This window comes from Malaclemys terrapin, chromosome 15 (assembly GCF_027887155.1).
Source record: "Malaclemys terrapin pileata isolate rMalTer1 chromosome 15, rMalTer1.hap1, whole genome shotgun sequence".
NCBI lineage: Eukaryota > Metazoa > Chordata > Testudines > Emydidae > Malaclemys > Malaclemys terrapin.
Window position 1 is genome coordinate 4,266,287 of NC_071519.1, and position 56,201 is coordinate 4,322,487.

Sequence of the window (56,201 nt, forward strand, 5' to 3'; positions counted from 1 at the left end):
CTTAGACGGCAATGCCCAGCCCTGGGACTGTGTAGGGGTGGGGGCTGCTTGGGGGTCCCGCTAGGCAGCATGTCGGGGCACCAGGGGCTGTTACCTGAATGGCCACGGGGATGAGCTCCCCAGAGGGCTGCAGGTGCAGCAGCCAGAGGGGCGCGGCGATGTACTGCTGGTAGCCGTTGATCCTGTTGGCCGGGACGCCCTCCAGGATTTTATAGTCAGCGAGGAAGACGTTCCCCTTCTGCAAGGCACAGGGAGAGCAGAGCAGAGTGTGGTGGCCAGTGGGGACCAGCGCACCTGGGGTGCAGAGCAGAGACCCCAGGGTGTGGGGGAAAGCTGGGATGTCAGCACTGCGAGCTTCCCCACAGCAGTGCCCTCTCCCAGCGTTGTGAGCTTCCATGTAGCCGAGCCTCTCCCAGTGCCATGAGCTTCCCCACAGCAGTGCCCTCTCCCCGTGCTGTGAGCTTCCCCAAGGAAGTGCCCTGGGACTAGCCCCTGGAGCCGAGTGGCCAGTGTGAGCGCAGTCACTGGCTCTGGAGTAGGGCCAGCTGGACACCTCTGACCCATGGCTGCTCATGCCCAGAGCGACGCTGGGGAGGGAGCCAAAGCGAGAGCTCAGACCGTGGCCGAGGCCCCCCAGCGGTGTCGCTGGCACCCCACTTACCTCCAGCTCATCCTGCAGGCTGGTGCTCTCCCCCAGGGGGGAGGCCACCATGATCGGCGTGATGGGGAAGTTGCGGGGTGGACCCCGTTCAGGAATTGGTACCTGAAGAACGTGTCCTCTCACCAGTGCGCCCGCACGTACTCTGGGGGGGTACGGGCAGGGCAGCTGCGGGGTTAACGGGCTGGGACTCAAGGGAGCCGGGTTCGAGTCCTGCCCTGGGCGTCTGGGACAGTTTTCGGCATCTCTCAGGGCCACCGCCTCCCCCCGCTGGAAAAGGGTCCAACATGAGTGGGGCCCAATCTCAGTGGGGATCTAGGAAGCACCTGGCACAAGGGGGTCCCTGAGCATAGTCGGGGGGATCTGGGCAGGGCCTGCCACAAGCAGTGCTGGGTTCTGTAGCCGCTTGCATCACACCCATCCCTATCACCCTGCTCTGTGCATGGGGGCTCTAGTAGGCCCAGGCGAGCGGGGCTTGGGGTGGGGGTGCGGGGTCACCCACCTGTGATTGGGGTCTTGTTGAAGCAGAAAACCTTGCTGATGTCGTCCAGCTTCACCCAGGAGTCGGTGCAGCTCAGGAAATCCTTCAGCTGCAGCTCCACCTTCCTGGGGGGGCAGAGAGACATATGAGAGCCCTTTCTCCCCCCGAGCATAACAAATAGGGGCCCCCTTTCTTCCCCTCAGAGATACACTGGTGGCAAAGTGGAGCCACGCTCAGGGCAGGTGCCCCGTCAGAGCGATGGGCTCAGGCTCTCGGCAGACTCAGGCAGCTGCATTGGTTACACCTGGGTTTTCAAGTTCTTCTCCCCTACTACAAGGACTAGAGTGAGTAGTATGGGATGAAGGGTATATGGGGATGCATAGATAGACAGATAGATTGATGGGTTGGGATGGAGAGAATGAGAGAGAGAGAATGGATGTGTATGGTAATAGATAGAGTTAGGTTATAGAGTAGGGTGAGGGATAAGGGCTAGGGTAAAGAGCAGGGTTGGGGGTTAGTCCCTGGGGCTGGGCCTTGGGGGCTGGGCTGCACACACACATCCCTCCCACACCGCAGGAAGGTGGATGTCTTGCTGAAGGGTCAGAGTTAAGGTTATAGAAAGGCTTTAGGCTACACGGTTGGGTTAGGGCTAGGGAAGGACTATAGGGTATAGGCAGAGTGAGAGAAAGAATATGGGTTATGGCTTACTGTAGGATTAGGGAAAGGAGATAGTACAGGGTTAGAGCTAGGGTTTGGGTTTAGTCTCTGGGAATGACCGGGGCTGTGGGGGCTGGCAGTCACACATTGACCCCGTGCTCGAGGAAGGGGAAGGTCTTGATGAAGGGTTGGGGTTACTGTGTCGGGTTAGTGTATAGGATTAGGGTTAGTGTATAGGCTTGTGTATAGGGTTATGATTAATGTACAGGCTTAGGGTTACTCTATTGTGTTTTGTATGGGGATATGGTTAATGTAGGGTTGTGTATTGGGTTGTGTATTGGGTTAGGGTTACTGTATAGAGTTTTTTATAGGGGTATGCTTAGTGTATAGAGTTAGGGTTACTGTGTAGGGTTGTGTATAGGGTTAGGGTTAGTGTATAGGGATGTGTATAGGGTTAGGGTTAGTGTATAGGGTTAGGGTTAGTGTATAGGGATGTGTATAGGGTTAGGGTTAGTGTATAGGGTTAGGGTTAGTGTATAGGGTTAGGGTTAGTGTATAGGGTTAGGGTTAGTGTATAGGGATGTGTATAGGGTTAGGGTTAGTGTATAGGGTTAGGGTTAGTGTATAGGGTTAGGGTTAGTGTATAGGGATGTGTATAGGGTTAGGGTTAGTGTATAGGGTTGTGTATGGGGTACAGGGTTAGTGTATAGGGTTAGGGTTAGTGTATAGGGATGTGTATGGGGTACAGGGTTAGTGTATAGGGTTAGGGTTAGTGTATAGGGTTGTGTATGGGGTACAGGGTTAGTGTATAGGGTTAGGGTTAGTGTATAGGGTTGTGTATGGGGTACAGGGTTAGTGTATAGGGTTAGGGTTAGTGTATAGGGATGTGTATGGGGTACAGGGTTAGTGTATAGGGTTAGGGTTAGTGTATAGGGTTGTGTATGGGGTACAGGGTTAGTGTATAGGGTTAGGGTTAGTGTATAGGGTTGTGTATGGGGTACAGGGTTAGTGTATAGGGTTAGGGTTAGTGTATAGGGTTGTGTATGGGGTACAGGGTTAGTGTATAGGGTTAGGGTTAGTGTATAGGGATGTGTATGGGGTACAGGGTTAGTGTATAGGGTTAGGGTTAGTGTATAGGGTTGTGTATGGGGTACAGGGTTAGTGTATAGGGTTAGGGTTAGTGTATAGGGTTGTGTATGGGGTACAGGGTTAGTGTACAGGTTTAGGGTTAGTGTATAGGGATGTGTATAGGGTTAGGGTTAGTGTATAGGGTTCCACTGCAAAATCCTACCTCAGCGCCTCTTCGTGGTGCAACGGTGACCCTGGCCGTCTGACAACTATGGTAGCGGAGTGTATGCCCTGGTAGGTCTAACCATGCTACAGAGGTGTCAGACTATCCAGTCCAAGGAGGGGGATTGCTCTATCAAAGGAAAGAGTGTTTTTCCTTCTCTTTAGAGGTTGAAGGCTAGCTACGCTTGAGGAGGTACGTATGCCTGCCCACCTAGCCAGTTAACGGCTAAAACAACACGAGTAAAGGGTCTTAGTTCCCTGCATGTCATCAAACCGTTCTTCGGTGGTGGAGTGGAAATTGAGCGACGAGAGATTGCTAAAAATGTCAGGTGCTAGACCAACATGGAAAAGGACAACCCTCGCTGTGTGTACTGTCAGAGAAAAACAGAGTTCTCACTCTTTTGGTTGGGTACAGCAAAGTCCGATACTTTTTTTCTCAAGCAATTGCGTAGAGGGAGAGAGTGCACTAGGACACAGGGTCTCCCCATCCTAGGCAGGTCTCTCCCAGGTAAACAATTACAGCAAGCATTTATACCTTTTGTTACAGACAATAATGAGCAACAGCTGCATTTTGTTTATACATAGATCATCCTGATAACTTATTTTTCTCACTTATTTAGACTCTAATCTACATTCCATATTATCTACACAAGGTCACAACAACTTCTCACACAGTTCTTTCCCACTCGCCTCACACAATCCTCGCTTCTACAGATCTCGCGTTATTAGGGTTACAGTTAGCCTGACTCTTGCTAACAAACTGTCATGCATTGCATCCCCTTCCTGTCAGTTCTTTCTCTGCTTCCACAGTACTTACAATTGTAGGTCGCTGGCGAGAGAGGAAACGTTAAACCATCTGATGGAGGAGAAGAAAAGGATAAAATGCGATATCCTCGGTATCTACAAAACCCGATGAAAGAAGGAGTTGGAAGTCAACTGGAAGGATGGAAGCACTGTGAGGCTTGGAAAGGGAGACGGTGCTAGAAACGTTGGAGGAGTCGGATTTATCGTCAGTAAGGATTGGGTTTCGAAAGTCATATCATGCCAGCTAATATCATCAGGTTCTCAGTTTATAGGGTGGGTGCAGGACTGTCCCTGCGGAGCGAGTGCCTTGTCCCCCTGGAGGTGGATGGGAGGAAGGTCAATGGATACTGGGATACGGGCACTGAGGTGATGCTGGCCCGGCCCGAGGTGGTGGCCCCAGATTGGGTAGTCCCCAACACCTACCTAACCCTGACGGGTGTGGGCAGGATCCCATTCAAGGTGCCCGTGGTGAGGGTACATCTGAAATGGGGGGCCGAGGAGGGCCCCAAGGACATGGGGTGCACCACCATTTGCCCATTGAGGTGTTGATGCGGGGGACCTAGAGGATTGGCCAACCAATCCCCAGAACGCCCTAGTCATCACCCATAGCCAGAGCCGGCGAGGGGTACTACGCCCTGACCTCAGGGAGGGTACCTCACCGGAGGCGCAGGCCCTACCCTGGTGGGGAGGGAGTCCCCAGGGACAAGGCGCAGAGGGGCTGTGGCTTCACACCCAGCCAGTGAGAAGGAGCAGGTCCCCATCCCTTCCCCAGCTGCTGAGTTCCAGGCAGAGTTACAGAAAGATCCCTCCTTGCAGAAGCTAAGGGACCTGGCTGGCCTCAGTGCAGCACATACCATGGGGAGAGGTTGCCAGGAGAGGTTCCTGTGGGAAAAGGGGTTCCTGTACCAAGAATGGGCTCCCCCAGGGGAAGTGGAGTCATGGGGGATCTGGAGGCAGCTGATGGCCCCCCAGAAGTATTGCCGCAAGCTACTATACCTAGCCCATGACACCCCCCCAGGACACCAGGGAATCCGGTGCACCAGGCAGAGGCTGCTACAGAACCTTTAGTGGCCTGGAGTCTTTACTACAGTTCAACAGTACTGCTGATCCTGTGACCCCTGTCAGAGGGTGCGGAAGGCCTGGGACAAGGGGGAAATGGCTTTGAGAGCTCTGCCCATTATAGAGGAGCCTTTCCAGTGGTGGCTATGGACATAGTGGGGCCTCTCAGCAAGATGACCCGGTCGGAGAAGAAATATATTCTGGTGGTGGTATATTTCGCTACCCCGAGGCAGTGGCCTTGTCTTCCGTGGCAGATGCACTGCTGACCATTTTCAGCCGAGTGGGGTTCCCCAAGGAAGTCTTGACAGACAAAGGATCCAACTTCATGTCAGCCCTGCTCTGGTGCTTGTGGGAGAAATGTGGGATCTGGCATATCTGGGCTTCAGCATACCACCCCCAATCCAACGGGCTGGTGGAGAGGTTCAGTGGAACAATGGAAGATGATGCTGAAAACCTTTATGAACCAGCACCCGCAGGATTGGGACAAGTACTTACCACACCTGCTGTTCGCTACAGGGAAGTGCCCCAAGAGTCTACCGGGTTTTCGCCTTTCGAACTATTATATGGAAGAAGTTACCTTTGGACCTGATGAGAGGCCCCTGGACCTGATCAGAGATGAATGGAAGGGGAAGGCCACTCCCGATGGAGAATCAGTGGTGCAGTATGTCTTGAACTTCCAAGAAAGACTTTGAGCTTATGGGCCTAGCGAAGGAGAATCTGGTCAGAGCCCAGAGGAAGCAGAAGGTCTGGTATGACCGCACATCACGGGCCCACGCCTACGCCACCAGAGACCAGGTGATGGTTCTCATCCCCATGAGAAAAAACAAACTACAGGCCACCTGGGAAGGCCCTTTCAGGGTTCTCAAGCAACTAAAGGAGATCAGAGGGGTGCTGCATTTGTACCGACAGCTGTTTTCCAACTGGCTTGGACTCACCCTGAGACAGGAGCTGTCCCCTCCCTGGAAACAATTCGTCTCTCTGATCAGCTAACCCCTGCCCAGCAAGCTGAGATCAGAAGGGTGCTGCATTTGTACCAACAGCTGTTTTCCAATCAGCCTGGACTCACTAATCTGACTGTCCACCTGCTGGAAACAGGATCACACCCGCCTATAAGATGCTCTCTCTTCTGAGTCACAGGGGAAACCGCTCAGGACCTTGAAAGAGAGATCAGTGACATGCTGGCTTTGGGAGTGAACCAGCCATCTTCCAGCCCTTGGGCCTCGCTGGTGGTGCTGGTACCCAAAAAGGATGGGTCGATCTGGTTCTGTGTGGACTATCAGAAGCTTAATGCCATCACTGTATCTGATGCCTACCCCATGCCCACACCTGACGAGCTCCTAGACAAGTTGGGAGGAGCTAGCTACCTTACCACCATGGATCTTACAAAGGGCTACTGGCAAGTACCACTGGATGCAGATGCCAGGCTGAAATCTGCCTTTATCGCCCCTCTGGGGCTCTATGAGTTCCTGACCCTGCCTTTCAGCCTCAAGGGGGCACCGGCCACCTTCCAACGCCTGGTGGATCAGCTACTGAGGGGGATGGAGAGTTTTGCCGTGGCGTATATCGATGACATCTGTGTCTTTAGCCAGACCTGGGAGGACCTTGTGTCCCAGGTTAAACAAGTGCTGGACCGACTCCAAGAGGCTGGGCTGACCATAAAAGCTGAGAAGTGCAAGGTGGGGATGGCTGAAGTATCTTACCTGGGCCACTGGGTGGGGAGCAGCTGCCTAAACCCAGAACCAGCCAAGGTGGAGGCAAACAGAGACTGGCCTGCTCCCCAAACCAAAAAGCAGGTCCAAGCCTTTATTGGGATGGCGGGGTACTATTGAAGATTTGTGCCCCACTTTAGCTCCATAGCCACCTCCATCACTGTGCTATGCAAGAAGGGGAAGCCAGACAAGGTGGTCTGGACCGACCACTGCCAGAGGGCTCTCTGTGCACTGAAGGAGGCTCTGGTCTGTGGCCCAGTTCTGGTAAACCCAGACTTTGACAAGCCCTTTATGGTGTTCACCGACGCCTCAGACACAGGACTGGGGGCGGTGTTAATGCAGGAGGACGAAAAGGGGGAGAGACACCCCATTGTGTACCTGAGCAAGAAGTTGTTACCCCGGGAGCAGAACTACGCGGCCATCGAGAAGGAATGCCTGGCCACGGTGTGGGCCCTTAAGAAACTGGAGCCATATCTCTTTGGGCAACACTTCACTGTGTACACTGACCACTCCCCCCTGACCTGGCTCCACCAGATGAAAGGAGCCAGTGCCAAGCTCCTGAGGTGGAGCCTGCTCCTGCAGGACTATGATATGGAGGTGGTCCATGTGAAGGGGACTACCAATATGATAGCTGATGTGTTGTCCCGGAGACGGGGCACTGAACTTCCCCAGGTCACTGGTTAGAGTGACCCCGCTCAGTTCAGTCTAGAAGGGGGAGAGATGTGACAGAGTAGGGGGTGGGGAGGATTGACCTGGGAATGTTGCATGGGAGTTTGACTGGTACTGTCTGCATTGGTGATGGGATATCAGGGTGTGACTTCACTTGAGGGATGATACCGGATCCTGTTACCTCAGCCCAGGAGGAGGCTGGGGCCAGGTGACACCTTCTGCCCAGGAAACCTTGACAAAGTCTGGAGGAGGAGCCGGGGGTGTGGCTGGAGGAGATTGCTGGAGGGGGTTTCAGTTTGGAGCTGGCTAGGGAAACGGAGGGAGCCCCAGAGCTGGGGTCTAAGTTCCCTGCCCTCCAAGATGGACCTAACTGAGGGGGTCCTGTTGTCTGTACCTATAAGCTCTGTTTTGGACTGTGTTCCTGTCGTCTAATAAACCTTCTGCGTTACTGGGTGGATGAGAGTCACAATGAATCACAGGACGTGGGGGGTGCAGGGCCCTGGCTCCCCCACACTCTGTGACAATTCTCAAGCCTCCCCAGGAAAGGGAGTGAAGAAGCTTGAGGGGATATTTTGGGGGGATAGGAATTCCAAGTGACCCTTCCCTGAATATTTGTGAAAATCACTTGGTGGTGGCAGGAATATCTGTCCAAGGCAGAAGACTATGCCTTGGAAGAGTTTTAACCTAAGATGGTAGAAGATAAGTTTGGGGGTCCTACCTTTCTTGCAGGTCCCCACATCTGTCCCCAGAATTCAGATTTGGGGGGGTATACCCTGACATGGTGGTGCATCAGTGGGATCATTTTGAACCAGAAGCAAGTAAGTTAGGTTGACTTAATTTTTGTAGTATAGACAGGGCCCAAGCCCTAAACATAAATCTTAAAACTAAAAGCTAATACTAATTCCAAACACTAAACCCTCTCCCTTAAACCTAAACCTAAACCCTACCTTAAAACTCGACCCCCAAATCCTGAACATACAGTCAAACTCATATAAGCTGAGGGAGGGAGCGATATCTCAGTGGTTTCAGCCTTGGTCTGCTAAACCCAGGATTGTGAGTTCAATCCTCAAGGGTGCCATTTAGGGATCTGGGGCAAAAATCTGTCTGGGGATTGGCCCTCCTTTGAGCAGGGGGGTGGACTAGATGACCTCATGAGGTCCCTTCCAACTCTCATATACTATGAAACTGCTAACCCAGAAAATCCAAACACTTTCCTTGAATCCTAAGTCCCAACTTCAACACATCCAACCTCCTAATTTTCTACAGCAAGCTTCGCTGAGCTGCAGCACAAGTCTGGCAACCAGCAACAGCATGGGTGGCTCAGTGGCTCAAAATTATAGACTTGTTTGTTTGCATTCCTTTTGTCTTGTAAAAGCAAAGTGTGAGAGACAGGCTCATTAATTGCTTCATCAGTCTTCAACTTTCAGTGAGAATTTAATAAAGGGCAAAGGAATGACTTTCCTGCTTGGATAAGCAGGCCCTACTTCATAACAATGTAGGACTGAAAGAGATCTCAAGAGGTCATCTAATCCAGCCCTCGGCACTGAGGCAGTACCAAGTATCCCCAGACCATCCCTAACAGCTGTCCATCCAACCTGTTCTTAGAAACCTCCAATGGCGGGGATTCTACAACCTAACTTGGGAACTTGTTCCAGAGCTCAACTAGCCTTATAGTTGGAAAGTTTTTCCTAATGTCTAACCTGTATGTCTCATGCTGCAGATTAAGCTGGTTCCTTCTTGTCCTACCTTTGGTGGCCATGGAGAACAATTGATCCCAGTCTCTTCATGGCAACCTTTTACATTTTTAAAGACTCTTGTCAGGTTGCACCCTCAGCCATCTCTTCTCAAGGCTAAACATGTCCAATTTTTTAACCTTTCCTCGTGGATCAGGTTTTCTAAACCTCTTGTTGCTCTTCTCTGGACTGTTTTCAAATTGGCCACATTTTTCTTAAAAATCTGGACCCAGTACTCCAGCTGAGGCCTCATTAGTGCTGAGCAGAGTGGGACAATTATCTCCCTGGTGTTACATAAGAACATAACAATGGCCATACTGGGTGTGACATTCCCCTCTGGTGTTATCTGGACTGGTGATCTGCTAGGTCACTCCAATCCTTGACTCTGCTAGCCAGCCTTACCCTGCTCTGCTGTGAGAACCACCACTCCTTGGCTGTTCACGCACAGCCTCTGGCATGTAAACTGCTCCTTGGATTGTGCAACCGAATGACACTAGCCAATATATCCGATCCCAGACACAACCCTAGGTATTCAGTCTTGCAGTGTCCAGTTATGCCCGATGGGCGCTGCAAACTTATATGAGTTCATCAATTTAACAAATAACTTGATATATACCGGGCTTGTTATCCCAAGGGGAGTCTCTGACACACGTCAAACCAAATGCACTGCTTCAGGTAGAATAAACAAACAGATTTATTAACTATAAAGATAGATTTTAAGTGATTATAAATCAAAACATAACAAGTCCGATTTGATCAAATGAAATAAAAGAAAAACGCATTCTAAGCTGCTCTTGACACTTTCAATGTCCTTACAAACTTAGATGCTTCTCATCACAGGCTGTCTGGTTGCTTTTCAGCCAGGCTCTCCACTTTGATCAGCGCTTCAGTCGCTTGGTGGTGGTGGTGTCTGTAGATGTAGGTGGAAGAGAGAGAGCATGGCAAAAGTCATACCCTTTTGTCATATCCTTTCTTCCTTCTTGGCTTTGCCCTCCTCCCCTTCAGAGTCAGGTGAGCATTACCTCATTGCAGTCCCAAACTGCCCAAAGGAGGGGGGGGTGACTCACTTGAGAGTCCAACAGATCCTTTTGTTGCTGCCTAGGCCAGCGTCCTTTGTTCCTCTGAGGCTGGGTTGGGTTTGTCCCATACATGCCCTGATGAGGTGTGAACTGCCCCTCTGCTCTTGGACAGTTTTTGCTTGGGCTTATTTTAAGCCATGAAGACACATTTTCAGCCTCATAACTATATACGTGAAATTACAACCTATAACATTACTATAGCATTACTGTAACAACAATTACAATAACATCACTATGACCACAATGTTCAGTGCATCATGAGCCTTCCGAAGACACCTGACATGACCAACTTTGCATTGGATACCACACAATCATTTTATAAGGATGAACATGGGGGTTCACGAAGTACAGAATGTCACACCTACCCCGTTAGTTCACTGCAAGAGGGTTATTCACTGACTAGCTCGAAGGCAGTTTGTGTTATAATTCTCTTGGCATCCAGCCATTAAGGCCATGAGGCAGCATGCCTCAGTTTCCCCATTCAAACACAGCAAACCAGGTTTTTAATGGTTTCTCTGCTGTGATAAGCTTTAAACCTGTTTACAGGTATTAATTGAAAAGTAGCATTATCATAAGGTTTAACATCCATGTCAAAATTCTTATCCCCCAAACTTAACATTAATACCAACATTTTTATCACAGATGGGTGTTTACAAGTATTTCTATCATACCATGCCCTCTGTTCAGATAGTGTAGTTTGAGGTTAGTTTGTTCATTACCCAGGGTGTCCTTTGACTCTCTCCCATGTAATCAGTCACTGGCTTTTCTTTCCCTCCAGGGTTCCTTTCTGTGGGGGCCCTTAATTTAATCATGTTTCTGGCATTTTGGTGCCTCAGGGTCTGGCAAGACAGGTGTTCAGGGGGATCCTGCACATTGGCTGGCCCTTTGGGGAGCGGTCTCCCAACCTCGGGGACTGTACATATGCAGAAAATCCAGCTCCCCTTGTGGGGTTACCCTGTTTCCCCCTCCCAGCACTGAGTCCTTCCCTGCCCCTAGAGGGCTGGGATCTGTGCTCTCTGGGCTAGGTGTGTTTCCCCTTTGATCAGATTCACCTTTTCCCAGCAGCTTTCCCATAACTGCTTTCTGTGCCCCACCAGCCTGGGGGGAAACACCTCCCTCTCTGTCAGTTGGGTCATCTGTGTTCTCACAAACTCCCACCTGGCAATTTCCTGGTCTGAACTCCTCTGCTGTCACAGGCTTTGGAGCTGCATGTAGATGTAAACAGACAGTTACTTTTCAAAAACTTTTCAGGAATAGCATCCTGAAAAATTGGGACCTGGATTGGGGCACCCTCCACCACCCCTTTCTCTGTCCCTGCGAAGTCAGGTGTATGACTGCTCCCCTCCAGGAGGTCAGTTACACCGTTCCTTCTCAAAACCTGGGTCACAGGCTGAGTGCCTGGGTGCACAGATGCTGACCCAGCCATCCTCCTAGTGTCCTGGGCATCCTGCCCCAAGTGACTAGGGAGGAGACATTCCTGTACCCCCACTATTCCTTCCCAGTTTCCTCCTCTGGGCTCCCTCCTAAGACACATTTCTCTGTGCTCCCTAGGAAGGGTTCGGTCTTTTGTTCAGCTGCAGACCTCTGCCAACTAATAACTAGGACAGCTTCCTTAATCCCTGACAACACCTCTCCTGACCCTGTGTCTGAGGGCATGTTGCCTTGCGCTGGAAAGGAGCTAGTCTCAGCCCCTCCCATATGTGGAAGCACCCAGCTTCCCTGTGTTACAGAATCACAGGAATCCTCACCCAGGAGCAGCAGGTTTGTAGAAATTTTGGGGGTGCCCAGAACGCCCAGAGCCCACTCCCCCGAACTCCACCCCCCACCTGCCTAAGGCTTTGCGAGAGGGTCTGGTGTGCAGGCCCTGGGCTAGGGCAGGGGATTGGGATGTAGGATGTATGACGGGTTAGATCACAGAACCCCCCTGGGGAGCTGCCACCTGATGTGACAAGATTACTTCTGCCCCTGCTTTCCCTGCCAGCTCGGGGCCCCAGCACCCTGTCTTGCTGAGCCGGACACGCCAGTCTGCTCCAACACAGACCCAGGGTCTGAATTACTTGCCCCAAAGCTGCAGACTTATCTGAAAGCAGCTCACAGAAGTGTTCTTGTCTTTAGCACTCAGATGCCCAACTCCCAATGGGGTCTAAACCCAAATAAATCTGTTTTACCCTGTATAAAGCTTAGATAGAGAGGGATGCACAGCTGTTTGTCCGCCTCCCCAGGTATTAATACATACTCTTGGTTAATTAATAAGTAAAAAATGATTTTATTAAATACAGAAAGTAGGATTTAAGTGGTTCCAAGTAGTAGCAGACAGAACGAAGTGACATACCAAGTAAAATCAAATAAAACACCCAAGTCTATGTCTAATACAGTAAGAAACTGACTACAGATAAGATCCTCACTAGTTCCAGAATGCTTCCTTTTACAGACTCATGTCCTTTTAGTCTGGGTCCAGCAATCACTCACACCCCTTGCAGACACTGTCCTTTGTTCCAGTTTCTTTCAGGTATTTTTGGGGGTGGAGAGGCCGTCTCTTTAGCCATCTGAAGACAAAATGGAGGGGTCTCTCATGGGCTTAAATAGACTTTCTCTCTTGTGGGTGGAGACCCCCTCCTCTCTCCTATACAAAGTCCAGCTCCAAGATGGAGTTTTGGAATCACCTGGGCAGTCACATGTCCATGCAAGACTGAGTTCCTTTCCAGCCAAGCCACATTCCTGGGAAAGCCCAGATGTGGATTGGCGTCTTCGAGTTCATTGTTGGCTTAAGTGTTTCCTGCTTGGGCACTTACTGAGAATCGTCTTTTCTCAGGAAGCCGACAAACTGCTTCACTACAGCCTACTTAGAATCAGACAAGTATGCAGCCAATATTCATAACTTTGAATACAAAAATGATACATGCATACAAATAGGATTAATAGATTCAGTAGACCATAACCTTTACAGAGATATGTTACATGGCATATGTAGCATAAAACACATTCTAGTTATGTTATATATATACACATACAGAAGCATATTTCCATAAAGCCTTATGAGTGGCAGTGACTGTCACAGGATGGTTGATAGGTTGGGCTCTGGGATGGAGTTTGGGTGCAGGCTCTGGGCTGGAGCAGGGGTGGGGGTACTGGAGCGGGTGAGGGTTTCAGGCTTTGGGATCGAGTTTGGGTGTAGTCTCTGGGCTGGGGCAAGGAGTGGGGATGCAGGAGGTGAGGGGTGCAGGCTCTGGGAGGGAGTGCAGAGGGCTGGGGTGCAGGCTCTGGGAGGGAGTTTGGGTGCAGGAGGAGGGGGTGGGAAGGGGTGGGGGTACAGGCTCTGGGAGGGAGTTTGGGGATGGGAGGGGGTGCAGGCTCTGGAACGGAGTTTAGGGTGTAGGCTCTGGGCTGGGGTAGGGGTGTAGGAGGGAGTTTGGGTGCAGGAGGGGGTGTGTGGGAAGGGGTGGGGGTACAGGCTCTGGGAGGGAGTTTGGGGATGGGAGGGGGTGCAGGCTCTGGAACGGAGTTTAGGGTGTAGGCTCTGGGCTGGGGTAAGGAGTAGGGGTGTAGGAGGGAGTTTGGGTGCAGGCTCTGGGAGGGAGTTTGGGTGCAGGAGGGGGTGTGTGGGAAGGGGTGGGGGTGCAGGCTCTGGAACGGAGTTTAGGGTGTAGGCTCTGGGCTGGGGTAAGGGGTAGGGGTGTAGGAGGGAGTTTGGGTGCAGGCTCTGGGAGGGAGTTTGGGTGCAGGAGGAGGGGGTGGGAAGGGGTGGGGGTACAGGCTCTGGGAGGGAGTTTGGGGATGGGAGGGGGTGCAGGCTCTGGAACGGAGTTTAGGGTGTAGGCTCTGGGCTGGGGTAAGGAGTAGGGGTGTAGGAGGGAGTTTGGGTGCAGGCTCTGGGAGGGAGTTTGGGTGCAGGAGGGGGTGTGTGGGAAGGGGTGGGGGTGCAGGCTCTGGAACGGAGTTTAGGGTGTAGGCTCTGGGCTGGGGTAAGGGGTAGGGGTGTAGGAGGGAGTTTGGGTGCAGGCTCTGGGAGGGAGTTTGGGTGCAGGAGGAGGGGGTGGGAAGGGGTGGGGGTACAGGCTCTGGGAGGGAGTTTGGGGATGGGAGGGGGTGCAGGCTCTGGAACGGAGTTTAGGGTGTAGGCTCTGGGCTGGGGTAAGGGGTAGGGGTGTAGGAGGGAGTTTGGGTGCAGGAGGAGGGGGTGGGAAGGGGTGGGGGTACAGGCTCTGGGAGGGAGTTTGGGGATGGGAGGGGGTGCAGGCTCTGGAACAGAGTTTAGGGTGTAGGCTCTGGGCTGGGGTAAGGGGTAGGGGTGTAGGAGGGAGTTTGGGTGCAGGCTCTGGGAGGGAGTTTGGGTGCAGGAGGAGGGGGTGGGAAGGGGTGGGGGTACAGGCTCTGGGCGGGAGTTTGGGGATGGGAGGGGGTGCAGGCTCTGGAACGGAGTTTAGGGTGTAGGCTCTGGGCTGGGGTAAGGGGTAGGGGTGTAGGAGGGAGTTTGGGTGCAGGCTCTGGGAGGGAGTTTGGGTGCAGGAGGGGGGGTGTGGGAAGGGGTGGGGGTACAGGCTCTGGGAGGGAGTTTGGGGATGGGAGGGGGTGCAGGCTCTGGAACGGAGTTTAGGGTGTAGGCTCTGGGCTGGGGTAAGGAGTAGGGGTGTAGGAGGGAGTTTGGGTGCAGGCTCTGGGAGGGAGTTTGGGTGCAGGAGGAGGGGGTGGGAAGGGGTGGGGGTACAGGCTCTGGGAGGGAGTTTGGGGATGGGAGGGGGTGCAGGCTCTGGAACGGAGTTTAGGGTGTAGGCTCTGGGCTGGGGTAGGGGTGTAGGAGGGAGTTTGGGTGCAGGCTCTGGGAGGGAGTTTGGGGGCCAGAGGGGGGTGGGAAAGGGATAGGGGTGAAGGCTCTGGGAGGGAGCGGAACCGGTTTTGGGGGGGAGGGGACTGCCATCACATGTGGCTTCCTTCCTCCCCTGCTGCAGCCTGCTCCCCCTCACCATAGCCTCACTGGGGGTGGGGGATGGGGCTGCCCCTTGCCCAGCATGGGGCAGGAGTGGTGGCTTCTGGGGGGGCGTATTACAGGGTCAAACACTTACCAAAACCCCAGCAGCTGAGGTGAGTGAGGTCCACTCCAGATGTCTCCCGCCGGAAGGCTCCTTGGCATCTCCTCCCGGTGGGTGCCAGGGGAGGGAAGGGCTGCCAAGCACGTGTGTGCCTCCTCCCCTAGTCCCCCTCCTGAGGTGCAGCAGCAGACAGCTGCCACAGGCACTGTGGGGGGTGGGGGCAGCAGGCAGGAGCCGGGGCCCGCTTCAGGCAGGGCCAGGGGAGAGACCAAGCTCCAAACATTGGTGGAGCAGGGCCCCTGGCACTGAATATTTCTGGAGCCCGGGCACCACGGGCCCATACAACTTGCCGCCCCTGTCCTCACCCACCTCAGTGGTTTCTGAGATCCCCTGCCCCTTCTCTGGGCTCTCCTCTTTCAGGCATCACACCCCCATCCCTTCCTGGTGTGGTGTTGCCTCCAGCTGCAGTACAGGAGTTGGTCTCAACCACCCTCCCACTTGGAAGCATGTGGCTTCCCCCTGCTGTAAAAGAATCAAGGAGCCTCTCTCCCATTCTCTCAGCAGTTCCTGAGATCTTACCCTTTCCCTTGGGGGTCTGTTGGGGTTACTATGCCTGCCTGAGCCAGAGTTCTTCCATGTTTAAACTCTGTCCTTCCATGTTTAACTCTGATCGACCTTAACAACCAAGGACAGGAATTGGAATATGTAAACAGCTAGTTAGCAATTACGACCTTGTTCATTTCAGGTACCAAACAATAATGATGAGGTTTGCATGTTTCTAGCTGGGGAAGGGGTAATAAACTAAGGGTAAACAGGACCAAATAACTGTTTAGAGAGAAGTTACTAACAAGCTAGATTTATAGCCCTAGAATGATTTAGTTGCTTAAATGTATAAACATGCCTTCGGTAGAGAGGGGAGGGGGAGTAGGGGGAGGTGGTAGAGAGGGGGAGAGAGGGGGGCTTAGTTGTAAAATGTATAAAGAAGAGAGAAACTGTTTTTGCTGGTGTGCTCGATTTGAGACTTGCCTGTCTCCTTGCCCCACTTTGAGATCTCAAATAAACTTTGATTGTTTCTCCACCCCGGTATGTTTATTGGCGTGAAGCACTCCGGGCAACGAACCTCACTGTTGCTGTCCTCGGGCCCCTGTGCCGGCAACAAGTCTCAGCATAAAACTCCCTCCTGCTGCAGGGAAATACTTTAACCTGAGCTACATGGAAAAAATTATTACCAAGGAGCAGGTTGAATAGGAGGTGTTCCATTATCCCCACAGTCAAAACACTTCCAAACCTTCCCACACCACATGGATTTTAGTTAGTGGTACAAGGAATCTGCTTTTGCCTACCCCCACAATCTCTGCCATTTGGCCAGGCAGCATACTGGCCTTTGGGACCACACTCTGCTTAACCAAAGAGATCTGGCCCCCTGTGTCCCTCTGCTCCAAGTATTCCCTGCCATCAGTTTGGACAGCCTTAACATGCTCCATATCTAGTTCTGCAGAGGCTAACCTCACAGAACCGATATGATAGGTTTCAATTGCCTTTGGGGTTTCTGTGTTCATAGAATCATACAATCATAGAATATCAGGGTTAGAAGGGACCTCAGGAGGTATCTAGTCCAACCCCCTGCTCAAAGCAGGACCATTTCCCAACTAAATCATCCCAGCCAGGACTTTGTCAAGCTTGACCTTAAAAACCTCTAAGGAAGGAGATTCCACCACCTCCCTAGGGAACCCATTCCAGTGCTTCACCACCCTCCTAGTGAAAAAGTTTTTTTCCTAGTATCCAACCTAAACCTCCCCCACTGCAACTTGAGACCATTACTCCTTGTTCTGTCATCTGGTACCACTGAGAACAGTCTAGATCCATCCTCTTTGGAACCCCCTTTCAGGTAGTTGAAAGCAGATATCAAATCCCCCCTCATTCTTCTCTTCTGCAGACTAAACAATCCCAGTTCCCTCAGCCTCTCCTCATAAGTCATGTGTTCCAGTCCCCTAATCATTTTTGTTGCTCTCCGCTAGACTCTTTCCAATTTTTCCACATCCTTCTTGTAGTGTGGGGCCCAAAACTGGACACAGTACTCCAGATGAGGCCTCACCAATGTAGAATAGAGGGGAATGATCACGTCCCTCAATATGCTGGCAATGCCCCTACTCATAGAGCCCAAAATGCCATTAGCCTGCTGGGCAATAAGGGCACACAGCTTCTCATCCACTGTCCAGCTTCTCGTCCACTGTAACCCCAGGTCCTTTTCTGCAGAACTGTTGCCTAGCCAGTCGGTCCCTAGTCTGTAGCAGTACATGGGATTCTTCCGTCCTAAGTGCAGAACTCTGCACTTGTCCTTGTTGAACCTCATCAGGTTTCTTTTGGCCCAATTCTCCAATTTGTCTAGGTCCCTCTGTATCCTATCCCTATCCTCCAGCTTATCTATCACTCCTCCCAGGTCCCTCTGTATCCTATCCCTATCCTCCAGCTTATCTATCACTCCTCCCAGTCCTCTGTATCCTATCCCTACCCTCCAGTGTATCTAACACTCCTCCCACATGAGTGTAATCTGCAAACTTGCTGAGAGTGCAGTCCACACCTTCCTCCAGATCATTAATGAAGATATTGAACAAAACTAGCCCCAGGACTGACCCTTGGGGAACTCCCCTTGATACCGGCTGCCAACTAGATATGGAGCCATTGATCACTACCCGTTGAGCCTGACGATCTAGCCAGCTTTCTATCCACCTTACAGTCCATTCATCCAGCCCATACTTCTTTAACTTGGCGGCAAGAATACTGTGGGAGACCGTATCAAAAGCTTTGCTAAAGTCAAGGAATAACACACCCACTGCTTTCCCATCATCCACACACCCAATTATCTCCTCATAGAAGGCAATTAGGTTAGTCAGGCATGACTTGCCCTTGGTGAATCCATGCTGACTGTTCCTGATCACTTTCCTCTCCTCTAAGTGCTTCAGAATTGATGCCTTGAGGACCTGCTCCATGATCTTTCCAGGGACTGAGGTGAGGCTGACTGGGCTGTAGTTCCGTGGATCCTCCTCCTTCCCTTTTTTAAAGATGGGCACTACATTAGCCTTTTTCCAGTCATCCGGGACCTCCCCCGATCACCAGGATCAAAGATAATGGCCAATGGCTCTGCAATCACATCCGCCAACTCCTTTAGCACCCTCGGATGCAGCGCATCTGGCCCCATGGACTTGTGCACGTCCAGTTTTTCTAAATAGTCCTGAGCCACTTCTTTCTCCACAGAGGGCTGGTCACCCCCTCCCCATACTGTGCTGCTCAGTGCAGCAGTCTGGGAGCTGTCCTTGTTTGTGAAGACAGAGGCAAAAAAAGCATCGAGTACATTAGCTTTTTCCACATCCTCTGTCACTAGGTTGCCTCCCTCATTCAGTAAGGGGCCCACACTTCCCTTGACTTTCGTCTTGTTGCTAACATACCTGAAGAAACCCTTCTTGTTACTCTTAACATCTCTTGCTAGCTGCAACTCCAAGTGCGATTTGGCCTTCCTGTTTCACTCCTGCATGCCTGAGAAATATTTTTATACTCCTCCCTGGTCATTTGTCCAATCTTCCACTTTTTGCAAGCTTCTTTTTTGTGTTTAAGATCAGCAAGGATTTCACTGTTAAACCAAGCTGGCCGCCTGCCATATTTACTATTCTTTCTACACATCGGGATGGTTTGTTCCTGCAACCTCAATAAGGATTCTTTAAAATACAGCCAGCTCTCCTGGAGGCCTTTCCCCTTCATGTTATTCTCCCAGGGGATCCTGCCCATCAGTTCCCCGAGGGAGTCAAAGGCTGCTTTTCTGAAATCCAGGGTCTGTATTTTGCTGCTCTCCTTTCTTCCTTGTGTCAGGATCCTGAACTCGACCATCTCATGGTCACTGCCTCCCAGGTTCCCATCCACTTTTGCTTCCCCTACTAATTCTTCCCTGTTTGTGAGCAGCAGGTCAAGAAGAGCTCTGCCCCTAGTTGGTTCCTCCAGCACTTGCACCAGGAAATTGTCCCCTACACTTTCCAAAAACTTCCTGGATTGTCTATGCACCGCTGTATTGCTCTCCCAGCTGATACCAGGGTGATTAAAGTCTCCCATGAGAACCAGGGCCTGCGATCTAGTAACTTCTGTTAGTTGCTGGAAGAAAGCCTCGTCCACCTCATCCCCCTGGTCTGGTGGTCTATAGCAGACTCCCACCACGACTTCACCCTTGTTGCTCACACTTCTAAACTTAATCCAGAGACTCTCAGGTTTTTCTGCAGTATCATACCGGAGCTCTGAGCAGTCATACTCCTCTCTTACATACAACGCAACTCCCCCACCTTTTCTGCCCTGCCTGTCCTTCCTGAACAGTTTATATCCATCCATGACAGTACTCCAGTCATGTGAGTTATCCCACCAAGTTCCCTGACTGTGCCAGGACTTCCAGTTCTCCCTGCTTCTTTCCCAGGCTTCTTGCATTTGTGTAAAGGCACGTAAGATAACTCACTGATCGTCCCGCTTTCTCAGTCTGAGACAGGAGTCCTCCCCTCTTGTGCTCTCCTGCTCGTGCTTCCTCCCGTATCCCATTTCCCCACCCCCTACCCCGCCTCTTCCCCCTGAGGCCCCTCCCCCTCAGCCAGGACAGAAGGTGGAGTCCAGCTGGGGAGCCCGAGCAGCTGTGGGGAGCCGCGGACCCTCGACCTGCCCAGTGTAGAGACACCCGAGACCCTCGCCCATGGCCCGTCTGTGGCTCCGAGGCCCTGTCCCCCGGCCAGAGTCGGGTCGGGGTAAGCATTGCGCAGGCTGCTGTGGGGAGCCATGGGCCAGGGGCTGCTCTCAGTCCCACCCACCCAGGGCAGGTCGAGGGTCCGCAGCTCCTGGCCCCACTCCAGCCTCCAACTTGGCCAGGGGCAGGACCTGGGGGGGAAGAGAAGGGGCAGGGCTGGGGCCACAGAGCCGGCAGGGGCCCCTGTCCTGCTCTGTTGGCAATAACTCTGGCCGGGGGCCTTTGCTGCTAGCTGCATCTGGTGGCCTCATGGGGGTTCGATCGAGGTCTGCTGGCCCGGCTCTCTGTGCAGGGCCAGGATGGCACACACCGCCAATGCACACACACAGCCAACAACTCATGAGAGCAGCAATCCGCTGCCCGCTGGGACTGTTTCCTGGATCCTGGCAGGGCACTGTGAACTATGAAGCTCTTTGCCTTGAAATAACTCCAGTCCCTTTGTCTCCACCTGTTCCCAGCAATTCGAGGTAACCAGGTGCACCTGGGACTCCTGCCTCGCAGGGGCTGTTTTGCGATTGAGAGGCTGGAAGAGAAACGGGAGTTATCGAAAGAAGGTCGTGCTGCCCTGGGCCGATGGGGGATTTTGCAAGTGGCTGCCCAGCGAGGCATTGGTGGAAAAGAGGCCCCCCGAGTTGCTCAAAGCAGACCTGAGATGTCCAAAGCCGTTGCCAGAGCACGGGGTGTGACTGTGCATGTCTGTGATAATCCTCTTTGCGAGATCTTGGCTCAGGTGAGTCTCTTCACAGGTGTGTGGGTGCTGGGAGGGGCAGCACTGAGGCCATCTGGCACCTGGCCCACATCTGGATGCAATCATCTGGGAGCAAGTCAGCAAGCCAGACGCGGTCTGCAGGGCGGAGCTGCCAAAGAACGATCTCTGTCACCCGCTGGGAGCTGCTCTTAATGCCCCAATTCACCGGCTGGAGGGAGTGTGAGCAAACCACCTCCTGACATTGCCCGATGGCCACCTACACTATCTGGGTGACCACTGGGCAGGGCCTGGCAGCCAGCACCTGCAGCGCTATCTCCATCACCCTGGTGGGAGCTCACGGGGAGACCCCCAAGCACCGGCTGGATCATGAAGGCAAGGACTTCGCTCCCGGAGCTGTGAGTATGAGTCCTCCCTCCCCCACAGCAGCTGTCCCCTGAGGATCTCCCAAGGGGGAAATTTCCCAGCAGAACGCCTGTAGCTCTGCATTCAGGCAATCTCATGCTTCAGGACTTCAGATGGTTTTCCTTAGGGGTCAGGAACGACCCCCCCGCTTCCCTGCTTAACAACTGGTCCGGTGCATTTTGGTTTTTTTTTCCTCTCCCACCTTCCTCTGAAACATCAATGCTTGGACACCTGACAGGGCAGCCGGCACTCTGAGCTGGCCCAGAGAATCCTCTTCCTAGCTGCCTGGCTGGTGTGCTTTGCTCACATGTTGGGGTCCAACCAATCATTAGATTGAGGGTCAGGAAGGACATTCTCCCCCAGGTCAGGTTCCTTGAGGGTGTTTCCATCCTCAGCAGCATGGTTCATCTGCTGGAATCATCTGGGCACACCAACCTAATCAATCCCCTGCCATTGCAGGGGCTGGCCAGAGCAGTGGTTACAACCGGGCCACTATCCAACAGTGGCTGAGATCCGGCTGCTTCATGAGAAATTGCAAGAGACCCCTCAATGAAGGGCTAAACTGCCCCCCCCATTTGCCTCCTGACCCCTGTTATTCAGAGTCCTGAAGCATGATGATTTCTAACCCATCCGAAACTCTTAGAAACTGATGAACGAGGGTTGTCCTTATGTGATGATGTGTCTGGTGGCAAAGGCCCTGGACTGGGACTCAGGACACCTGGGTTTGTGCTAGCTCCTTGACCAGGTCAGGTCCCCGCTCTGTTCCTCAGTTTCCCCATTGGAAAGGGAGGATAATAATTTGCCTGTTTAGATTGTGGCTTTTTGTGGGTTTTTGGTATATGTCTGTGCAGCACTGGACGCAAAGGGGCCCCAATCTCAGTCAGGGTCCATGCAAAGCCTGGAACAACGGGGGCCTGACTCCTGATTGGATCTCGCCGTGCTACTGCACTATCCGCAACAGTGCTTCCCTAGATCTCTTGTTCTCTGGAGGGGCCACTCACCCCTCCCCGCTGGGAGCAGAGGCATGGGGCTCTGGACCTTTTGCAGGCCGTTGGCTGGGTTAGAGCTGGCAATATATCTGCGCTGACCCCCAGTCTCTGGGCTCAGGGTGAGTGGTTCCCCTGGAGGTCACTTCAGGCAGAGCCTCCATGAGCCAGGGCGGTTCCCCTTTTGCCCCAGAAGCCGGAGCGGAAGTGCAATGAGCAGCGTGCAGGAATTAGGGGGAATCCCTGGTGTCCCCCAACTCTGCAGGGGGTCTAACCCTGCTCTCCCTCCCCATGCCCTAGGTGGACGAATACCAGGTGCCCAGTGCACAATGCCTGGGGCCGATTGTGCTGATCCGACTGCACAAGGAGCCCTATTCCTTCTTCCCCTCGGACAGCTGGCTCTGCAACTGCGTCCAGGTGATGTCACCCGAGGGGGACACCTACCGCTTCCCCTGCTACCAATGGATCGAGGGGTACTGCACCGTGGAGCTGCGAGAAGGGGCAGGTAGGTTCCCAAAGCCAATTCCCCCACTTCACACAAGGGATCACAGGCCCTGCCTGCCCACCGCTCCCTCTTCTGTGCGCTCACTAACCCGCGCGCCTCCCGCCCGCCCAACAGCTGGTCTGCAGCAAGCCCTGCCCCCCCCCCAACATGGTGATTCCAACGGGGGGAAATTTCCCTCTTGACTTGATTGGCAGGATGTCGCCATGTCTTCCATGAATGTTCATGGATCCTCGCTTGGATCCGTAATTGGTTAACAGCTAGACAACAGAGTAGCTAGCTCTGTGACGGTCCGCTCTGATGTTGTCTGGACTGGTGATCTGCTAGGTCTCTCCAATCCTTGACTCTGGGAGCCAGCCTTACCCTGCTCTGCTGTCAGGGCCAGCTCTAGCGTTTTTGCCGCCCCAAGCACAAAAAAAAACAACAACCAACCACAATCGCGATTGGCAGCAAGTCCTTCACTCCGAGAGGGAGTGACGGCCCCGCCGCCGAATTGCCACCAAACGACCGGACGTGCTGCCCCCCTCTTCATTGGCAGTTTTTCTCGCCCCACTGGATATTGCAGTCCTTAATATACAGTCCTTAAACCTGGGCTAATCTCCTGTGTTGGAGTCTTGTCTTCTTCTCAGGGTCTTGGTTGCTTGCAGCAGAGGTGGGGGCAGGAGAAGGGCCCAGTATGTGTCCACTCTGTCTGTCTTATACCCTCAGCCCACGTGCCTGTAGAACACAAGTCCAGGCATGTCTGGGGGCAATGCTGAGTCTTTCCAAGCAAGGCTGAGCAATTCCCCTGGGGTGGCCTCATGCAGCTGAGTCATTGCATTGTAGCCCCCTTGCTGGACAATGGCTGCTCATGGGCTGTTTCACACCCCACCTGGGCGTTGGTTACTTTCCTTGCTGTTGCCTCTGGGGAGCTAATCTCTGGCTGATTCCCCCAATTTACAGCATGTTTTAGTGATGACAATTCTCATAACTTCATATACACAGATATGGATAGAGAAATGACTTTCAGAGGACCATAATCTTTCCCCTGATCATAGAATCATAGAAGATCAGGGTTGGAAGAGACCTCAGAAGGTATCTAGTCCAACCCGCTGCTCAAAGCAGGACCAATTCCAACTAAATCATCCCAGCCAGGGTTTTGTCAACCCAGGCCTTAAAAACGTCTAAGGATGGAGATTCCACCACCTTCCTAGGGAACCCATTCCAGTGCTTCACCACCCTCCTAGGGAAATAGTTATTCCTGATATCCAACCTAGACCTCCCCTACTGCAACTTGAGACCATTGTTCCTTGTTCTGTCATCTGTCACCACTGAGAACAGTCTAGATCCATCCTCTTTTGAACCCCCCTTGAGGTAGTTGAAAGCAGCTATCAAATCCCCCTTCACTCTTCTCTTCTGCAGATTAAATAACCCCAGTTCCCTCAGTCTCTCCTTGTAAGTCATCTGCCCCAGCCTTCTGATAATTTTGGTTGCCCTCCGCTGGACTCTTTCCAATTTGTCCACATCCCTTCTGTAGTGGGGGGACCAAAACTGGACACAATACTCCAGATGTGTCCTCACCAGTGCCGAATAGAGGGGAATAATCACTTCCCTCAATCTGCTGGCAATGCTCTTACTAATACAGCCCAATATGCCATTGGGCTTCTTGGCAACAAGGGCACACTGCTGACTCATATCCAGATTCTCATCCACTGTAATCCCCAGGTCCTTTTCTGCAGAACTGCTGCTTAGCCAGGCGGTTCCCAGTTTGTAGCAGTGCATAGGATTCTTCCGTCCTAAGTGCAGGACTCTGCACTTGTCCTTGTTGAACCTCCTCAGATTTCTTTTGGCCCAACCTTCCAATTTGTCTATGTCACTCTGGACCCAATCCCTACCCTCCAGCGTATCTAGCTCTGCCCCCAGCTTAGTGTCATCTGCAAACTTGCTGAGGGTGCAATCCATCCCATCATGCAGATCATTAATAAAGATGTTGAACAAAACTGGCCCCTGGTTGATACCTTACAAGGCCTGCTTTATATGATCATGATTATTTGAAAATGAGGAATATGGGAGTTACAGTATGCTCCCCCAAGGTATAGAATGGGCAGTTTTCACAGTGGGGAGAGGTAAATAGCGGGGTCCCCCGAGGGTCTATCCTGGGACCTGTGCTGTGCAACATATTCATAAACAATTTGGAAAAGAGGAGGGAGCAGGGAGGTGGCAAAGTTTGCAGCCACCACTAAATTACTCAAGATAGTTAAGTCCAAAGCAGACTGCGAAGAGTTACAAAGGGATCTCCCAAAACCAGGCGAGTAGGTGATGAAATGGCAGATGAATTTCAATGTTGATAAATGCAAAGTTAATGCATGTTGGAAAACATAATCCCAACTATAATTCAAAATGATGGGGGCTAAATTAGCTGTTACCAGTCAAGAAAGAGATCTTGGAGTCAAACATCCACTCAATGTGCAGCGGCAGTCAAAAAAGCGAACCGAATGTTGGGAACCATTAGGAAAGGGATAGATAATAAGAAAATATCATATTGCTTCTATATAAATCCATGGTATGCCCACCCCTTGAATACTACATACAGTTCTGGTTGTCAAAAAAGATGTATTGAAATTGGAAAAGGGCAACAAAAATCATAGAATCATAGAAGATTAGGGTTGGAAGTGACCTCAGGAGGTCATGAAGTCCAACCCCCTGCTCAAACCAGGATCAACCCCAACTAAATCTTCCTAGCCAGAGCTTTGTCAAGCCAGGCCTTAAAAACCTCTAAGGATGGAGATTCCACCACCTCCCTAAGGAACCCATTCCAGTGCTTCACCACCCTCCTAGTGAAATAGTTTTTCCTAATATCCATCCTAAACCTCCCCCACTCCTCCTAGAGCTCCATCCTCTTTGGAACCCCCCTTTAGGTAGTTGAAGGCTGCTATCAAATCCCCCCCTCACTCTTCTCTTCTGCAGACTAAATAACCCCAGTTCCCTCAGCCTCTCCTCGTAAGTCATCTGCCCCACCCCCCTAATCATTTTTGTTGCTCTTCGCTGGACTGATGAGGGGTATGGAACAGCTTCCATATAAAGAGAGAATAAAAAGACTGACACTGTGCATCTTAGAAAAGACATGACTAAGGGGGGATATGATAGAGATTTAGAAAATCATGACTGGGGTGGAGAAAGTGACTAAGGAAATGTTGTTTACCCCTTCACATAACACAAGAACCAGGGGGTCACCAATGAAATTAACAGGCAGCAGGTTTAAAATCAACCTAAGGAAGTATTTCTTCACACAATGCAGTCAACCTGGGGAACTCCTTGCCAGAGGATGTTGTGAAGGCCAAGAGTATAACAGGGCTGAGAAAAGAACTAGATAAGTTCATGGAGGATAGGTCCATCAATGGCTATTAGCCAAGATGGTCAGGGGACAGCCCCATGCTCTGGTGTCCCTACACCTCTGACTGCCAGAAGTGGGGACTGGACCGTAGGGGATGGATCACTAGATAAATTGTCCTGTTCTGGTCTCTCTGTCTGAATCACGTGGCACCAACCACTATCAGAAGACAGGATATTGGGCTAGATAGGCCATTGGTCTGACCCAGTCTGGCCATTCTTATGTTCCTATGGAATGGCTCTTGGTTGTCTTCTCCTGGGCTGGCTAATGGAGCTGGTTACTTGGAACTGGTTTTGTGTAAACACCTGGCTTGGGAGGTGGCCCCCTCCTCCCCCAGCCTGTTTTGCTTCCCCGCCCTCACATGAGGTGATGCTAAAGTTGCATCATGGTTACAATTGACACTTCTCTCTGTAGACGCATACACACATTCATAATCACAGCCTGGATGTGTAGCTCACAAGGGCCAGTCAGTTCAGAACATCACACGCTTGCATAAAAGACCTTACTCAGGACATTTTTATGGTAAAATAACACTGTATACAAACAGTTGATTGAACTTCTTATTTGGGAGGGGGGCGGTGTTCAAACCTTCTGTTCTCCCCGGGGAAGAGCATCTGGACCCTGATTCTTACATCCCGTCCATCATTCATGCATGTCTGTCCTCAGGTTTGCACTGTGCACATCTGTCCGCATCTGGCCTTCATAAGGTCTGTCATCTGCACATCTGTCCCTCAAGAGGTTCGCCACATGCAATATCTGTCCACATGTACCGTGAAGCTAGCTTGCCCCATCCACATCTATATTTCATGAGGTTTGCCATGGGCATATCTGTCCACATCTGTCCTGGGCCTGGTTTGCCACATGTCCTCCATGAGGTTAGCCGCATCTACATCTGTCTATTTTCAGGTTGGCCACATGCACATCTGTCCTTCATAAGGTTGGCACCCTGCACATCTGGCCACATCTGCCCCAGGGCAGGTTTGCCCCATGCACAGCTGTCCACATCTGCCCTGCCAGCATCTGATACTGCCCCTGCACCCCTGCTCCCTTCTCAGTACCCTCCCCCCCATCAGTGAAGATGTAATGATGCTGGCTTTGGTGGGACCCAACTGAGAGTGCCAATTCAGGACAAATTGCTTAGAACAGGGCAGTTACAGCCTAAGGCTGGGGTTCCTTTGCACACCAAGGAAAACCAAACCAGCCAAACAGAGAAGATTTTGGCTTTACCCCACTGGCTAACCATAAGTCACACAAGCAATTCCCTTAGACACTCCAGTTTCCCAGGATCACCACCAGTGACACTCGTTATGAAGCAGGAACGAAGACAAGATGGAGATGAGGCAGCTGCCTTTTATAGCCTCCTCCAGGTGTAAGGACACCTCTTTGTTCTTACGGTGGAAAATTACAGCAAAATGGAGTTTGGAGTCACATGGGCCAGTCACATGTCCATGCATGACTCAGTTTGCAGGCGGCAGCCATTGCCCACATGCTGTCTTGTTAGAGAACGCACGCGTCCTCCCTGATTCCCTGGGGGAGCAGCAGGAGGTGCTGTTTCTCACTCTGTTTGGGACCAGCCATCCTCCACACACACACAAACACGGCAGGGTGGGCCCGTTGCGTGGCTAACACCCTGGCGTGCCATCGGCTTTCAAACTCCCCCTTCTCCCTCCAGCCAAAACCGCGGCGGAGGACGCCCAGCACCCGCTGCTGCTGCAGCACCGGCAAGAGGAGCTGAAGGCACGGCAGGAAGCCTATCGGTGAGCCGGGTGGGGGCGCTGGTGAAGGAGGGTGGGATGCACCCAGGCAGGGATGGGGGATAGGGGGGTCAGGCTGGTAAAGCCATAAGCGCTGTCCGGGAGAGGACAATAATAAGCACCAGTTCTGCTTTCACTCCCTTCCCCTGCCTCCCACTCTGGGCTCTCAACTCCCCAGCTTTAACCACTAGACCACACTCCCCTCCACAGCCGGGGAGAGATCCCAGAGGCTCATGGGGACCCTGATTCAATCCTACACCCTCCCCTCCCAAATGTCAGGATAAGCCAGGCTGTGCCACATCCAGTCCCTCTTCTCAGCTGCCTCAGTGCCTCCTATCACTGACCTCTGGAAGGGCAGGGTCTTTTCCTTTGATCTCCACCTGGGAGGGGTGGGCAGGCTCCAGCCACTGGCAGAAGGCTAGTCAAGACTCAGCTAAAACCATACCTCTGCCCCCCTCCCCAGGTAGGTCTTACTACCCCCCACTCCCCATCAGTATCCCACACATGCTCTGGGGAGACAATGGAAGAGTTAATCCTGTGGCATCAGCAGCTCAGGCCTTCTCTGCAAGCCCCAGTGCCTGGAGTCATGGGGTTATGCCGAGAAAAAACTCAGCTTCTGTTTAAAAAGCCAAGTCACTCTCCAGACATTGTGTGTGGGGAGAGCAGCTCAGAAATGTGACCCCACCTACAGGGCCTGAGGCCATAGAGTAAGTAAGACCCCAAAGGGTTATTTACTGAAATCTCAGGATTTGGAAGTCAATCTCGTGATTTCGGGGGGAGGGGGGCTGGTGCATGATCTATGAACCCCTGGGGTTTGCAACACTATTTAAACTAGCCTCTTAGGGCATTTGAAGGGAATAGAGGCAGTTCTTGGAGCAATGGGCTCAGGCTCTCTGCAGACCCAGGCAGCATCACTGCATTGGTCACACTGGTGGCAGATCTCCCCCTCTCACAGCAATGGGCTCAGGCTCTCTGCAGACTCAGGCAGCGCCGCTGAGTCGGGCACACTGGCTGCCCATTTTGGATGGTTCCTCTGTAACTACAAAAGCTGCAGACGGTCTTATTTTTGCTTGGAAGCTGAGTGGGAGAGGGATTTCTTCACCCTTGGGAAGCCTTCAGCCATGCCTGGGTGAGGCAGCGGAGGTCTCTGATGGGGCCCGTGCCTGCGCTCTCTCAGGTGTGGGATGGTGAGCCCATGTGCTTCTCCCGGCAGCTGGAAGGAATACGCCCCCAGGTGGCCGAGGTGCCTGGACGTGGCGAGCGTGGACGAGCTGGACTCCAACAACAAGTACAGCCTGACCAAGACCACCGTCTTCATGCTGCGCACCATTAAAGCGTGAGTGTGGGGGGGACGCTACCCTGGGGCCGGCCCTGAGTGGAGCAGCCTGGGGCACTGGGGCAGTTGGGATTTGGGGAGGGCTCAAAGGGGATCAACCCCCTCCCCAGGTACCCCAGCGGGGATGGGTTGATCTGAGAGTCACTCCAAAGAGGCCATCTTCTAGCTCAGATCCTGCCCACAGAGCAGGATTCATGCCTGCCTCTGTACCTGACATCCCCAGCCATTCCTCTCGGTCGCTATGTTATGCCAGGCCCTAGCGACCCACAGTGCCCCAAAGTCCTCCTGGTCTAAACAGAGGGTCGGAGGGGAAACTATGTCAGAGAGGAGGGAAGACGAGTCTCTTCCCTCCTCTCTGACATAGTTTCCCTTCCGACCCTCTATTTAGACCTCAGGTCACCAGTTGCACAGTGGTAGGAGTGACCAACCAACTGAAAACCACTCTATCTATCTATCTATCTATCTATCTATCTATCTATCTATCTATCTATCTATCTATCTATCCCCAGACGCCCCATCCATCTATCTATCTATCTAGCAGACTGGGGGCATAGTTAGATACCTCTAGTCTGCTGCTATTCCCTGCTCCCCAGTGCCCACAGCGGGTGGATCGGGGTCATGGCTGGCACACACTGTGGTTATGGGGCCCTGGCAATGCCCTCCCTTCAGTTGGGTATTTGGCTGCGCCCCCTTTCTCTTGACTGGCCGGATCCATCGGTCTCTCCTCCAAGGGTCTCTCTTGTCCCCAGGGAGCTGGAGCTGAAGCTGAAGGGTTTCTTCTTATGCACGGGCTCCTGGGAGAAGCTGGAAGACATCCGGAAGATATTCTGGTGTAACAAGAACCCCACTTCAGGTACGTACCCCGCCTCATCCCACGGTGCATGGGCATGTCCTGCCCCGGGCCCCCGACACAATCTGACCCTGTGCCCACAGACATGGGGTGAGATGGCCCTGCTAGCCCTACCACACCCGCTGGGCACGTCTAAGGGCTGAGACTCATTGTTCCAACTGGGCTGACCTCAGCACTGGGGCTGGAGGGTGAAGGACAAACAGGCTTTGTGAGCCCTCTGCAGCCTCCCCGGTTCCATCCGCATGAGAGACTGGAGGGCAGGTCTGGCTTGCATCAGGATGTGCCCCGCAACAGCTAGTTGGGGATCCCACCACATCTCCCATAGCTAGAGGGGGCTCATGCTCCCCCATCTATTGACTCCCATGGAGAGATGCCCATTGACACAAGCTGGGATCTGGCCCCATTGACACCAATGGAGAGATGCCCATTGACACAAGCTGGGGGTCTGGCTCCATTGACTCACACGTTGTTATCTGTGTCCCCAGAGTACGTCTCTGAGCACTGGCAGGAAGATTCATTCTTCGGGTACCAGTTCCTGAACGGGGTCAACCCGGTGGTGATCTGGAAATGCACGGTGCTCCCGGAGAACTTCCCCGTGACGGAGGAGATGGTGGCCAGCTCCCTGGGGGACGGCACCACCCTGTGGGACGAGCTCAAGGTAAGACAATCCTGCCGTCCTCCCGAAAGCCGTCTGCGGGGCTGAGTTCTGTGGGTCCCTTTCCCTGGAACAAAACCCAGCAGCCTGCTTCATGTGAGAGATGAACCCGTCTCTCCGCCTTGCAGAAAGGGAACATCTTTCTGACGGATTACAAGATCCTGGAGGGGATCCCCACCATCCAGCTGAATGGGGAACAGCAGTACCTGGCCGCGCCGCTCTGTCTGCTGCACCTAACACCTGGTGGGCAGGTCGTGCCCTTGGCCATCCAGGTAATGAGTGTGCCCGGCCTCTGCCTGGTGCTCACAACAGCCCAGGGAGCCCTTTGGCCCTGTCAGGCTAATCCAGAACAGAGGAATTGCCCCCCTGATCCAGACCAGTGCGCCCTTCCTAGTAAGCAGGTACCTCAACATTTGGGGTGTGAAACATTTTCCCATCAGAAATCCCCCGACATGGATCCTCCCATGCAGGGTAATTTTGACAGAGTGTTTCTGTTACTGGATCCAAACAGGAAGTGTGATTGGACTGAAAAGGTTGGTGGAGGGTTCAGAAAGTGAAAAATGTTGGATTTGGAAGTGGGGAGTTGCTCCCCCAATTTCCTTTCCTCTTTATTCTCTTTTTTTCTCTTTTTCCTTCTTCTGCATTTTTCACCACTGAAACATTAAAAAAAAGAAAGACAGAAAACCTCTGAAAGTGGGGCCGGAAAAGGAGAAAATCCACTTTTCACCCTTTTAATAAAAATTATTTTACAACTGGGCGGGAAGGCCGAACAGATGGACATCAGGATGGATGGGCCGAGTAGATCAGAAAGACGGGAGGACGGATGGGAGGATGAATGGGCTGAGGAGACCAGAAAGACAGGAGGACGGATGGGAGAATGAATGGGCTGAGGAGACCGGAGGGATGGGATTATGGATGGGCCGGAGACAGGGGCGGCTCCAGGCAGCAGCGCAGCAAGTGCGTGTCTGGGGCGGCAAGCCGCAGGGTGCAGCGTGCCGGTCGCCGTGAGGGCGGCAGTCAGGCAGCCTTCGGCGGTGGTTCTGCGGGAGGTCTGCCGTGGCTTCGACGGCAATTCGGCGGCGGGTCCGCCGAAGGCGCGGGACCAGCAGATCACCCACAGAACCACCGCCGAATCCGCGTGACCGAGAGACCTCCCACAGAAATGCCGCCGAATCCGCATGATTGGCGGACCTCCCGCAGAACAGCCGCTGAAGGCTGCCTGACTGCTGTGCTTGGGACAGCAAAAAACATAGAGCCTCCCCTGGCCGGGGAGACCAGAGGAACGGGAGGACAGATGGGAGGATGGATGAGCTGAGGAGACCAGAGGGACAGGAGGACGGATGGGATGATGGATGGGCCGAGGAGACCAGAGGGACGGGAGGACGGACAGGAGGGTGGGTGGGCCGAGGAGACCAGAGGGACAGGAGGATGGATGGGCCAGGGAGACCAGATATATGGAAGGATGGACAGGAGGACGGACGGGAGGATGGAGGGGCCGAGGAGACCAGAGGTTTGGGAGGATGGACGGGAGGATGGACAGGAGGGTAGATGGGCTGAGGAGACCGGAGGGACGGGAGGACGGATGGGAGGGTGTATGGACCAAAGAGACTGGAGGGACAGGAGGGTGAATGGGCCCGGGACATAGGCACCAACTTTCTCCAGCACCGGCTCCTTTCCTTGCCCCTGGCCCCACCTCAACTCCACCCCATTCCCGCCCTGACCCCGCCCCCATTCCAACCCCCATCCCCGAAGTCCCCATCCTAACTCTGCCCATCCCTGCCCCTATTGGATCCCTTCTCCAAATCCCTGCCTCTTCCCAAAGCGCGCCGCATTCCCCTTCCTCCCCCTTCCCTCCCTGCCCCGCAAATCAGCTGTTTTGCAGTGCAAGCGCTTGGAGGGAGGGAGGAGAAGCAGGACGTGGCAGCACGCTCGCAGAGGAGGCGGAGGTGAGCTAGAGCAGGGGGGCAGGGCAGGGAGCTGCCAGTGGGTGCTGAGCACCCACCAATTTTTTTCCATGTCGGCGTCAGCACCTATGGCGCCTATGGTCGGGAGACCAGAGGGATGGGAGGACAGACAGGAAGGTGGATGGGCCGAGGAGACCACAGGGACGGGAGGACGGACAGGAGGGTGGATGGGCCGAGGAGACCAGAGGGACAGGAGGACGGATGGGAGGGTGGATGGGCCGAGGAGACCAGAGGGACAGGAGGATGGATGGGCCAGGGAGACCAGATGTATGGAAGGATGGACAGGAGGACGGACGGGAGGATGGAGGGGCCGAGGAGACCAGAGGTTTAGGAGGATGGACGGGAGGATGGACAGGAGGATGGATGGGCTGGCGAGACAAGAGGGACAGGAGGATGGACAGAAGAATGGGTGGGTTGAGCAGACCAGAGGGACGGTAGGACGGAGGGCAGGGATGGACAAATGGATGGGAGGGATGGAGGGGAGGGACAGATGGATGCACAGTCACTGACTTGTATTTTTCCCGGTGGCTGCTCCACCCCTGTTCTGCGCTGAGGCCCTGCCCCCACTCCGCCCCTTCTCATGAGGCCCCACCCTTGCTCCACCTCTTCCCACCCCTGCTCAGCCCCCTCCTCCCAGTCCCCCACCCGCCTGCCACTCACTGCTCTCCGCTCTCCTCCAAGTGCCTCCCGCCAGCCGCCAACAGCTGATCTGCTGCCCTGCTGTGGCTGGTGGGTGCTGAGCACCCCCTATTTTTTTCTGTGAGTGCTCGAGCTCCGCAGCACCCACAGAGTCTGCACCTATGGATGCAAGGTGCTGGAGCAAGATGCTGGGCAGGAGGGATGGATGGATGGACCAGAAGTCTCATAGGAGGGCTCTGATTCCCCCTTTCCAGCTCCAAGTACTCATTCAGGAGTGGGGCCCTCCTGGGTGAGGCAGCCCCCCTCCAATTCCCACCCACTGGGTGTCTCAGGATGTCAGAGCTCACAAGCCTTAGCCCCACCTCAGCTGCAGGGCTCTCCGTCCAGTCCTGCGCTAACCCCTGCTAGCAACTCCCAGCACATAGTCCATGCAGGAGGCTGTTTTCTTCTCATCTCCTTTCCCTGCCCTCACAGCTCAGCCAGCACCCGGGCCCCGACAGCCCCATCTTCCTGCCCAGCGACCCCGAGTGGGACTGGACCCTGGCCAAGATCTGGGTGCGCCTGGCCAACTTCCATGTCCATGAGGTCAACACCCACCTGCTGGAGGCGCATTTCCTCTGTGAGGTGTATTGCATGGCCACACTGCGCCAGCTGCCCATGTGCCATCCTGTCTACAAGGTGAGGGGGGCGAGGGATCGAGTGGTGGGAGGGGTTACCCCCTCATGTCCTTCCTGTGCCTTTGGCCAGCAGACAGCTGTGCGCCAGCTGTGCCCAACTGCATCTGTGCCCCAGATGTGCCCAGATGTGTGCCCCAGATGTGTTCAGCAACATCTGTGCCCAACTGCGTCTGTGTCTTAGATATGCCCAGCTGCATCCGTGCCCCAGATGTGCCCAGAGGCATCCGATAGCGCTTCAAAATGTGCCCAGCTGGCCGTGCCATGGCCCATCACTGTCTGCACGGTCCAGGGCACCCAAGTGTGTGCCCAGCTGCAGCCCCTGCCCCAGATGTGCCCACTCTGCCTGTTCCTGAGCTAGGGGCAAAGGTGCCATCTGCAGCCAAAGGTGCCCACTCCCCACCTGGATTCATGTCCCAGTTATGCCCAGCTGCTTCTGCGGGTGCCGTCTGCACCCAGCCATGCCAAGCTGTCTCAGACCCAGATGTGCCCTGTCCTAGCTATGTCTGGCTGAGCCTGTGTCCTGCTGTGTGTGGGCATGTCTCTGTTTTACGCAGCCGTGTGGGCCCGTCACCCCTCAATGTGCCCTGTATCCCACAGGGGCTGTGTCGCTGGGGGTGGGGAGGTTGGACCAGGGTCCCAGCTCAGCCCCATGTCTCTCTGCTCCCCACAGCTCCTGATCCCCCACACCCGCTACACCCTGCACATCAACACCCTGGTCAGGACCAACCTCATCCAGCCAGGAGGGCTCTTTGACAAGGTGAGAGTTGACTCTTGTCCCCTGGTAAGAGCAGGATGGGGGCTGGGAGCCAGGACTCCTGGGTTCTATCCCCAGCTCTGGGAGGGGAGCAGGGGCTAGTGGGTAGAGCAGGGAGCTGCTGGATTTCAGGAGGTGTGGTATCTTTGCAGCTCTGCCACTCACTTGTGATATGACTGTAGTCACGCCTGTTTCCTTCTGCGTCTCTGTTCCCCCATCTATAGAACGGGTGGTATCGTGTGACTGCTCCAGGCATTCCTACAGCACGGCTGCTGGATACATTGGCCTTTCTAGGGCTAACCCAGAACTGCCGTAGGGTGATGGCAGTTAGTGCTGGGTGGGGCTTTTTCTGTTTTTTCGTGAAAATAAATGCGGATCTGGTGATGCCGAACATTTCATGAATTAGCGTCCATTTCACTGAGTTGTTTCAGTTAAAATAAACCCACAACTTTTTGTTTCAACCCGTTTTTAAAAAGGTCGAGATCCAAATGAAATGGTTGGATTGTGTTGAAGCAAAACCATTTGGCGGAGAGGAACCATTATCCAGTTTGTCCAAACGAAAGGTTTTGTTTGACCCAGAACAAATCTAGATTTTAGTTTTACATTTTCCACTTGCCAAACATTTCAAACACCTTCATTTTCACTTCAGTCTGAAACGAATTTTTTTCCCCATTTTTTTGGAATTTTCACTGAGCTGAAAAAGAAATTAAAATGTCTTCATCGGCCCACTGCATCAGCGCTAGGTCCGGACACGGCCCTAGGGAGGTTGTGACTGGAACAGGGTGCCCTGTTGTGGTGTCTACACTAAGCCAAGAGACTCTGTATCAGAGGTTTTCAGACTTTTTTTACTGGGACCCCCTTTGAAAATATTTCAGGCTGTGATGACACCCCAAAAAAGTGACGCCCCCCCCCCCCCCCACACACACACGCCACTGTCGTGGTCAAAGACACCCACGCATTGATTTTAGTTTACAGACTCAAGCCTGAGGCCAGTTTATTGACATACATACCAGTGCACTGGAGTGCAGTCCGAAGACTGACACCCCTAGGTCAGCACGCAGGCTGCCTTTATTTCATTAAACCGCAAGCACAGTACAAATTATACATCATTTGCAAGAAATAAGAGTTGGGGTCAGTCCCCCTTTCCTGGTACCTTCCTAATTAATTTGCGAGAATTGGGTATATATTAGGTAAGGGGTCATTTGGTGTTTTTCCTTTAGGGGTGGTACTTGGCACCAATTTAAGGGTATTTCTCGTTAAAGTACATATCATCTTTCCGGGGTTTTACGGTAACGGGCATAGGGGGTTAACATAGGATGCTCAAAGAAGATACATGATTGGCTAATTTTGCAGATAGCTGGAATCACAGGAGAAGTTGGCATTTGCAAAAGCAATTTCTTCATACAAGCGGTTATTATATTTCATAAACTGGCAGTTATTATATTGATAAAGTGGTTATGCAGAGGCCTCTTGCATTGTTTACTCCCCCCTCCCTCCTCTGGTCATAACCCTTGACCGAATTTGGCAGAGAACCGTGCAGTTCAGTCTTGTTCAGGCCTTGGCCTGTACTGCTTTTATAGAGGCCGTCAGCATTAACAGTCCTCTGTTAAGGGGTCTGAATCTAGGCCTTTAGAGTCACTCTGGTTCTTAAAAAGAAGGCCCCCCAGTTCCCGTTCCCCACACCACCCTTACTTCTGTGTTGCTGCTGACAGCAGCGCTGCCTTCAGAGCTGGGCACCTTGCCAGATGGGCTCCTCTCATGGCCCCCCCTTGCAACCACTTTTAGATCAGGCCCCCCCAGTTTGAGAAATGCTGCTCTATATAGCAGACGAGGGAAGGATAAAAGGAGATTTGATCACACTCTGAGTACCTGCCTAGGGAGATTTCGAAGAGCAGAGGGCTCCTTATTCAGCAGAGCAAGATCTAGTATCTGGGAGTTGAAGTTAGATCTCTTCAGCTTGGAAGTGAGTGGCAGCTGGGTCCCAGGCTGGAGAAGAAGCATTAGAAGCAGCTTCCCAAGGCGTGGTGGAGGGTTCATTACCAGAAACGTTAGCTCCAGATTGGAGGTTTCTTTCTAAAAGATCTGCTCTCGCTCAGGCACAATTTATTAACCCAGCTGCTGCCAATCGGCACTGAGCCAATGGAGCTACAGCCGATTAACAAACAATGGGGATCTGGCCCATTGACTCCTGACCCCAGCTGGGGATCTGGCCCCATTGACTCCAATGGAGAGACTCCCATTGACACCAGCTGGGGAACTGGCCCCATTGACTCCAATGGAGAGACACCCATTGACACCAGCTGGGATCTGACCCCATTGACTCCAATGGAGAGATACCCATTGACACCAGCTGGGATCTGGCCCCATTGACTCCAATGGAGAGATGCTCATTGACACCAGCTGGGATCTGGCCACATTGACTCCAATGGAGAGACTCCCATTGACACCAGCTGGGGAACTGGCCCCATTGACTCCAATGGAGAGACACCCATTGACACCAGCTGGGATCTGATCCCATTGACTCCAATGGCGAGACACCCATTGACACCAGCTGGGATCTGGCCCCATTGACTCCAATGGAGAGACGCCCATTGACCCCAGCTGGGGATCTGGCCACATTGACTCCAATGGAGAGACTCCCATTGACACCAGCTGGGATCTGATCCCATTGACTCCAATGGAGAGACTCCCATTGACACCAGTTTGGGATCTGTCCTCTCAAGATTTCTAGATTCTTGCCTCTCTTCCAGGCCTCTTCGACAGGTCGGGATGGGATGCTGAAGCTGCTGGCCAAGGGTGTGGAGAACGTGAGTTACGAGGAGCTTTGTCTGCCAGATGACCTGGAAGCTCGTGGTGTCAGTTCGCTCCCCAATTACTACTACCGGGATGATGGCATGAGGATCTGGACAGCAGTGGAGAGGTGAATCCAGGGGGTGGGGGCTAGTGATGCTGCGGAGGTGGGGGTGGAGAAACCACAGTGGAGCTGGGGCGGAGCAGTGAATCTCTAGGAGAAAACAGAGGTAGTGCTTTCTCAAGCCCTGTCCACAGACCAAGCCCCACCCACGCATTCCCCTTCAATGAGGTGCTGCTCCTAGTAGAACATCACAATGGGGATCATTTCTTTCCTCTGTAATGTGCTTTCATCCGCAGTGATGTAGTCATCGGGAGCTGGAAATTGTTGTCCTTATGTGTCAGAGTTAATGGCACATGTGGGGAGCACCTCACCACCCTCCTCTCAAAGCAATGGGCTCAGGCTCTCTGCAAACTCAGGCAGCGTCGCTGCATCAGGTTACATTCAGGTCACAGTCTGGAGGTTTTCTTCATGTTCATGAGGCCTGAAGATTTGGGCTCAATCCACAGCTGATGTGAATCTGTGAGACTTCAATACACCTGTGCTTATTCACACCCACTGAAGCTCTGGTCCTATCATTTTTATTCATAGATTCTAAGGCCACAAGGGACCATTGTGATCATGTACTCTGATCTGCTGTCTCACGTAGGCCAGAAAACCTCCCTAAAATAATCCCTAGGGCTGATCTTTCAGAAAAAAAAGCACCCAATCTTGATTTAAAAATTGCCAGTGAGCGAGAATCCTCCATGACCCTTGGTAAATTGTTCAAGTGGTTAATTACTCTCACCTTTAAAAAATGACACCTTATTTTCTGTCGGAGTTTGTCTAGCTTCACCTTCCAGCCATTGTCTCTTCTTAGACATTCTCTGATTGACCGAAGAGCCCATTTTATATATTTGTTCCCCATGTAGATACTTACGGACTGCGATCAAGTGATTATAGTTTGCTACAGTCAAGATTAGAACCCCACTGTGCCAGGTGCTGCACAGACCCTGACAAAGATCAGAGCCCGTGTTGTGCCAGGCGCTGCACAGACCCTGACCAAGATCGGTACCGTCAGGGTGCTAGGTGCTGTAGAGATAGACACCCACGGACAGAAGGTTCCTGCCCCAACCTGCTCACAATCTAAATAGACAAAGGGTGGGAGAGAGAACCAATGGAAATTGTTTCTGTGAAACTTTTGATTCTCTCAAAAAACAGCTGTTCGCTCAGCTTTTGGCTGAAAAATTTCATGTGGTTCAAAATTGAGCATTTTTCACAAAACCCCAGAAACCCCAGAAAACCCTTTCAATGATATATTAGGTTTGGGGTAAAAATACACCAGCTGGGATCTGGCCCTGTTGATTTCAGTGGAGTGAAGCTGATTTGCATCTGGCCCTGTGGAGCTGCATCAGTTTACACCAGCTCATGATTTGGCCCCCGTGACTCCAACAAAGCAACAGGCAGTTACCCGCACGGGGGCTCGGGCCCATTGACCCCAATAAAGAAATGCCCCTTGATAATAGCTGGGAAACTGGTCTCACTGAATCCAATGGAGTGACACCCATTTACACCAGCTGGGGATCTGACCTACTCCTCTGTCTTTCCTAGTCCCTAGTGCATGGGTAGGTTACGGGGCAGGACAGGGATTTAAGCCTTTTCCTCAAGCTGCTGAGACACGGACACGTTCCCGCAGGCAGCTGGGAAAATGCAAACAGCCTGGGCTAAATATCACTGGGCGTGACGGAGGCTTTCCGAAGCTAGTTGATCCACCGACGCTGAACGTGGCTTTGGAAAGAGATTTTTGCCAACAGAATTGAGGGTTTGTCTCAGGGACGCAGGGGAGGGAGCACAGAAAATGCTGCCCAGGTGAAATTCGCCTCGGCTGAAAGCTTCTGAAAGGGACAGACGCTTTCTGGGACGTCGCCCTTCCGGCTGGGCAGGAGTGTGGGAACGTCCGGCAGCGATCGATATTAATCGTTGCCCCTCGCGCCGATCCTTGTCAGATCTCAAAGGGCTTTGCAAAGGCTGGCCAGTAGGGTGAACCCCCTTTGAGAGAAACTGAGGCAGGCCAGATTTGCAAGGGTGCTTTGGCATCCGCCTGACAGGGCACGTCTCAGCACTGACAGGCTCCCTAAAAACCACACGGGGAGAGTTAGGCATCAAAGAAGCTACAGGCCACTAGGCAGAGCTTTGGGTGCCTAATTGAAGGCTAGAGGGCGGTGCCTGATTCATAGCCACAAATCTTCCCCTGGAATGAGGCCCTTAAAACAGGCGAGTCCTTTCCTCACAGGGAACCTCTCCTGCCACCCAGTTATTGCACAGGGGGTGGGGCACATCCCTGTGTTCAGATTAACAGGCTGCAGAGTGGGGCTTCAGACCTGGGTCTACCACATTGCAGATTACGGCACTAACGACTAGGCCATCAGGGGACACAGGCCTTTCAGAGCTGGTTGCTGTTTTTAATGTGAGGCCTGATCCCTTGGGTCTCCTTATGCCCATCAGATCCCCAGCTGGCATCAATGGACAAGTCTCCATTAGTATCAATGGGGCCAGATCCCAGCTGGTGTCAATGGGCGTCTCTCCATTGGAGTCAATGGGCCAGATCCCAGCTGGTGTCAATCAGCATTGTTCTATTGGTGGCAGTGCAGGTCTGACATCTTGATCAGGACACCCAGAACTGTGAGATACCCTGTTACCCCCTCAGCCTCAGCAAGGACTTCCCGGGTGAGATTGTGATGTCTGGGCTGGGCAGGGGGTCAGTATAGGTGACCGGAGTGGGGTTAACTTCCAGGAATCACTGAAATCACATCAGTGCTGTTAGCAGCATCCTGCCACCAAAACAAAAATCTCTGTGTGTGGCAAACGGCCTACAACTGAAACTCTGTTAGGAAATGTACACTATGTATTCCTAGTCCTGTGGTGCCATCTAGTGACTTTCCCATAACATTTCATTCTCTGTAATTTATTATCTCATTGGGGTTTGATTCCTTTCTCACTGCCCCCTTGTGTAAATGAGGAGTAACTCCGCTGGAGTCTCTGGGGCTGGTTCCCCTCTCGCTCACCCCAGTGTGACTCCGGAGTAACCCCATTGCATACGACCTGACTCACTGGTTTCTCCTTTAACCCTCACAGCTTTGTCTCTGGCATCATTGGGCTGTACTACCAGAGCGACGTCACTGTCGAGAAGGACTCCGAGCTGCAGGCCTGGGTGGCAGAGATCTTCACTGAAGGGTTTATGGGCAGGAAGTCGTCCGGTACCATCCTCCAACCCCTCGCTCACCCTCTCCAGCGTAGCCAGTGGGGTCTGGTTAGAACTCACTTAGGGCTGGGAGAGGCCTAAAGGGTACCAGGGTGTGGTCGCATCTCCCGGGGAAGGAACTGTGCAGGCCTTTCCTTGTGGCCTCGCTGCTCCAGTTAGAGGCCAAACCAGTGTATAAGGACGCACGTGGGGGGGAGGGGGGAATTGATGATGGGCTCTTCGATCTAGCAGAGAAAGATGCAGCAGCTGGAAATTGAAACCAAACCAATTCCCACTGGAATGAAGGTGTAAATTTTTACCAGTGAGGGGAATCAACCATTGGAATAACTCACCAAGGGCTGCAGTGGGTTCTCCACCACTGGTAATTTTCAGCTCAAGAATGGATGTTTTTCTGAAGGCTCTGCGCTAGCTGAACCAGGAATTAACTCCGGGAAGTTACACAGGTCAGAGCAGACTGTCACGGTGGCTTTAGCATCTAGGAAACGTTCCATTTCAACGTTCTCCAAAAGAAACATTTTTATTTTCATTATGATCTTTCAGGTTTCAGAGTAACAGCCGTGTTAGTCTGTATCCGCAAAAAGAAGAACAGGAGTACTTGTGGCACCTTAGAGACTAACAAATTTATTAGAGCATAAGCTTTCGTGGACTGCATCCGAAGAAGTGGGCTGTAGTCCACGAAAGCTTATGCTCTAATAAATTTGTTAGTTTCTAAGGTGCCACAAGTACTCCTGTTCTTCTTTTTATGATCTTTCAGTTCATGAAAAATTTCAGTTTTGGGTGCACCCGAAATGATTTTTTTCCCCTTGTATGGCCCGTGAATCAAAAACTCCATTATTTGCCCCATTCCTCGTAGCAGGGAATCATAGAATCATAGATTAGGCCTGGAAGAGACCTCAGGAGGTCATCTAGTCCAACCCCCTGCTCAAAGCAGGACCAATCCCCAACTAAATCATCCCAGCCAGGGCGTTGTCAAGCTGGGCCTTAAAAACCTCTAAGGATGGAGATTCCACCACCTCCCTAGGTAATGCATTCCAGTGCTTCACCATCCATCTTGTGAAATAGTGTTTCCTAATATCCCACCTAGACCTCCCCCACTGCAACTTGAGACCATTGCTCCTTGTTCTGTCATCTGCCACCACTGAGAACAGCTGAACTCCATCCTCTTTGGAACTCCCCTTCAGGTAGTTGAAGGCTGCTATCAAATCCTGCCTCATTCTTCTCTTCTGCAGACTAAACAAGCCCAATTCCCTCAGCCTGTCCTCGTAAGTCATGTGCCCCTGCCCCCTAATCATTTTTGTTGTCCTCCGCTGGACTCTCTCCAATTTGTCCACATCCCTTCTGTAGTGGGGCACCCAAAACTGGATGCAATACTCCAGGTGTGGCCTCACCAGTGACGAATAGAGGGGAATAATCACTTCCCTCGATCTGCTGGCAACGCTCCTACTAATGCAGCCCAATATGCCATTAGCCTTCTTGGCAACAAGGACTCATATCCAGCTTCTCCTCCATGGTAATCCCCGAGTCCTTTTCTGCAGAACTGCTGCTTAGCCAGTCGGTCCCCAGCCTGTAGCAGTGCTTGGGAAGGGGGGATGTGTGTATATGTGTGTGAGTGTTGTTCCCCAGGGCAGAGATGACTCTTGGTGTTAGCTCACTGCCTGTGTCATTTTTCTGCACCCATCAGGTGTCCCCTCCACATTGCAGACCAGAGCTGAGCTTATCAAATTCCTTACCATGATCGTTTACTGCAGCTCGGCCCGGCATGCCGCTGTCAACAGCGGGCAGGTAGGAGAGAGTTGCGGGGAGCTGAGTTTGAATAGCCCTGAAATATGCTGCTTTGCAGGTGCCCACCCATCTTTGGCACCCTGGGAAGCTCAGCTGATTTGGTGGGTGGATCTCTGCACTGGTCCAGAGGGCATCTCCATGGCAAGGGATATCAGTGTCACTCCATTGACACCAGCTGGGGATCTGTCCCCATTGACTCCAGTGGAGAGATTCCCATTGACACCAGCTGGGGTCTGGCCCAATTGACTCCAGTGGAGAGATTCCCATTGACACCACCTTGGGTCTGGCCCCATTGATTCTAAACTGGAAGTAAAGTGCCCAGTTTTAGCAGGGTGGATAATTCAGTGTTGGACCCTCAAGTCCTTTAACCGGGATTGTGCATCTGGTTCTAGCCCCTCCAGAGGTTGTTGGCCTCCATTCAGGGATCACTGGGCTAGGCAGCTCAGACTAGGGGCTCATAATTGTCCCTTTTGGTCTTAAAAACCTACCAGCCCAATCTGCTTGGGGTGACCCCTCTGGGGAACAGACCTACCCAGCCCCCGGCTGAGTGATTTCCCACGGGTCACACAGGAAGTCCCTGTGCATCAAGCCCAAGCCACCTCAGGGCTAGGTGGGTTCTCCCACTCTGGGCCCATGAAGACATTGGTACTGCACCACTAATGCTAGATTCACACTGTTGCCCCTTTTTGATCCGAGTGGCTAGTCAAGTTTCAGGCCCCTCAGTACGTTCCAGGTAGATGCAGAAATTGATGGAATCTGGTATTCTTTTCGATGCAGTCTAATTTATGTACCAGGAATGGATAAACGCTGCTTCTCCGAATGCAGAAAGAACCCAGGCTTCTTTAGTGAACAGTCCCCAAACCTCTCTCTCTCTAGCTTTTCCCAGGGACACACTGGGTATGTCTACACTGCACATGAAGCCCAGGGTGTCACTCAGGTTTGAGCCCAAGCCCGCCTTTTGTCCACACACAAACCAATCTGACTTGGGTCAGGACCCAGATCCAATGACTTCGCTGGTGGGGTAGGTCAGAGCCTGAGTCCTGCTGTGAATCAGATCCAAGCCCTGTCATTGGGCAGTGTGGACACAGCTCAAGCCACAGGTCTAAGTCAGAAGGTCTGTGTAGTGCAATATGGGCTGGAGGCTGGGTAGCCAGCTGTCATGGCTGGTGTAGACACAATAAATCCTGCAGCTTGGCAGGGGGTTCGGCTCGATGACCCTTGCGGTCCCTTGTAACTCTGTGGTTCTATGGACGTGCTGGCATGGCAGAGACCTGGGGCCAGCAATTGGCAACCCAGGTTTACAACGCAGTGCGGATGCTCAGGCCTGGGCTAGGGTACACCAGGGTCCCACTGCCCCAGGTTTACACTGCACTGTAGGTGCTCAGGCCACGTTTGCCTTGCTGGCTTTTGCCTCTGCCTCTCGCTCCGTTCTCCTCTGGTCACCGTTTGCATTCTCGGTCACACAATGGATCCCCCCCCACGCGCTGCTAGTTTCTGAGCAGACTCTAACAGGCCTTGTTTTAGGGGTGGCCCCTTGATTGCCTCTGAAACGACGGGGGTGTTCCCACGGCAGTTTGACAGGCTTTCGCCCGGCTCCTAGCAATGCCATTCCTCTCAGCACGGCTCAGCCACTCAACACCCTGCCCTGCCGCTTCGGTGGCACCTCTGCCCGTGGCACACAGCAGTTTAGCCTCCGGAGGATAGAAATGCTTTAGCCTAACAAAACACTCCAGGGGGAAGTGGTGAAATGGACGGGCCTGTGCTAGCCAGGAGGTCAGAGGAGATGATCCAATGTCCCCTTCTGGCCTTAAACTCTATGACGTGGTGAAATTTCCCCCCACCATCCCCAGGACAGTCCCGAGACAGAGAAAGGGGGAGGGAAGTCACAGCACTGGGCTGAGAGGGCTCTGCCCCTCGGCAGCTGCGGCGCATCCTCTGAATGGAGGATCTGCTCGAAAGGGGCCACTGAGGGTCAAGCAGGGGGAGCGAGTGAGGGAGACACCGTCTGCAGGGTGGGAGCCAGTTTGCAGCTTCTGGGCCTGAAGTGGTGCACAGGAAAGTGTCTGGACCCAACCTGGCAGGCAGCGGCCTGCCCCTTTTCCCTCCCCCACTCCCAGCTGAGGGAAAATAACCGGACTCAAGGATGGGGGCTGGGAAAAGCTCATATGGCTGAGTGAGTGCCTGAGGCTGATTGGGAGCTCTCCGTTGCGGGGGGGCTGCGCCCACGCCCCCAAACCAGGGAGACAGGAGACTAGTCACACACATCACTAAGAGGTGAGCGAGACATTTCACACCTCTCCCTCTTGGGCCCTGGGCCCAGACCCAGTGGAGCAGGAGGGCCCGGGTCCCCCTACCCCTCTCCACCACCTATTCGGGAGAACTCTAGGGCTTGACCATCTGCTATTTGCCTGCTAGGCCTGCTGACCACCAGGCTAGCCTGTTCCCGCGATACACCAGGTATGGTCTGTTCCCTGTCCTCACATTGCGAGTCAGCTACCGCCCCTCGAGGTGTTTTGGGGTGTATGGACTGTCGAGCCATGGCCTGCTGGCCTCTGAGTGAAACCCACTATAGATAGGGCGAGTGCTCCCACAATGCACTGCATGAGCGTTCGCACGGGGGCTCAGCTTGCTGTGGTGCTACAGTCCATGAGACGTGCCCCTCTGAAGCCTCAGCCTCCCCCTTGCGCAGGACAATATGGCAACTATGCCAATTCTGCAGCACAGCACCTGCCGCAGTGCTGCCTGACACGAGGGAGGTGGTAAGTCCATCAATGGCTGTTAATCAAGCTGGGCAGGGTGCCCCCAGCCTCGGAGTGCCAGAAGCTAGGAGTGGACGGCAGCGTATGGCTCACTCAATGATTGCCGGTTCTGTTCATTCCCTCTGAAGCACCTGGCATTGGCCACTGTTGGCAGACAGGATACTGGGCTAGACGGACCATTGGTCTGCCCCAGTGTGGCCGTTCTTATGGGGAAGTCAAGGTTGGTTGGCTTGTGTTAAATCTGTTGCTGCTAAATTGTATAGTCAATTGCTTGACCACACGGTTCATTATGAAATATAGTCAAGAGATCAAATAGCCAGTGTCAGTCAGGTTTGTGACTATGGTACAGGAAAAAGGCTCTGCACACTACCAACCTCCAAGGAGCCAGCTCGTGCAGTGATGTTACGTTCACCTCATGCGGACGGTGCGCTCCCCAATTTACACATTTCAGCTGGTATCATTGCTGTGATTTTACAAGTTACACATGTCACAAAAACCCAACCCATCCGTTCGTTCCAGTTCTCTAACTTCTTGTTCTGTTCGTATCTTTGTTCTGGAGGCTAATATTCCAGGCACTGATCCGTGAAGGTTATTCCTTGGCTTGTAGTAAGACAGAGAACAAATGTATCTTGCTTTTTGACAAGTTTCCTATCTGCGACAAGCGTTTACTTCACCAGATGCAAGGTGTTATGGGACACTTAGCATCAGTGACCAGGATTATGGCATTCATAGATTCATAGACTTAAGGTCAGAAGAGACCATTATGGTCATCTAATCTGACCTCCTGCACAATGCAGACCACAGAATCTCACCCACCCACTCCTGGAACAAACCCCTAACCTATGTCTGAGTTATTGAAGTTCTCAAATCAGGGTTTAAAGACCTCAAGGTGCAGAGAATCCTCCAGCAACTGACCCGTGCCCCATGCTGCGGAGGAAGGCAAAAAACCTACAGGGCCTCTGCCAATCTTCCCTGGAGGAAAATTCCTTCCCGACCCCAAATATGGCTATCAGGTAAACCCTGAGCATGTGGGCAAGACTCACCAGCCAGCACCCAGGAAAGAATTCTCTGTAGTAACTCAGGTGAGCACCTGGGCTAAGTCTGCTGTGTAGATATACTACCACCTAAATGCTGTGCCTTTAAGGTCTAATCAGGATCCACAGCCCGGCTTTGTAGCCACTCGGGTCCCTTTCTCAGGACTCCTGGGTGCTCTGGGGCAGCTTTCCCTCCCCCAAGGCGAGGCTCTGACCCACCGGGGTGTGTCTGTACCACAGTACGATTTCGCTGCCTGGATGCCCAACTCACCAGCAACCTTGAGAGCTCCCCCACCCACCACCAAGGGCACCGCAACCTTGCGCAGCATCCTGGATACCCTGCCCGCAGTGAACGCCACCTGCGCCCTCCTCTCCCTCCTCGCCGTTGTGAGCTACGAGCCAGGAGACCTGGTGAGTGGGGCAGCCCCATGGATGCTGGCTGAGAGTTCTGGGCATGGCTGGGGGAGACCGAGGGACAGATGTGGGAGGGGACAATGGCTGGGGAATGCTGGGAGAAAGAGGGTATTTATGGAAATAAGTCCATGCATATTCATCAGCCCTGCAAATTAGGGTGGTTGTGAGGGACCCATCCCCCAACTCAGCCTTCCTAGTGGAGCTGGGTCCCACGGAGAATTTCTGCCATTTTGAAATTGCTTCCTTCTGTGCTTCAGAGCTGGGCGCTCAGCCAGCAGCTGCCACTCTCTGGCTGCCCAGCTCTGAAGGCGGAGTGGAGAGATAGGGAAGCGCAGAAGGAAGGGCGGCACGGTACGGCATTGCCACCCTCCCTTCTCTTTAATCCATTCATTGTATGCCATGTTCAGTTAATATCGGTCTAGCCAAGTCAAATGCCTTACAGAAGTCTAAGTCTATTACATCAATACTATCACCATTATCAGCCACGCTTGTAATCTCATCCAAAAAGGATATATCAAGTTAGTGTGACAGGATCTATTTGCCATAAACCCATGCTGAGTGGCATTCATTAGATTACACTCCTTTCATTCTTTATTAAGTCCCTTATCAGCTGCTCCATTATATTGCTCAGGATCGACATCAGGCTGACCAGCCTGGGAAATCACATTTACTCTTTTTAAATATTGGCACAATGTTAGCTTCCATCAAGTCCTCTGGAACTTCCCTAGTGCTCCAAGATCTATTGAAAATCAGCATTAGCAGCCCAGTGAGCTCCTCAGCCAGCTCTTCTAAAACTCTTGGTTGCAAGTTATCTGGATCTGCTGATTTAAAAAATGTCTATCTTTAGAATCATAGAATCATAGAATATCAGAGTTGGAAGGGACCTCAAGAGGTCATCTAGTCCAACCCCCTGCTCAAAGCAGGACCAATTCCCAGCTAAATCATCCCAGCCAGGGCTTTGTCAAGCCGGGCCTTAAAAACCTCCAAGGAAGGAGACTCCACCACCTTCCTAGGTAACGCATTCCAGTGTTTCACCACCCTCCTAGTGAAATAGTTTTTCCTGATATCCAACCTGGACCTCCCCCACTGCAGCTTGAGACCATTGCTCCTTGTTCTGTCATCTGCCACCACTGAGAACAGCCGAGCTCCATCCTCTTTGGAACCCCCCTTCAGGTAGTTGAAGGCTGCTATCAAATCCCCCCTCATTCTTCTCTTCTGGAGACTAAACAATCCCAGTTCTCTCAGCCTCTCCTCATAAGTCATGTGCTCCAGACCCCTAATCATTTTTGTTGCCCTCCGTTGGACTCTTTCCAATTTTTCCACATCCTTCTTGTAGTGTGGGGACCAAAACTGGACACAGTATTCCAGATGAGGCCTCACCAATGTCGAATAAAGGGGAACGATCACGTTCCTCGATCTGCTGGCAATGCCCCTACTTATACAGCCCAAAATGCCGTTAGCCTTCTTGGCAACAAGAGCACACTGTTGACTCATATCCATCTTTAGTGGCTGAGGTTTAAATTCCTCCTGAGATACTAGTGGAAAGGAAAGAGTGTTATCATCATTGGATGATATGACTGCAACATCTGTTTTTTTCCCCAGTTACAGAACAGAAATATTTATTGAACACTTCTGCATTACAGCATGTTAAATGTTAAATATAATATATATACACTATAATATTTCAAAGTTTTGTTTCTCTAATGGCATAACGCTGTAATTTAGTATTCAATAGACCCTATACAAATATATTAAAATATTTTGATCACATCAAAACACTACAGGATAATATAAAATATATAGAAGATTAAATATAATAGAATATTAAAAGATTATAATAGAATATACAAGTTTAAATGAACTGAGAAAGTCAAAACAAAACATTTTCACCGGATCAAAGTTCAACGAGAAAGTCTAAATGATTTCCACTTTTTTCTCATTGGAATTGACGCGCTCCTGTGAAACATTTACATTGTGACAAAACTCCATGTTCGGAAGGAAAACAATTCCTTGGAAATTTCCCTAGTGACTCCCCTGCCCAGGGTAAAAATCGAAATCAGGCGAGGTTCAACGCGTACGGCAGGACAATCTCACCAGACTGCATTTGGGATTATATAGGAAACTCAACGCCGCAGGATGGGCAGCAGGAGTAAAACAAACACAGGGAAGTCGTTCGTCACACAACGCATCCTAGGTGCTGACTCCGTCCATGCTCTGGGGTTCAAGCACCTATGGGGAAAAAATAGGGATGCTCAGCACTCACGCCCATGCTCCGCCCTAAGACCCCGCCCCTGTTCTGCCTTTTCCTCCGTGGCCCCGCCCATGCTGTGCCTCTTCCCGCCCCGGCTCTGCCTCTTTCTCTGAGCACGTCCCGCAGCTCCCTCCTCTCCGCTCCCTCCCCCCGTCACGCGCCCTTAAGGCAGAAAGGAGGGAGCGGTTGGCGGGAGACACTTGGGGGGTCAGAGAAGAGCAAGCAGCAGGCAGGCAGGGGGAGCCTCGGGGGAGGAGGCGGAGAGAAGCGGGCGTCACGTGCCTGGGGATGGATCACTTGATAATTGCCCTGTTCTGTTCATTCCCTCTACAGCACCTGGCATTGGCCACTGTTGGAAGACAGGACACTGGGCTAGATGGACCATTGGTCTGACCCAGTGTGGCCGTTCTTATGTTCTGTTGGAAGCAGATATTGGAGTTGTTCTCATGGGTGGCTAGTGAGAGATTCCCTGGTACCCAAAGGGCAAGAGAGAGCACCAGTTGTGCCTGATTGTCCATTACCCAGGAGCATCAGAAGGGATCCAAGAAGTACATTCGGGCCAGCTTGGAATGGACCCTGGTTCTTCCCCTTTGCCAAGGGGGATCTGTGAGTTCAGTGCCTCCATATTCACTTCTCTCTTCGCTCCTTTCCAGAGACCCCTGGGCTACTACCCTGAGGAGCACTTCACTGAGGAAGAGCCCAAGCGGCTTATTGCAGCCTTCCAGGCACGTCTGGCAGAGATCTCCAAGGAAATACAGCAGAGGAACAAGTCACTGCCCATTAGCTACCCCTACCTGGACCCCGCGGAGGTTCAGAACAGCGTGTCCATATAACCCTGCAGGGCATCTCCTCCTGGTGCTCAGAGCACTTTCCATCTGGCCTGAGAATGTCTCGACAGAGCCAGCGGGAGGTTTCAGGGAGATCTGGCTGGCAGTGCTCAAAATGTGACCCCAATACCAGAAGGCAAATAAAGAAAACCTCACATATGTTAAGATAATCTAATTATTTTTAAGCCATTCTCAAAAAAAGAAGAACAGGAGTACTTGTGGCACCTTAGAGACTAACAAATTTATTAGAGCATAAGCTTTCGTGGACTACAGCCCACTTCTTCGGATGCATATAGAATGGAACATATATTGAGGAGATATATATACACACATACAGAGAGCATAAAAAAAATTAATGGAGATATCCCATCTCCTAGAACTGGAAGGGACCTTGAAAGGTCATCATGTCCAGCCCCCTGCCTTCACTAGCAGGACCAAGTACTGATTTTGCCCCAGATCCCTAAGTGGCCCCCTCAAGGATTGAACTCACAACCCTGGGTTTAGCAGGCCAACGCTCAAACCACTGAGCTATCCCTCCCCCCTAAACAGGTGGGAGTTGTCTTACCAACTCTGAGAGGCCAATTAATTAAGAGAAAAAAAAACTTTTGAAGTGATAATCAAGCTAGCCGAGTACAGACAGTTTGATAAGAAGTGTGAGAGTACTTACAAGGGGAGATAGAGTCAATGTTTGTAATGGCTCAGCCATTCCCAGTCCTTATTCAAACCGGAGTTGATTGTGTCTAGTTTGCATATCAATTCTAGCTCTGCAGTCTCTCTTTGGAGTCTGTTTTTGAAGTTTTTCTGTTGTAATATAGCCACCCGCAGGTCTGTCACTGAATGACCAGACAGGTTAAAGTGTTCTCCCACTGGTTTTTGAGTATTTTGATTCCTGATGTCAGATTTGTGTCCATTAATTCTTTTGCGTAGAGACTGTCCGGTTTGGCCAATGTACATGGCAGAGGGGCATTGCTGGCACATGATGGCATATATCACATTGGTAGATGTGCAGGTGAACGAGCCCCTGATGGTATGGCTGATGTGATTAGGTCCTATGATGATGTCACTTGAATAGATATGTGGACAGAGTTGGCATCGGGGTTTGTTACAAGGATAGGTTCCTGGGTTAGTGGTTTTGTTCAGTGATGTGTGGTTGCTGGTGAGTATTTGCTTTAGGTTGGGGGGTTGTCTGTAAGCGAGGACAGGTCTGTCTCCCAAGATCTGTGAGAGTAAAGGATCATCTTTCAGGATAGGTTGTAGATCTCTGATGATGCGCTGGAGAGGTTTTAGTTGGGGGCTGAAAGTGACAGCTAGTGGTGTTCTGTTATTTTCTTTGTTGGGCCTGTCTTGTAGGAGGTGACTTCTGGGTACTCGTCTGGCTCTGTCAATCTGTTTTTTCACTTCAGCAGGTGGGTATTGTAGTTTTAAGAATGCTTGATAGAGATCTTGTAGGTGCTTGTCTCTATCCGAGGGATTGGAGCAAATGCGGTTATATCTTAGAGCTTGGCTGTAGACAATGGATCGTGTGGTGTGTCCTGGATGGAAGCTGGAGGCATGTAGGTAAGTGTAGCGGTCAGTAGGTTTCCGGTATAGGGTGGTATTGATGTGACCATCGCTTATTAGCACAGTAGTGTCCAGGAAATGGACCACTTGTGTGGATTGATCTAGGCTGAGGTTGATGGTGGGATGGAAATTATTGAAATCATGGTGAAATTCCTCAAGGGCTTCTTTTCCATGGGTCCAGATGATGAAGATGTCATCAATGTAGCGCAAGTAGAGTAGGGGCGTTAGGGGACGAGAGCTAAGGAAGCGTTGTTCTAAGTCAGCCATAAAAATGTTGGCATATTGTGGGGCCATGCGGGTACCCATAGCAGTGCCGCTGACTTGAAGGTATATATTGTCCCCAAATGTGAAATAGTTGTGGGTGAGGACAAAATCACAAAGTTCAGCCACCAGGTTAGCTGTGACATTATCAGGGATACTGTTCCTGATAGCTTGTAGTCCATCTTTGTGTGGAATATTGGTGTAGAGGGCTTCTACGTCCATAGTGGCCAGGATGGTGTTTTCTGGAAGATCACCGATGGATTGTAGTTTCCTCAGGAAGTCAGTGGTGTCTCGAAGATAGCTGGGAGTGCTGGTAGCGTAGGGTCTTAGGACAGAGTCTACATAACCAGACAAGCCTGATGTTAGGGTGCCAATGCCTGAGATGATGGGGCGTCCAGGATATCCAGGTTTATGGATCTTGGGTAGCAAATAGAATACCCCTGGTCGGGGTTCTAGGCATGTGTCTGTACAGATCTGTTCCTGTGCTTTGTCAGGGAGTTTTTTTAGCAGATGGTGTAGTTTCTTTAGGTAATCCTCAGTGGGATCAGAGGATAATGGCCTGTAGAATGTGGTGTTAGAGAGCTGTCTAGCAGCCTCCTGGTCATATTCCAATTTATTCATGATGACGACAGCACCTCCTTTGTCAGCCTTTTTGATTATGATGTCAGGGTTGTTTCTGAGGCTGTAGATGGCGTTGTGTTCAGCATGGCTGAGGTTATGTGGCAAGTGATGTTGCTTTTCCACAATTTCAGCCTTTGCACGTCGATGGAAGCAATCTATGTAGAAATCCAGTCTGTTGTTTCGACCGTCCGGAGGAGTCCATGCAGAATCCTTTTTTTTGTAGTGCTGGTAGGGAGGATTCTGTGGGTTAGTATGCTGTTCAGAGGTATGTTGGAAATATTCTTTGAGTCGGAGACGTCGAAAGTAGGATTCTAGGTCACCGCAGAACTGTATCATATTCATGGGTCTGGAGGGACAAAAGGAGAGGCCCCGAGATAGGACAGACTCTTCTGCTGGGCTAAGAGTATAGCTGGAAAGATTAACAATATTGCTGGGTGGGTTAAGGGAACTACTGTTGTGGCTGCTTGTGGCATGTAGCAGTTTAGATAGTTTAGTGTCCTTTTTCCTTTGTAGAGAGGCAAAGTTTGTCTTGTAAATGGCTTGTCTAGTTTTTGTAAAGTCTATCCATGAGGAAGTTTGTGTGGAAGGTTGGTTTCTTATGAGAGTATCCAGTTCTGAGAGCTCATTCTTAATCTTTCCCTGTTTGCTGTATAGGATGCTGATCAGGTGGTTTCGCAGTTTCTTTGAGAGTGTGTGACACAGTCTCTCAGCATAGTCTGTGTGATATGTAGATTGTAATGGATTTTTTACCTTTAGTCCTTTTGGTATGATGTCCATCTGCTTGCATTTGGAAAGGAAGATGATGTCTGTCTGTATCTGTACGAGTTTTTTCATGAGGTTGATGGATTTCCATTCCATACGGCTAAATGCAGTGCCTTGCATAATGACAGGTTTCAGAGTAACAGCCGTGTTAGTCTGTATCCGCAAAAAGAAGAACAGGAGTACTTGTGGTACCTTAGAGACTAACAAATTTATTAGAGCATAAGCTTTCGTGGACTACAGCCCACTTCTTCGGATGCATATAGAATGGAACATATAATGAGGAGATATATATACACACATACAGAGAGCATAAACAGGTGGGAGTTGTCTTACCAACTCTGAGAGGCCAATTAATTAAGAGAAAAAAAAAAAACTTTTGAAGTGATAATCAAGCTAGCCCAGTACAGACAGTTAAGAAGTGTGAGAATACTTACAACGGGAGATAGATTCAATGTTTGTAATGGCTCAGCCATTCCCAGTCCTTATTCAAACCGGAGTTGATTGTGTCTAGTTTGCATATCAATTCCAGCTCAGCAGTCTCTCGTTGGAGTCTGTTTTTGAAGTTTTTCTGTTGTAATATAGCCACCCGCAGGTCTGTCACTGAGTGACCAGACAGGTTAAAGTGTTCTCCCACTGGTTTTTGAGTATTATGATTCCTGTCCATTAATTCTTTTGCGGAGAGACTGTCCGGTTTGGCCAATGTACATGGCAGAGGGGCATTGCTGGCACATGATGGCATATATCACATTGGTAGATGTGCAGGTGAACGAGCCCCTGATGGTATGGCTGATGTGATTAGGTCCTATGATGATGTCACTTACTATCTACTTACTAATACTGTCTGTGTTTCAAACTTATGTTTTGCTTCTGGGTGACACCCCAGACAAGTTGGTGTCAGCTCTGCCTAGCCTGCTTGATGGCCTATTAAGGACCATCAGCTATACAATTGACCCATTGAGAGAAGGCAGCTATGCCTTGAGACTCAGCAAAGTATGCAGGGACTTGCCCATGTGACTCCAGACTCCATTTTGCTGTAATTTTCCACAGTAAGAACAAAGAGGTGTCCTTACACCTGGAAAAGACTATATAAGGCTGATGCCTCATCTCCATCTTGTCTTCAATACCTCAGCCATTCCCAGTCTCTATTCAAGCCTAAGTTGATTGTATCTAGTTTCAGAGGGGTAGCCGTGTTAGTCTGGATCTGTAAAAGCAGCAAAGAGTCCTGTGGCACCTTATAGACTAACAGACATATTGGAGCATAAGCTTTTGTGGGTGAATACCCATTGCATGCATCCGAAGAAGTGGGTATTCACTTTGCTGCTGTATCTAGTTTGCATATCAATTCAAGTTCAGCAGTTTCTCGTTGGAGTCTGTTTTTGAAGCTTTTCTGTTGCAAAATTGCCACACAGAAAAGCTTCAAAAACAGACTCCAATGAGAAACTGCTGAACTTGAATTGATATGCGAACTAGATACAATCAACTTAGGCTTGAATAGGGACTGGGAATGGCTGAGCCATTACAAACATTGAATCTATTTCACCATGTTAAGTATTCTCACACCTCTTATCCAACTGTCTGTACTGGGCTATCTTGATTAGCACTACAAAAGGTTTTTCTCTTACTTAATTAGCCTCTCAGAGTTGGTAGGACAACTCCCAGCTTTTCTTGTTCTCTGTATGTGTATATATCTCCTCACTATATGTTCCATTCTATGCATCCGATGAAGTGGGCTGTAGCCTACGAAAGCTTATGCTCTAATAAATGTGTTAGTCTCTAAGGTGCCACAAGTACTCCTGTTCTTCTTTTTGCGGATACAGACTAACATGGCTGCTACTCTGAAACCATACATTATTAAAGGTTAATACCTAAGGTAGAAAGGAAAACAGAGGGGGCGGGGATCTCACCGCTCCCTGACGCTTGAACTGGTCAGGGTTCCCAGGTGATGGTGGTAGCTCAGGATCCTGAGGGCGGGAGACAGGCAGAGCCCCCAGCACGATCAGTCGGGAGAAGATGGAGTCCCAGTGGAACTGATGCAGAGTTTGGATCTAAGCATCAGAACACTGACTGGAGGGTGAGTAGGGATTTTTGTAGAGAAAATACAATGGTTGAAGGGAGAACACTAGATTTGTTTCTAGGTAAGCTGATGACTCAAGGGTTTTCTTTAGGCTAGATAATAGGAGCTGATCACTCTTGGCTATGGGTGGTGTTTTCTTCCAGGGAGCTCACAATGCAACTAGGCTGCTTCAGTATTTTGGATATCAATCAAATATATCAGAGGGATAAATATCAGGGAGGGAGAGGAATTATTTAAGCTTAGTATCAATGTGGACACAAGAACAAATGGACATAAACTGGACATTAGACTTGAAATTAGATGAAGGTTTCTAACCATTCAAGGAGTGAAGTTCTGGAACAGCCTCCCAAGGGGAGTAGTGGGGGCAAAAGAAATATCTGGCTTCAAGACTAAGCTTGATAAGTTTATGGAGGGGATGGTATGATGGGATAGCCTAATTTTGGCAATTAATTGATCTTTGATTATTAGCAGATAAATATGCCCAATGGTCTGTGAAGGGATGTTAGATGGGGTGGGATCTGAGTTACTACAGAGAATTCTTTCCTGGGTGCTGGCTGGTGAGTCTTGCCCACATGCTCAGGGTTTAACTGATTGCCATATTTGGGGTCGGGAAGGAATTTTCCTCCAGGGAAGATTGGCAGAAGCCCTGGAGGTTTTTCACCTTCCTCTGCAGCATGGGGCACGGGTCACTTGCTGGAGGATTCACTGCATCTTGAAGTCTTTAAACCAAGATTTGAGGACTTCAATAACTCAGGCATAGGTTAGGGGTTTGTTATAGCAGTGGGTGGGTGAGATTCTGTGGCCTACGTTGTGCAGGAGGTCAGACTAGATAATCATAATGGTCCCTTCTGACCTTAAAGTCTATGAGTCATTACTAGAATTGGTCATAACTGCTGAGCTGGGTGTGTGCAGGCGTAGGTGTCACGGACTCACAGATCATGCCCACTCTTGGCTCCGTGCGGTCCGTGGGGGGGTGCCCCTTTCAGTGCGACAGCCCTTCTCAGGGGCCCACTCTCTCTCGGGGTCAGGCCCCTCCACCTCCTGGAGCCACACCTCTCTGAACCTTAGCACGTCTGTCTCTGCCGTGGGCTCCCTCAGGGAGTCCACTTGCTCTGGACCCCTGGGGCCTCCACCCCCAAAGGGGTTGATGCCACCCTGTTCTCTAGACCGGAGTGACTCTCAGCCAGCAGGAAACAGGAGGGTTTATTGAGAGTTGAACACAGCACAGG

At 51.7% G+C, this 56,201-nt stretch overlaps 1 protein-coding gene and 1 pseudogene across 1 annotated transcript; one reads left to right on the plus strand and one right to left on the minus strand.

Annotated features, from left to right (window-relative positions):
• Window positions 1–4,420, minus strand: part of LOC128823346 (arachidonate 12-lipoxygenase, 12R-type-like) — an 18,943-nt pseudogene extending 14,523 nt beyond the window's left edge.
• Window positions 4,421–20,894: 16,474 nt separating this feature from the next.
• Window positions 20,895–49,700, plus strand: LOC128823274 (hydroperoxide isomerase ALOXE3-like). The gene is made up of 14 exons (XM_054005497.1): window positions 20,895–21,041; window positions 22,335–22,539; window positions 27,579–27,663; window positions 28,874–28,996; window positions 29,746–29,849; window positions 30,332–30,504; window positions 30,630–30,773; window positions 33,579–33,782; window positions 34,452–34,538; window positions 37,286–37,455; window positions 40,501–40,622; window positions 42,309–42,409; window positions 46,443–46,613; window positions 49,521–49,700. The coding sequence occupies exons 1-14, from the start codon at window positions 20,895–20,897 to the stop codon at window positions 49,698–49,700; spliced, it is 2,016 nt and encodes a 671-aa protein (XP_053861472.1).
• Window positions 49,701–56,201: the final 6,501 nt, after the last annotated feature.

Bases quoted from the DNA above. Each gene is read 5' to 3' on its own strand.
- LOC128823274 (XM_054005497.1), top strand. From the start codon at position 20,895: ATGGCCACCTACACTATCTGGGTGACCACTGGGCAGGGCCTGGCAGCC. The intron at 28,997-29,745 runs GTGAGTGTGGGG...TCTTGTCCCCAG, and splicing joins ATGCTGCGCACCATTAAAGC to GGAGCTGGAGCTGAAGCTGA. The intron at 46,614-49,520 runs GTGAGTGGGGCA...GCTCCTTTCCAG, and splicing joins GCTACGAGCCAGGAGACCTG to AGACCCCTGGGCTACTACCC.